This window comes from Triticum urartu, chromosome 4 (assembly GCF_003073215.2).
Source record: "Triticum urartu cultivar G1812 chromosome 4, Tu2.1, whole genome shotgun sequence".
NCBI classification, from domain to species: Eukaryota; Viridiplantae; Streptophyta; class Magnoliopsida; order Poales; family Poaceae; genus Triticum; species Triticum urartu.
The window spans coordinates 544,598,248-544,670,336 of NC_053025.1; the positions used below are offsets into that span (position 1 = coordinate 544,598,248).

Genomic DNA, 72,089 nt, shown 5'->3' on the forward strand with positions numbered 1-72,089 from the left:
CATATAGTCTGGCTATGCTCCATCTTCACCACACAAAATATTCACATCATGCACAACCCCGATGACAAGCCAAGCAATTGTTTCATACTTTTGACGTTCTCAAACCTTTTCAACTTTCACGCAATACATGAGCGTGAGCCATGGACAATATAGCACTATAGGTGGAATATAATATGATGGTGGAGAAGACAAAAAGGAGAAGATAGTCTCACATCAACTAGGCGTATCAACGGGAATGGAGATGCCCATAAATAGATATCAATATGAGTGAGTAGGGATTTCCATGCAACGGATGCACTAGAGCTATAAGTGTATGAAAGCTCAGACTGAAAACTAAGTGGGTGTGCATCCAACTTGCTTGCTCATGAAGACCTCGGGCATTTGAGGAAGCCCATCATCGGAATATACAAGACAAGTTCTATAATGAAAATTCCCACTAGTATATGAAAGTGATAACTCAAGAGACTCTCTATATGAAGAACATGGTGCTACTTTGAAGCACAAGTGTGGAAAAGAATAGTAGCACTGCCCCTTCTCTCTTTTTCTCTCATTTTTTTGTTTTTTTTTGTTTTTTTGGTGGGCTTCTTTGGCCTCTTTTTTATTTGGGCTTCTTTGGCCTCTTTTATTTTTTTGTAAAGTCCGGAGTCTCATCCCGACTTATGGGGGAATCATAGTCTCCATCATCCTTTCCTCACTGGGGCAATGCTCTAATAATGATGATCATCACACTTTTATTTACTTACAACTCAATATTACAACTCAATGTCTAGAACAAAGTATGACTCTATATGGATGCCTCCGGCGGTGTACCGGGATGTGCAATGATCTAGCGTAGCAATGACATCAAAAAATGGACAAGCCATGAAAACATCATGCTAGCTATCTTACGATCATGCAAAGCAATATGACAATGAATGCTCAAGTCATGTATATGATGATGATGGAAGTTGCATGGCAATATATCTCGGAATGTCTATGGAAATGCCACGATAGGTAGGTATGGTGGCTGATTTGAGGAAGGTATATGGTGGGTTTATGGTACCGGCGAAAGCTGCTCGGTACTAGAGAGACTAGCAATGGTGGAAGGGTGAGAGTGCATATAATCCATGGACTCAACATTAGTCATAAAGAACTCACATACTTATTGCAAAAATCTATTAGTCATCGAAACAAAGTACTACGCGCATGCTCTTAGGGGGTAGATTGGTAGGAAAAGACCATCGCTCGTCCCCGACCGCCACTCATAAGGAAGACAATCAATAAATAAATCATGCTCCGACTTCGTTACATAACGGTTCACCATACGTGCATGCTACGGGAATCACAAACCTCAACACAAGTATTTCTACAATCCACAACTAACCACTAGCATGACTCTAATATCACCATCTTTATATCGCAAAACTATTGCAAGGAATCAAACATATCATATTCAGTGATCTACAAGTTTTATGTAGGATTTTATGACTAACCATGTGAATGACCAATTCCTGTCATCTCTCTAAATAGATATAAGTGAAGCAAGAGAGTTTAATTCTTTCTACAAAAGATATGCCCGTGCTATAACAAATATAAGTGAAGCAAAAGAGCATTCTACAAATGACGGTTTTCTATGTAAAGAGAAACATGCAATCCAAACTTCAAATGATATAAGTGAAGCACATGAAGCATTCTATAAAGCCATACTCAAAAGATATAAGTGAAGTGCAGAGAGCATTCTACAAATCAACCAAGGACTATCTCATACCAGCATGGTGCATAAAAGAAAAATGAAAACTAAATGAAAAGACGCTCCAAGATTGCACATATCGCATGAACGAAACGAATCCGAAAACATACCGATACTTGTAGAAGAAAGAGGGGATGCCTTCCGGGGCATCCCCACACTTAGACACTTGAGTCTCCTTGAATATTTTACTTGGGGTGCCTCGGGCATCCCCAAGCTTGAACTCTTGCCTCTCTTCCTTCTTCTCACATCGAGACCTTCTCGATCATCGAACACTTCATCCACACAAAACTTCAACAGAAAACTCGGTAAGATCCGTTAGTATAATGAAGAAAATCAATACTCTAAGTACTTTTGCAAACCAATTCATATTTTGTTTTTTCATTGTGTCTACTATAATATAACTTTTTCATGGCTTAATCTGCAGATATAAATTGATAGTTTCATCAAAACAAGCAAACTATGCATCAAAAACAGAATCTGTCTAAAACAGAACAGTCTGTAATAATCTGAACATTCACCATACTTCTGATACTTGAAAAATTCTACCAAAATTATGAAAAATAAAAAATTTGTATAGGAAGACGGTGCAAAAAGAATTAGAACCATTTGACATTCCAGCAACAAAATGTAAAATCGTGCACTACAGCCAAAGTTTCTGTCCTGCACCATACAAACCATCAAGCAAATGTAAACATCCTAAAGGCAAACCTTGGCACATTATTTTTATAATACAATGGAATTGTACAAGGGGATAATTATTTTTATTGAAAACTTTCTGTGATAAAGATTCACAAAGTTTCCATGAGCATGAACAAAGTTCAAGGCTAGCTCCCACTTCAACAATGCTTGTCTTTCTCACTTTCGCTTTCCTTTTTGAAAAAGTTTTGGGTTTCCCTATTTATTTTTGTTGTTTTTAAACTATATAAAAGCACTCAACAGAAATAAATGACTCTCTAAAACTTCCAGGTTGTCTCCCTGGCAGCGCTTTCTTTAAAGCCATTAAGCTAGGCATATAGTGCTCAAGTAGTGAATCCACCCGGATCCCAAGGTATATCAAAGCCAATTTTAATTAACAATGATTTGTAATTTAGTAGTGAGCACAAGTAACATATATCATGCAACAATGAAGTCTAACTCTCTTCCTATGCATCGGCATGTCATAAAAGAACAATTCATGCACACATAGTAAAGGCCAATGCATAGTATAAACAGTTTCTTGCAATTTTATCATATTGGAAACATAGAGAGGTGGAGATATAGTTCCTCTCTCATAATAATTGCAAGTAGGAGCAGCAAGCACATGCATATTATATTCATCAAAATCATCATGTGCAACGGTAAAAGGCAACCCATCAATATATTCCTTAATAAGAGCAAACTTCTCCGATATAGTGTAGTTTGGAGAATTCAAAAAGATAATAGGACTATCATGTGTGGGTGCAATAGCAACAATTTCATGTTTAACATAAGGAACTATAGCAAGTTCATCTCCATAAGCATAATTCATATTGGCATCTTGGCCACAAGCATAGCAAGCATCATCAAAAAGGGATATTTAAAGAGAATCAACAGGATCATAACAATCATCATAGAAATCATCCTTCGGTAAGCACGAGGGGAATTAAACAATGTATGAGTTGAATTAAACAATGTACAAGCCACCGGAAGCGAGGGGGAGAGGCCCCCTCCTTCTTATTCTTCCTTGACCTTATCCCTAGATGGGAGAAGGGTTTCCCCTCTGGTCTATGGTCTCCATGGCGTGGGAGGGGCGAGAGCCCCTCTGAGATTGGATCTGTCTCTCTCTGTTTCTGCATTCTCAGATTCTTCCCTTTCACCGTTTCTTATATCCCCGGAGATTTGTAACTTCGATTGGGCTGAAATTTTAACACGATCTCTATCCGGATATTAGCTTTCTTGCGGCGAAAGAAGGACATCAACCGCTTTACGGGTGGCCCACGAGGGTCAGGGGCGCGCCCCCTGCCTCGTGGCCACCTCGGGCACCGTCTTGCGTGGATTTTTCTTCCCAAAAATCATATATATTGCAAAAAAATCTCTGTCAATTTTTATCCCGTTTGGACTTCGTTTGATATGGATATTCTGCGAAACAAAAAACATGCAACAACCAGGAATTGGCACTGGGCACTGGATCAATATGTTAGTCCCAAAAATAGTATAAAAAGTTGCCAAAAGTATATGAAAGTTGTAGAATATTGGCATGGAACAATCAAAAATTATATATACGACGGAGACGTATCACATACCAGAGGTCGACATCAATGGCTTCAAGATGCATGCGCATCTTATTCTTCCAGTAGGGATATTCAGTTCCATTGAAGACGGGGCACACATCAGAGACTTTGATTATCCCTGCAGTCGACATAGCTAAAACTTCAGGTGGTTAAACCGAATCACACAGAACAAGGGAGTACCTTGCTCTGATACCAATTGAAAGTGCTAGTTATCGACTAGAGAGGGGGTGAATAGACGATTTTTATGAAAGTCTTCAAAACAGGAGAGTTTCGAAGACAAACGATAGAGATGAACCTATAACCATGCAGCGGAAGGTAGACTACACTAGACAAGCCATAGTCAAGTATTCAATGAAGTGAGAGCACGAAGACTAATAGCAGCTAGGCAGTACGGATCAGGATGGAAGATAGTATGAAACCAATCAGAACAAACAATCACACAGTGAAGACAAATGGATAATGCAAACAGGCAATGACTTCACAAGGACCAACTGTAAACAAAGAGATGGGAAGGATAGAACCATTTGCTTGTAGAAGACAATGATTTGTTGGGCTAGTTCCAGTTGCTGTGACAACTATACGTCTGGTTAGGGAGGCTGAGATTTAACTCAGAAGACCGTGTCTTCACCTTATTCCCCTTGAGCTAAGGACACCCAGTCCTCGCTCAATCACTCTGGTAAGTCTTCAAGGTAGACTTCCAAACCTTCACAGACTTCATTCACCGGCGATCCACAATGACTCTTGGATGCTCAGAACGCGACGCCTAACCGGCTGGAGGATTCACAGTCCTCAAGTGTAACAAGTCATCAGATCACACAGACAGGAAGACTTCAGTGATGCCTAACACTCTTTGGCTCTGGGTGTTTAGGGCTTTGTCCTCGCAAGGATTTCTCTCTCAAAGGCTTCAAGGTGGGTTGCTCTCAAACGACAAAAGCCGTGTACTAACTCTGAGCAGCCACCAATTTATGGTGTAGGGGGTGGGCTATTTATAGCCACTAGGCAACCCGACCTGATTTGTCTGAAATGACCCTGGGTCACTAAGGAACTGACACGTGTTCCAACGGTCAGATTTCAAACACATGCGGCAACTTTACTTGGGCTACAAGTAAAGCTGACTTATCCAGCTCTAGATAAGTTTTGCTCTCATTGTCTTCGCTCGAAGACATAGGATTTTGGTTGAGCATCACTTTAGTCATTCTGACTATGTTCACTTGGACCCTACTTAATAGTACGGTGGTTCCTATGACTCAACAAAGAAGAAAATGAAACTATGAAACAACTCTGTCTTTGCGCTCCAAAGTCTTCATGCGATGTCTTCTCATGTCATAGTCTTCACTGTGAATATCTTCACATACAACCATAGCCTTCAATGTCTTCACACATTTTTAGGGGTCATCTCCGGTAGGTAAACCGAATCAATGAGGGACTACTACCTGTGTTATCCTGCAATTCTCACAAACACATTAGTCCCTCAACCAGGTTTGTCGTAAATACTCCAAAACCAACTAGGGGTGGCACTAGATGCACTTACAAATAGATCTAGAAAGAATTGGTCCAAGAAACTTGATGATGCATTATGGGCCTATAGAACTGCATATAAAAATCCTATGGGTATGTCTCCGTATAAAATGGTTTATGGAAAAGCATGTCACTTACCTCTCGAACTAGAACATAAGGCTTATTGGGCTATTAAAGAGCTCAATTATGATTTCAAACTTGCCGGTGAGAAAAGGTTATTTGACATTAGCTCACTTGATGAATGGAGAACCCAAGCCTATGAGAATGCCAAATTGTTTAAAGAAAAAGCTAAAAGATGGCATGACAAAAGGATACAAAAGCGTGAGTTTAATGTAGGTGATTATGTATTGCTATACAACTCTCGTCTAAGATTTTTTGCAGGAAAACTTCTCTCTAAATGGGAAGGTCCTTACGTTATCGAGGAGGTCTATCGTTCCGGTGCCATAAAAATCACAACTTCGAAGGCACAAATCCGAAGGTGGTGAACGGTCAAAGAATCAAACATTATATCTCAGGTAATCCTATAAATGTTGAAATCAATGTTATTGAAACCGTAACCCTGGAGGAATACATAGGGGACACTTTCCGAAACATTTCAGACTCCGAAAAGGAATAGGTATGTGGTACGGTAAGTAAACCGACTCCAAAACAGTTCAAATGGCAATTTTTCTCTGTTTTGGAATATTTAGAAAAATAGAAAAATAAGAAGCAGTCCGGGAAGGACACGAGGGTGGAGGGCGCGCCCTACCCCTCTAGGCACGCCCCCTACCTCGTGGGCACCTCGTGTGCTCTCCGGACTCCGTTTTCTTGTATGATATGTATTTTGGTCGGTAAAAATTCATTATATAATCTCCCGGAGGTTTTGACTCCTGTATCACGCAATTTTCATGTGTTCTTGTTTCGAGCTGTTTTCTGTCAGGGTTGTCAAGGCCAGGCATCATGTCGTCCCCCTCCTCCAACAATGATGACAACGATGCTTGGTTAATGAAGATAGAGCTGAAGAGGGAAGAACCCGTGGAGATCAACAAGGATGAAGGGATCAAGAAGGCCACGGAGGACCAAGTTCCGGCAACAGAAGACATCCTTCTACTTGATCACAATCTTCTTACCCCGACTGAGATCGAAGCTTTCAAGATGATTGAGTTAGCTCGTATACAAAACAAGTATCTCACACGTGAAAATATTTTGTTGAAGGAGCATATAGTTGCACTCAAGGGCATTATCCGCAAGTTGGAGGATCTCTTACGCTCGATATGCGACTACCCATCATCACCACCATCTTCTTCACCAACAAAGGAGATATAATCACATGGGTATTGGCACTCCCCTTGGCAACTGCCAAGCTTGGGGGAGGTGCCCCAGTATCGTATCACCATCACATCTCTATCTTTATCATTTTTCTTAGTTCGATCCTTTTAGTAATATATTGATCTAGTAGAATAAAGTTTTTGGTATGATCTAGTTTTGAGTTTTGCTTTATGATCCCTCTATGTAATCGAGTCCGTGAGCTATAGAATAAAGATTAGTGTTGAGTCAAGGGCTTGATTATCTTGCTGTGATCTTGAGTGAATAAAAGAAAAAGAAAGAACAAAAATAAGTAAAGAGATCATATGGATCTTATGGAGAGTAATGAGCTCACATATAAAGAGTATGATGAATAAAAGTTGTTGAGAGTTGACAAACATAGTTTTGGTCATCGTTGCAATTAATAGGAAGAAATAAAGAAAGATAGGTCTTCACATATAAATACACTATCTTGGACATATTTTATGATTGTGAGCACTCATTAAAATATGACATGCTAAAGAGTTGACGTTGGACAAGGAAGACAACGTAATGGGTTATGTTTTCTTACATCTGAGATAAATTATATTGTCATGGATCATCCAACATGATTGAGCTTGCCTTTCCCCTCATGCTAGCCAAATTCTTTGCACCAAGTAGAGATACTACTTGTGCTTCCAAATATCCCTAAACCCAGTTTTGCCATGAGAGTCCACCATATCTACCTATGGATTGAGTAAGATTCTTCAAGTAAGTTGTCATCAGTGCAAGCAATAAAAATTGTTCTCTAAATATGTATGACTTATTAGTGTGGGAGAAAATAAGCTTTATACGATCTTGTGATATGGAAGAAATAAAAGCGACGGACTGCATAATAAAGGTCCATATCACAAGTGGCAATATAAAGTGACGTTCTTTCGCATTAAGATTTTGTGCATCCAACTATAAAAGTGCATGACAACCTCTGCTCCCCTCTGCGAAGGGCCTATATTTTACTTTTATCTTCTACCTTATATAAGAGTCATGGTGATCTTCACCTTTCCTTTTTACATTTTATATTTTGGCAAACACAATCTGTTGGAAAGATCCTGATATATATAGCTAATTGGATGTGAGTCTTCATGAACAATTATTGTTGACATTGCCCTTGAGGTAAAACGTTGGGAGGCAAAACTATAAGCCCCTATCTTTCTTTGTGTCCGATTAAAACTTCATACCCATAAATATTGCGTGAGTGTTAGCAAATGTGAAAGACTAAAAGATGGTTGAGTATGTGGACTTGCTGAAAAGCTCTTATATTGACTCTTTCCTATGTTATGATAAATTGCAATTGCCTCAATGACTGAGATTAGAGTTTGTTGGTTCTCAATGGAGTTTATGATTCATACTTGAAATTGTGATTGAATTGTTACTTTAGCATAAGAGATCATATGACAATATATATATATATATATTGTTGTTGTTGTTCTAAGAATGATCATGATGCCCTCATGTCCGTATTTTATTTTTATCGACACCTCTATATCTAAACATGTGGACATATTTTTCGATTTTGGCTTTTGCTTGAGGACAAGCGAGGTCTAAGCTTGGGGGAGTTGATACGTCCATTTTGCATCATGCTTTTGTATCGATATTTATTGCATTATGGGTTGTTACTACACGTTATGTCACAATACTTATGCCTATTCTCTCTTATTTTACAAGGTTTACATAAAGAGGGAGAATGCCGGTAGCTGGAATTCTGGGCTGGAAAAGGAGCAAATATTAGAGACCTATTCTGCACAACTCCAAAAGTCCTGAAACTTCACGGAAGTTATTTCCGGAATATATAAAAAATACTGAGCGCAAGAAGTACCAGAGGGGGGCCACTCACCAGCCACGAGGGTGGGGACGCGCCCCCTGCCTCGTGGGCCCCCTGGTGGCCCTTCGATGCCCATCTTCTGCTATATGAAGTCTTTTGTCCAAGAAAAAATCATAAGCAAGCTTTTGGGACGAGACTCCGCCGCCACGAGGCGGAACCTTGGCGGAACCAATCTAGGGCTCTGGCGGAGCTGTTCTGCCAGGGACACTTCCCTCCAGGAGGGGGAAATCATCGCCATCGTCATCACCAACGCTCCTCTCATCGGGAGGGGGCCAATCTCCATCAACATCTTCACCAGCACCATCTCCTCTCAAACCCTAGTTCATCTCTTGTATCCAATTCTTGTCTCTAAGTCTGGGATTGGTACCTGTAGGTTGCTAGTAGTGTTGATTACTCCTTGTAGTTGATGCTAGCCGGTTTATTTGGTGGAAGATCATATGTTCAGATCCTATATGCATATTAATACCCCTCTGATTATGAACATGAATATGCTTTGTGAGTAGTTACGTTTGTTCCTGAGGACATGGGAGAAGTCTTGCTATTAGTAGTCATGTGAATTTGGTATTCGTTCGATATTTTGATGAGATGTATGTTGTCTATCCTCTAGTGGTGTTATGTGAACATTGACTACATGACACTTCACCATTATTTGGGCCTAGAGGAAGGCATTGGGAAGTAATAAGTAGATGATGGGTTGCTAGAGTGATAGAAGCTTAAACCCTAGTTTATGCGTTGCTTCGTAAGGGGCTGATTTGGATCCATATGTTTCATGCTATGGTTAGGTTTACCTTAATACTTCTTTTGTAGTTGCGGATGCTTGCAATAGGAGTTAATCATAAGTGGGATGCTTCTCCAAGTAAGGACAGCACCCAAGCACCGGTCCACCCACATATCAAATTATCAAAGTACCGAACGTGAATCATATGAACGTGATGAAAACTAGCTTGACGATAATTCCCATGTGTCCTCGGGAGCACTTTCTTCTACATAAGAGTTTTTCCAGGCTTGTCCTTTGCTACAAAAGGGATTGGGCCACCTTGTTGCACTTTATTTACTTTTGTTACTTGTTTCTCGTTACAAATTATCTTATCACAAAACTATCTATTACCTATAATTTCAGCGCTTGCATAGAATACCTTGCTGAAAACCGCTTATAATTTCCTTCTAATCCTCGTTGGGTTCGACACTCTTACTTATCGAAAGGACTACGATAGATCCCCTATACTTGTGGGTCATCACCTGGCAGCCCATGAAAAGCCTTGCATATTCTTCTTGTGTTTTTTGCAAAGTTTTTTCTCCTTTGATAAGATTCATAAATATCTTCTGATTAACCGGCATTTATTAAAACCCGGTGTGGCTATCAACATTAAGTTGTCAGTACATGATCAGTTATAATCCGGCACCTATTGATCCGGTCTGGTACTCTGGTTTTGACTACAAGTCACCAGTATTATATGGATAAACTGGTGTTTATCATAACCCGATACGGTTTTATCGTAAACCGACAAACATGGAAGGAGTCATCAATACTCCAGATTGGTGTTATCACCCTTACTATAACAACAGATTGGTCAACCAACGAGGTGATTCAATGTAACAGGTATCATCTATTTTATATATGGTTGTTTTTAAATACAACCTTGGCTCTACACCTAGGCTATATATTTGGGCATCATGACCCGTCCAGCGGTAAACCGCCAGGACACTTTCAATATCTTGTATGCAAGAACAAGTTAAAATACAGCCACTGCGGATTATGCACATAATAGATCCCAAAAGCATGGCGAGTTATCAGTATCAAGCAAAACAAGTATGCTCGATGGCATAACAGACAAGTGTTTGAACTAGCCTATTACAAGGCGCTTTAATGCCCACACAGAATAATTGTTTCAGCAAGAGTGGCAGGCTACAACAGGCTAAACCGGCCTCCGGTTTAGGATTCATCACCAGGACGACTTGAAGATTGGGGATCATCTTGCGTCGGTGCATCTTCATCCTCCCTACCCAGTGGCTGGAAATCAATGGTTGCCCAATCGATTCCAGTTAAGGCTTGGAACACGGCTTCTTCACTTATAAGGTTGGAAGGATCAATGTCAGGGGCATAAGTGTGCTTACGAATTGGCGGAACAAGATCTTCTACATCATGTGTTGGCGCAGGATATCTTTTCTGATCAGCATCATAAACCGGCTGATAATGAGAGAGATCCGTTTCTTCCGCCAATTTGCTTGCTAAAGGTCGCATTTCCCTTGTGAGCCTTCGGAGATCGTCATTGTTAAATTCTGAACCGTCTTCCTTCACGCCAGGATAGCCTTTGCCAATATCTGGCGGTTCAAGATCCGGAATCCATGCCTTGGCCCGGATTAGTGCAGTCAGCAAGCCTGACCTTGCAGCTGATCTTTTAAGTTCATCCAACCGGGCAGGCAACATTGACAGTTTCTCAATAGTTTCTTTTATTAACATTGAAGGAGGCTTGTTATGAGCAGCGGTGCAAATAGCCCGTTGGGCTCCGGAATATAACTGCTCTATCAAAGTATAGGCAACCTTCAGCTTCATCCGCATGTCAGAGCCCAGATGGGTAATGCGGGTCCCTGTGACATTGCAAGCATCAGTAAACCGGTAACTGATGAGATAAAATGAATTGAAAAACATCATATGAGGATACTTACCAAATACAGCAGAGGTCATAGCATTTATCTGCCGCTTTAAACCGGTTAGCTCTTCGACCACCGGTCTAAGGGCTGCTTCTGCGTCCTCGGCTCTTTTTGCTAAAGCGGCTTTCTCTGAGTCCCAATCCGCCCGTTCCTTCTTAAAGGTCTCCTTCAGCTTCTCCATGGCTGCTAAGACATTGGTCAGTTCCTCCTTGGCTTTAGAAGCCTCTGCTTGCTGAGATTTAATGTTCTCTTAAAGATCAGTGGTTTGGGTGTCCTTTTTGCTCAGCTCAGCCTATAAAGGAAAGACATATCATCAGTGGGCCGTATATATTTGAAGTACCAAGCACATAACAAGTTATGCACTTTGCACTTGGGGGCTAGTTCCTATTTGCTTCATTATCAGAAGAAAAAAATTAAGTCCCAAGTGTAATACAAGCATTATTCTTGGCACTTGGGGGCTAATGTACGTCTGCTCAAAGTAACAGTGGTTAAAGTCCCGGTTCACCTTGGAAAGATAAATCGGCCCTTGGGGGCTATTAGAGTTGGTACTTACAATTGGACTTAAGAGATAAAAGGTTATGTAATTACCTCATAACGCTCCTTCATCAGATTCACTAAACCGGCTTCATAGTCACGGTTTGTGTACAGACGGTTTAAAAAACCAGAATGGAGTTCCTGGGCGTTGAGGTGGGCATAGCTTGATAAATCGGTGCTCCATTTGCCTTTTCCTATAGCAGAACGTTCCTCCTTGGCGCTATGCTTTGATAATGCAACATGATTGCCAGGGGAGGTGTGGCCAACGCCAGTAATGATAACATCATCTTCCTTATCACCGGCAGCCTTCACTGGAGTTGACGGGATATCATCAGTACAGACCGGGCTTGTCGGTTTATCAGCATGGTCTGCTGCTTCAACTTCTACTTGTTCATCAAATCATGATCTTGAGGGGGCGGTTCATCAAACATGGCGTCAGCATTTGGACCTTCCGGTTCTGGAGTTTTCTCCGGTTCAACAACCACATGGTCGTCAGACGGTTTATTCGCCCGAGCCTTCTTGCTGGGTCTATCCTTGGCTCTGAAAGGAAAAATATGCAAGGGTTAATATAGCATGCAAGTATAAAGCGTCAAAAGATTCAGTTAAAATACTTACCCAGCAACTATCTTAAGAGGAGGGAGTTGTGTGGCCGTCGACTCTCCAGATGATGAATGAGGCGCTCCCTGATAATTTGAATCGAACGGATTAAGAGGTTGTCGGAAATAATCTGCCTTGGGATAAGAAGTATCAGAAGTGGGTGAGACCTCAGGTCGATGTTTCCGAACCAGAGTGTTCGGTAAACCGGCCGAAGTGACTACTTGGCCGCTGTGCCGGGTTGTGCAGTGAGCTTCATACTGCTGCTTCTTCAAAAGAAATTTTGGGTCCAAGTGAGCAAGGGGGTGACAAAAATTTATTTTCCGGATTGTTTGACGGATTTTCTGTGTTGACGGAGTGTCTGAACCGGAGGGAAGAGTAATTACCTCTACGTCATCAGCCTGGCTGCCTTCAGCGTCATCCTAATAATAATCATTGTCAATGAGGTGTATGAAAAGCGAACCAAGAGAGTCAAGTTCTACCTCTGAGTATGGATTATCGAGGTCTTCGGCGAGGTTCAGCCCGGTGGATTCAGCCGCCTTCTTCTTGGCAGGCCTCTTGACCGCCTTTGTCTTAGGTTGAGGGGTTTTCATGGTTTTTTCTTGAGGTTTCTTCTTCCAAAATGGGTCATCGCCCTGTTAAAAGAATTGACAAAAGTTATAGGAGATTACACAGATTAAGTACAAGCAGGAGTGGGGCAATGCTTACAGCTGGCGGTTTATTCAAAGTGTAGTAGGGGCTTAACCCGGTCTTGCTACAGACAGCCTCCGATTCATTCAGTATCTTCTTCACAGATTCAGTAACTTCAGCTTCTGTCAGCTCAATATCAATATGACGTTGAGGGTCTTTTGAGTCACCAGTCTACTCGCACATTAAACCGGGGCGACAGCTTAAAGGCAATATACTCCATGAAATCCAGCAGCGAACAAAATCAACTCATGTTAGACCATTGGCCATAAAGGCTTTGAGCTTGGAGAGTTGTGGAGCATATGTAGCCCGTTCTTTGGTAGTCAACCATTGCGGAAATGGATGTGTGTAGGTAAGCCGGTGAGGATGGTAACCCGGCAGAGGACTCTCATCATCAGGGGAGTTCGATATTGGGCCCGTCTACAAACTCAGTACGGCGGTTCAAAAAGAAAAAGTCCCGGAATAGCTCAACAGTTGGCTCCTCTTGCAGGTATGCTTCACAAAATACTTGAAAGTCGCAAACATTGGACATAGAGTTTGGTCCAATGTCTTGAGCATGGATCTGGAAATTGGCAAGCACATCACAGAAAAACTTGGACCCGGGCGGTTTAAAGCCACGACTCATGTGATCAACAAACACTACTACTTCGCCGTCTGTGGGGGTAGGAGGGTTTTCTGGACCGGAACTCGCCACTGGATTTCACTTCGCTTCGGTAAAGCGCCAGTTCTGACGCATCCATCCAGTTGCTCTTTAGTAACCCGGGAAGGGACCCAGTTACAGGCATAAAACTGTTTGGCCATTGCAAGAAGAGAGCTGGAAAAGATTAATGCCAGTTTACGATTCATGATTGACAAAGCATAAAGCGCAACAGGTTAAGAAAAAGGCATTCAAGCATGCAAAATTGTTAAACCGGAGGCTGATGTTGTTATAAATGGTAAAGCGATGGGCGGTTTACAAGGGGACTAATGGCATATGACGGATTATTTTCTAAAAGGATAAACCGCCTACGCAGATGAGGAAGGTACAGATCTGAGGCAAAAAATGACTAAGTGAGGAAAAACAGGTTACACAAGTTCACATTAGCATTTTGGATCTACCATAGGTCAGGAAAAGAAAAAGATTTAGACCTAAAAAGTTGGTTCTGGAGCAGTTCGCAAAAGTCCATATCGGTTTTATACATAGAAGGCATGGTTTGATAGCCAAGATAAAAGACTGCTATAGTTACCGCACGGAACGCATCAAAGTTGAGGTCTGCTATGTATGAACTAACGAAGAACAAGAGAAGAACACCATGAACCCGTGTGAACCCTAAGTGGATCTATAGAGGAAAGAGGAAAAGACTTACCGAAGTAGTTAAAGCAGCGGAGGTGCGCCGCATTTTTCTGGTGCGATCAGGTTGATGCAGCGGCCGACGGCGAGGCAGAGGCGAAGCTCGACGACGGCGGCGGCGCTCGGTGCAGAGGCGTCGTGAGGTGGAAGAAGAGATAAAGAAGCAACAGGAGGAAAAAGAAAGGGATCCTCAGCCCTATTTATAAGGCAAAGAGATAAGCAACAGGCACAGGAATCGAGGAGCCAAAAAAATGGATATATAACAAGGTTGTCGCCTCGAATGTTGGATGCTCATTAATAAAGGGTATCTTCGGCTTTAATGAACAGGTGACGTCATGGCGGTTTACTACAAATCTGGAGGATGACGTTACGGCGGTTTACAAGATCTATGCGAAGGTGCAAAAGGAGGAATTTTTCTAAGTGTTGAAGATTGACATGAACAAGTTCAAATCAATCTGGGCCCTAATGTTGGGGATATTACTATTAAGTATAAACCGGCCATGAGGGGCCAGGTTATGTTCACAAGGAGTTAATCATGTTTGAAGTCCATGAAGATAAAAGGGATGGCGCTTTACGGAGGAGATCTAACATGAAGGCCCAGGGCCCAAAGGCGATTAGGGCCCGTAGATGTAAACCGCCATATGATATGTATCTTATGTTGTAAAGCAAGGAAAGGTAGAGACCGAGCCGGGCACGTTTATGAACCGGCCTCGGGATTCTATAAACCGTCGGGCATCAACCTGTGTATATAAAGGGATGACCCGACGGCGGTTTAGGGACAACGGACAACCACTCGAAAGCCAAGCAAAGCGGATTCGCTCCCTGGTCATCGAAACCCTAGCAATTCCATCACAACTGGATTAGGCTTTCACCTTCATCATAAGGGGCCGAACCAGTATAAACTCTTGCGTCCCTTGTCCGCTTTAACCCCTTTAAGCTAACCCGTAGCGATGGCACCACGACTAAGTCCTTTCACGAGGACATCTACCGTGACAAAACCACGACATAGTGTGTCCAACAAATGTGTCAGTGATGATCAAAGGGGGTTGACCGAACGGAAACATGCTGTGAGGGCATTTTCGTAGGGCCACTTGACGGCGGAGGGGCAAAAGTGAGGAGTTCCAAAAGATAGGGATAATCTAGTGGTACCCAACAAAGGGAAAAAAATATTGGGATTTCGATTCATAAATCTTGGTTAGTTAACTAGAAAATCAAACCTGTTCACATTGTAATATTTCAACCGTCTATGTATGTCGAGTCGTTTGACATGTACCAGATTCCACAAGCACAAAGTTTCTCCTTTCACTTTCAAATTATACTCTATATGCATGGTGAGAATTTATGGCAATAATATACGGTATGTGTTATCATTTGGTATCTTCTCAAAATATAAATGGATTAGTGTCAGTTTATGAATCTTACCTCCCAAGATACCAAATGATAAACGGAGCACACAGGCCTCCAGTATTTCAAAGAAATTCAGCATCTTCCCTCAACAATTTCAGGAATTATATTTTCAGAGAGATGGCTAGGACAGAATACATAGCTCCCAGCTTACATGCAGCTGCTGCTACAATCAGTGACAGAATAGAGCTAACCTCATTAATATTGGTACTACTGGACAGGAATAGGTTCAAGAAAACAAAAAATGGTCCTAGATTACAATCCATAAATAGCACTTGACAGAGAGAAGAACTGCCTCTGCATTGTTTGACAGCATAAAGAGGTGCGACACTCAAAAGCCAAACAAAGACGGTACCGACTACATGGTTAAAGCAGGGAGCTTTGAGTAGGATGCCACATAATGGTAGTATTCGTCTTCCAAACTGCGGAAGCGGTGGTTATCTGGTTGAATCACGTTAAGTTCACCGGTTCTTATATTGTACAAACGAAGCTTACCTGCCCGTTCATCAAATAGGACAAGACCATCGTTCTCCAGGTCAAGAGCGATGACCTCATAGTCACATTTCCAGGAATGTGCGTCATACTGACAAAGGTTGTCCCTTCCGAATGCATGGCTCATACTGAGGCGGTACTTGAGGCTCCACTCATAAGGCTCATCAACATCAAGACTCCAAACAAGAATTGTACGAGCATCCTCCTCTGGCAATGTGTAATGCAAGGCCCCCGAAGATTGGCCGAAGCAACATTGGCCAAACCTAGCAATAAAACCAACATCTTCATGCGGCAACTCAATAGTCCGAAGAGAGGGTAGAATGCCAGAACTAGTTTCCTCCAAGCTCTTCAGTACCATAATCTCATGCAAATCTGTCCGCACATACAGTGCTCCATCAATAAACAGGTGTGGTTGAGAAACCATTGTCTCAGAGAGCCATGATGCATCGTCCAGAAACCAAGAGGAAAGATCAGACGAGAACACCTGAAGTTTGACAGGGCCAAATCCCAAACGGAGGGTACTCAGCCGCTGAAAGTTGAAGACGTAGAAGTTTGCCGACCATGATGTGCTGAAGGCCAGAATACTCATATTGTAAAAAGGGTCATAATGGCTAAGAGGAGTGTCAGGGAGTATCTTCCACTCTCGTGTTGCCAGATTGCACACGATAAAGCGGCAAATACCTTGAGGAGTATAGTTGTTCTTGTACTTACAAAGGACTAGGCCATTGCAAGAGTCCAACAGCTCTAATTGCTCATACTTTGGTAGGAAACTAAGAGCTTCATCAAAATCCTTATCATTGTGGGGCAGGCTAGCGAGCTTAATAGCAGAGTGATAACGTCGTTGGTAGAGAAGACCTGTTGGAATTTTTAGGAGCTTCTTGCAGTATTGCGGATCAGAGGATAAGGCAAGCCAGGCCTTGCAAACACATTTGAAGCGGCAAAAAGACTTGAAAGGCAGCCGGGAGAGGATCTCCACCACCAGATCATCAGTTAGCTTAGCAGCAAGAAAACCATTCCCAGGGTCCATCTCTTTATGGTAGTTTACTGAAAGGAAAAACTGATAATGTCAGGATAGGCAAGGAAGCAGCTTTTTAATCATGGAGACCAAGATAATGTAACATAATTCAATCATCTGAAACTATGTTTTACTGGGGACAAAGCAGTTGCTACATAAGCGAACCATTTTAATCTATTTCAAGTTCATCTTTTGGAACAAGGTAATCATAAAAGATTAGTAGTATATACAGAAATAGAAAGAATTAAATGATGGATATCGCCAATTTGTTTTTAAGTTTGATTCAGTACTACAAGAAAAACTGAACAAACAGTGTATACATATGCTGGATTAGACCAAGAATTTGGTTAAAACAAAAGCTCTCTGTAAAGGATCCTTGCTAGCAACCTATCTTCATACCTAACAGAGTTCGAGCCATTTGGTGTTCTTGCAGATTTTCATGCATTTTAATAATCAATCTGTTCTGACTTGCTTGTTTCAAGAGATCTGCTGGCGCATGTATACACTCACTCCAAATACGAAAATCACAAAGAAGCAAGGAAATCAAGAATTAATTAACTCAATGTGTATCTGATTAATCATGGATCAATTAACAATGTGCAGGGTTAGATGTATAGAGAAACATCACGGGTCATGAAGAATTGGATGGAAGCATGCAAGGCTAATCGAATATCTTACTCTAAAGTGCAGCTATTAGTTAGGGTTTGGATGGATAAAAATGACCTGTGCAGTGTTAGTTGACACGGGGAAGACGGCATCAGAGCAGCACACCGGTCAAGAGAATGTGCTCGGACCGCCGAGGCCGGAGGAGAAGCAGAAGCCTACCTACCACCGGCCTCCCTCTGAGGCTCTGACCTCTGCAAAAGTTATCTAAGTAGGAACGATGCTCTGCTCAGATCCAATTCATGGCTGACAAATAGTACTAACAAGGGATTGTGTTCTCACGGTTCACCTTGCTGTACCAGATCCAGAGCAGAAGGCCAACCAGCCGCCGCCGCGAGATTTCAGTGAGCGGAGAAGCACGCTCCTCTCCCGCCGGTGTAACGTGAGGGCGGGGAGTGAGGGATTGAGGTTCTTTTTCTCCCCAATGCAAGCTATTACTACTTAGCCTCATCAAAAATACTTCCTCAATTCCTAAATATTTTTCCTTTTAGAGATTTCAAATGGACTACCACATACGGATGTATATAGACATATTTTAGAGTGTAGATTCACTCATTTTGCTTCGTATAGTCACTTGTTGAAATCTCTAGAAAGACAAATATTTAGAAACGGAGGGAGTAGAAAATAAAGATTCTACTACACATGCATCTCTACTTTTCACTCTTACTTTTTTAGCTTTTTATATCGGACCACATTTTTTCTCTTCAATCACCCGTCTCCTACAGAGGATTCCCGCTTCCTCATCCGAACCTACTTTTCTGGCATCCGATCCTACATGGCATACGAGGCATCACCTTGAGGCTATGCATTGGCCATGCCCTCAGAAGCGAGGACTCGTGTGTGTGTGTGTGAGAGAGAGAGAGAGAGAGTTCACATGCTGCCATAATCAAAGCATCAAAATGCCTCTCAAATCCCACAAGTTGGCCTCAAATTGGGGGAGCTCTTGAAAGTTCGGACATCGCCATGTCGGTCTTTGACAGCTCGGACCCAATCAAAAACTATTTCCAGTCGTTTAACTGTAGAACCCTCCGCACATTTACATTGGGTGCAGCCGCCTAACCGCATTCATGTCACCGCGGCGACTGAGAAGCCTACTCCAGTTGCCTGCATTCACATCTTCGTTGCTCCGCTCGTCACAGCTATTTCGCATCCGCGTTCATCGTCCGACGTCGCAATAGTTAGCTCTGTGATTTCATGTTTCAGTCGATGGTGCAGGTCCATGCCACGCAGTGACAGAGCTTCATGGAGTGCAACCTGGGCCACCGCCCATGAAAAAAATCCCTCACTACCACTTGGTATTTGGGCCATAAGTACAGGAAAACAAGGCCAAACTTCATAATTTCGCCCTCCCCCTCAACCCATTGCCCCTCCAGAAATGTGGCCCAAGCTCCGCCACTAAAGGCACGGACGCCCGATGCCAGGATTGAATTGAGGCAGCACAATCTTCGAGCTCCCTGGGGACAAACTCGATGGAGGGGAAGGAGGGCGACCCAATGGCCATGATGGAGGTCGCGGAGGAGGAGGCAATTGTTATCCACGACGTGCTAGTGTTCGTTTTCTGGTTGTTTCAGACGGAGCAATAGTACAACATGACAGCCACACCGATTGGTGGAGGCTCATCTGGAGGCGGAGCATGCGTGCAATGTTATCGTCGGGCCATCTATGAGGTGGACCCTGGTATCGTCGACGTGAACTGAGCGGTGCTCGTGTCCATGTATAGAGCGCACATGGTCTACTACAAACGTTGGTAGCTCTGTGCCAATGCACCCAACTTTTTGAGGAGCTGGTGGCCTAGGACGGCGAGGCATCGAAGCAACATGACGATGCCAATGTTGGAATTTTGCTAGTAGGCCTTTGGCCCAAAGCCCAACTAAAATTCTGAAATTCTCTTGGCCCATTCATGCACACATGTGAGTGGAGTGAGTGAGGCTAAAGTTTAGTCCCACCCTGGAAGTTGAGAGAGAGTTGCACCTCTTTATAAGGTGAGCTCTTCTACCACTTGTATGAGCATGAGAAGAGGAGACCTACACGCGCGCTCCTCCTCCTCGCTCGCCTCGCCACGCCACGCCTCGTCACGACGCGACGCGCCGCGGGTTGTGGGATTGAGTCGAGTCGAGGATAGAGCTATGCACGTTGTCTATATTTTTGCTGCATGGGAAAATCAATGAGTCATTAATTAATAATTAACAGACGCATTAATTACTGAACCGTTTCCGATTCTTTTGGATCGTGACGACTCGGACGTGGGGTTTACTCCCACGACCCACCCGGCATGCACTATATAGTCAGGCAGACGTCTACCCTAGCCGCCGCCGCTTCGTATGGTTTCTCACCACCGTTCCAGATCATTGCGCCGCCAAGCAAGTCTTCTCCATCCCTCCTTCCGGTGTGCACCGCGAGAAGGGACAGCAGGCCTCCGGAACCCCGCCTCTCGTGATCCTGTACGGGAGAGGGGCGATCAGGTTTTTGGGGAGCGCACTCGCGCGACTGCTGGCAGCGACGACTTCGCGAACAACGACTTCTTCCCCGACCTCGGCAACCTCATCCTCGACGACATGGGAGACAACGTCAACGCCGGCGGTGCTGCACCCGTTGCACCGTATGTGATTCTATCCTTCCTGTTCGAGATCGTGGTAGAATTCATGTTTCTAGTATGTGCCCTAGATGTGATATGTTCATCTGCTATGCTAGTTTGCATGATTAGTTTAATCTCTGCTGCTGTGGTCATGATTTATCTTCTGTTTATTCGGATTAAATCTCGTAGTAATTTGCTCATATTTCCAACAATCCGAAAACCTGATTATAGGCAATTTACTCCGAGTGGTTTTGCTGCGCATCTGAAGCCGCCTGCCTTTAAGGGGGCACAATATAAGAGGTGGCGCACGAGAGCAGTCTACTGGTTTCAGACCATGGGCTGCTATGATGCCACCAAGGGCAAGCCTGAGGGTGATCTTAATCCAGCACAGCTGGAAGCTTTTGAGAAGATCGATACCCTCTTTAAAGGCGCTCTTCTGAGTGTTCTTGATGACTCCATTGTGGATTCGTATATGTCATTTGACAACGGCAAGGACATGTGGGTTGCGCTCGAGGCCAAGTTTGGTGCCTCGGACGCCGGTAGCGAGTTGTACATCATGGAGCAATTCTATGACTACAAGATGACTGATGAGCGCCCTGTTGTACAACAGGCTCATGAGATACAGTCGCTCGCAAAAGAACTTGAGTACTTCAAGTGTGTGTTGCCGGACAAATTTGTTGCTGGAGGCATCATTGCCAAGCTTCCACCTTCATGGAACAATTTTGCTACTTCCCTGAAACACAAGAGACAGGAGTTTTCTGTTGCGGATCTCATTGGTACTCTTGATGTTGAAGAGAAGGCGAGAGCAAAGGACACACGTGCTCGAGTTGCTGAGGGAGGTTCTAGTGCCCACATGGTACAGAAGAAGAACTCCCAGCCCAACAAGTTCAAAAACAATAAGAACAAAACTCAGGGCAGAGGCAAGTTTGATACAAAGAACAAGCCATCACATTCTACCAACTTCAAGAAGAATTCTCATAAGAAGGGGAAGGGACTTTGCCATGTCTGCGGTGATCCTAATCACTGGGCTGCGAAGTGTCCTAACCGCTTTGAGGAGCGCGAACATGAGAAGAGCGGCAAGTCCGCTAATGTTGTCATCGGTGATACTGATATGAAGGAATCAGGGTACGGTATTTTTCCTACCATCCTTTCAGTATTTCAATCCCCTGATTGGTTAATTGACACCGGTGCCAATGTACATGTTTGTGCTGACACCTCCATGTTTTCTTCTTACCAGGCAACAGGGACTTCACCCGTGCTGATGGGGAACGGGTCACATGCCATCGTTCGAGGTGTTGGTACGGTCGATCTGAAGTTTACTTCGGGGAAGACTGTGCGTCTGAAGAACGTTCATCACGTGTCGTCCATCAATAAAAATCTCGTTAGCGGTTCCCATTTATGTCGAGATGGTTTTAAGTTGGTTTTCGAATCCAATAAAGTTGTAATTTCTAAGTGTGGACAATTTGTTGGAAAAGGCTATGAGTGCGGAGGCTTGTTCCGCCTATCTTTGTCATATATTTGCACTAAAGTTATTAATAATGTTTGCCACAATAATGAGTCTGATATTTGGCATTCACGACTCTGTCATATTAACTTTGGTTGCATGATGCAGTTACCCAATATGAATTTAATTCCAAAAATCTCTACTGTCAAAGGCTCCAAGTGCCAAGTATGTGTGCAAGCTAAGCAACCTCGCAAGTCCCATAAGACTGCAGAGGCAAGAGACTTGGCGCCACTAGAGCTTATACATTCTGATCTTTATGAGATGAATGGCGTGTTGACAAAAGGTGGAAAGAGATACTTCATGACGTTGATTGGTGACTCCACTAGATATTGTTATGTGTATCTTCTGAAATCAAAAGATGAGGCTTTGACTTTCTTTAAAAACTATAAAGCTGAGGCAGAGAACCAACTTGATCAAAAAATTAAACGGCTTAGGTCCGATCGTGGTGGAGAGTATTTTTCCAATGAATTTGATCTGTTTTGTGCGGAACATGGTATAATCCATGAGAGGATGCCTCCCTACTCACCCCAGTCAAATGGGGTAGCCGAAAGAAAGAACCAAACTCTAACTGATATGGTTAACAACATGTTAGACACTTTGGGTCTATCCAAGGAATGGTGGGGGAGGCGCTAATGACTGCGTGTCATGTCCTAAACCGAGTTCCCACAAAGCATAAGACCATGACTCCATTTGAGGAATGGGAAAGGAAAAGGTTGAAACTCTCTTACCTACGTACTTGGGGTTGTTTGGCGAAAGTCAATATACCAATTCCCAAGAAGCGCAAGCTTGGACCAAAAACGGTGGATTGTGTTCTTCTGGGCTATGCTTTTCATAGCATCGGCTATAGATTTTTGATAATAAAATCTGAGGTATCCGACATGCATGTTGGTACGATTATGGAATCAAATGATGCAACTTTCTTTGAGGACATATTTCCTATGAAGGATATGTCGAGTTCATCAAATCAGGAGATACCTACTCCATCTAGTGAGGAATTCACTGTAATTCCTGAAACCACCATTGCGATGGAACACGTTGAGAATCCTGTTGAGGGTAACAATGGAACTCCTGTGAGGAGTAAGAGACAGAGGACTGCAAAGTCTTTTGGTGATGATTTCGTTGTGTACCTCGTGGATGACACACCCAGGACTATTTCAGAAGCCTATGCATCTCCTGATGCTGACTATTGGAAGGAAGTTGTACGTAGCGAGATGGATTCCATCTTAGCTAACGGTACCTGGGAGATCATTCACCGTCCTCATGGGTGCAAACCTATAGGATGTAAGTGGGTGTTCAAGAAGAAGCTTAGACCTGATGGTACGATTGAAAAGTACAAGGCACGGCTTGTGGCCAAGGGTTATACCCAGAAAGAAGGTGAAGACTTCTTTGATACTTACTCACCCGTGGCTAGACTAACCACAATTCGGGTGCTACTATCACTGGCTGCCTCACATGGTCTTCTCGTACATCAAATGGACGTTAAGACGGCTTTCCTCAATGGAGAGTTGAAGGAGGAAATTTACATGGATCAGCTAGATGGTTTTGTAGTACCTGGTCAGGAAGGAAAGGTGTGCAAGTTATTAAAGTCTTTATATGGCCTTAAACAAGCTCCTAAGGAGTGGCATGAGAAGTTCGAAAGAACATTAACTGCTGCCGGCTTTGTAGTAAACGATGGTGACAAGTGCGTGTACTATCGCTATGGTGGGGGCGAAGGAGTTATTCTTTGTCTGTATGTCAACGACATATTGATCTTTGGAACCAAACTTGATTTAATCAAGGAGGTTAAGGATTTCTTATCTCGCTGTTTTGAGATGAAGGATCTAGGTGTAGCTGATGTTATCTTAAACATCAAGCTGTTGAGAGATGAGAATGGTGGGATCACACTGCTTCAGTCTCATTATGTGGAAAAGGTCTTGAGTCGTTTTGGGTATAGCGACTGCACGCCTTCTCCAACTCCATATGATGCTAGTGTGTTGCTTCGAAAGAATCGACGGATTGCTAGAGATCAACTGAGGTATTCTCAGATTATTGGCTCGCTTATGTATTTGGTGAGTGCCACGAGGCCTGATATCTCTTTTGCTGTGAGCAAGCTGAGTCGGTTTGTGTCAAAATCGGGAGATGATCATTGGCATGCGCATGAGAGAGTTATGCGCTATTTGAAAGGCGCCGCGAGCTATGGGATTCACTACCACATGGTCGTCAGACGGTTTATTCGCCCGAGCCTTCTTGCTGGGTCTAGCCTTGGCTCTGAAAGGAAAAATATGCAAGGGTTAATATAGCATGCAAGTATAAAGCGTCAAAAGATTCAGTTAAAATACTTACCCAGCAACTGTCTTAAGAGGAGGGAGTTGTGTGGCCGTCGACTCGCCAGATGATGAATGAGGCGTTCCCTGATAATTTGAATCGAACGGATTAAGAGGTTGTCGGAAATAACCTGCCTTGGGATAAGAAGTATCAGAAGTGGGTGAGACCTCAGGTCGACGTTTCCGAACCGGAGTGTTCGGTAAACCGGCCGAAGTGACTACTTGGCCGCTGTGCCGGGTTGTGCAGTGAGCTTCGTACTACTGCTTCTTCAAAAGAAATTTTGGGTCCAAGTGAGCAAGGGGGTGACAAAAATTTATTTTCCGGATTGTTTGACGGATTTTCTGTGTTGACGGAGTGTCTGAACCAGAGGGAAGTGTAATTACCTCTGCGTCATCAGCCTGGCTTCCTTCAGCGTCATCCTGATAATAATCATTGTCAATGAGGTGTATGAAAAGCGAACCAAGAGAGTCAAGTTCTACCTCTGAGTACGGATTATCGAGGTCTTCGGCGAGGTTCATCCCGGTGGATTCAACCGCCTTCTTCTTGGCAGGCCTCTTGACCGCCTTCGTCTTAGGTCGAGGGGTTTTCACGGTTTTTTCTTGAGGTTTCTTCTTCCAAAATGGGTCATCGTCCTATTAAAAGAATTGACAAAAGTTATAGGAGATTCCACAGATTAAGTACAAGTAGGAGTGGGGCAATGCTTACAGCTGGCGGTTTATTCAAAGTGTAGTAGGGGCTTAACCCGGTCTTGCAACAGACAGCCTCCGATTCATTCAGTATCTTCTTCACAGATTCAGTAACTTTAGCTTCTGTCAGCTCAGTATCAATATGACGTTGAGGGTCTTTTGAGTCACCAGTATACTCGCACATTAAACCGGGGCGACGGCTTAAAGGCAATATACTCCATGAAATCCAGCAGCAAACAAAATCAACCCATGTTAGACCATTGGCCATAAAGGCTTTGAGCTTGGAGAGTTGTGGAGCATATGTAGCCCATTCTTTGGTAGTCAACCGTTGTGGAAATGGATGTGTGTTGGTAAGCCGGTGAGGATGGTAACCCGGCAGAGGACTCTCATCATCACGGGAGTTCAATATTGGGCCCGTCTACAAACTCAATACGGCAGTTCAAAAAGAAAAAGTCCTGGAATAGCTCAACAGTTGGCTCCTCTTGCAGGTATGCTTCACAAAATACTTGAAAGTCGCAAACATTGGACACAGAGTTTGGTCCAATGTCTTGAGGATGGATCTGGAAATTGGCAAGCACATCACAGAAAAACTTGGACCCGGGCGGTTTAAAGCCACGACTCATGTGATCAACAAACACTACTACTTCGCCATCTCTGGGGGTAGGAGGGTTTTCTGGACCGGGAACTCGCCACTGGATTTCACTTCGCTTCGGTAAAGCATCAGTTCTGACGCATCCATCCAGTTGCTCTTCAGTAACCCGGGAAGGGACCCAGTTACAGGCATAAAATTGTTTGGCCATTGCAAGCGAAGAGCTGGAAAAGATTAATGCCGGTTTACGATTCATGATTGACAAAGCATAAAGCACAACAGGTTAAGAAAAAGGCATTCAAGCATGCAAAATTGTTAAACCGGAGGCTGATGCTGTTATAAATGGTAAAGCGACGGGCGGTTCACAAGGGGACTAATGGCATATGACGGATTATTTTCTAAAAGGATAAACCGCCTACGCAGATGAGGAAGGTACAGATCTGAGGCAAAAAACGACTAAGTGAGGAAAAACAGGTTCCACAAGTTCACATTAGCATTTTCGATCTACCATAGGTCAGGAAAAGAAAAAGATTTAGACCTAAAAAGTTGGTTCTGGAGCAGTTCGCAAAAGTCCAAATCGGTTTTATACATAGAAGGCATGGTTTGATAGCCAAGATAAAAGACTGCTATAGCTACCGCACGGAACACATCAAAGTTGAGGTCTGCTATGTATGAACTGACGAAGAACAAGAGAAGAACACCATGAACCTGTGTGAACCCTAAGTGGATCTATAGAGGAAAGAGGAAAAGACTTACCGAAGTTGTTAAAGCAACGGAGGTGCGCCGCATTTTTCTGGTGCGATCAGGTTGATGCAGCGGCCGACGGCGAGGCAGAGGCGAAGCTCGATGACGGCGGGGGCGCTCGGGTGCAGAGGCATCGCGAGGTGGAAGAAGAGATAAAGAAGCAACAGGAGGAAAAAGTAAGGGATCCTCAGCCCTATTTATAAGGCAAAGAGATAAGCAACAGGCACAGGAATCGAGGAGCCAAAAAATGGATATATAACAAGGTTGTCGCCTCGATTGTTGGATGCTCATTAATAAAGGGTATCTTCGGCTTTAATGAACAGGTGATGTCATGGCGGTTTACTACAAATCTGGAGGATGACGTCACGGCGGTTTACAAGATCTATGCGAAGGTGCAAAAGGAGGAATTTTTCTAAGTGTTGAAGATTGACATGAACAAGTTCAAGTCAATCTGGGGCCTAATGTTGGGGATATTACTATTAAGTATAAACCGTCCATGAGGGGCCGGGTTATGTTCACAAGGAGTTAATCATGTTTGAAGTCCATGAAGATAAAAGGGATGGCGCTTTACGGAGGAGATCTAACATGAAGGCCCAGGGCCCAAAGGCGATTAGGGCTCGTAGATGTAAACCGCCATATGATATGTATCTTATGTTGTAAAGCAAGGAAAGGTAGAAACCGAGCCGGGCACGTTTATGAACCGGCCTCGGGATTCTGTAAACTGTCGGGCGTCAACCTGTGTATATAAAGGGACGACCCGGCGGCGGTTTAGGGACAGCGGACAACCACTCGAAAGCCAGGCAAAGCGGATTCGCTCCCTGGTCATCGAAACCCTAGCAATTCCATCACAACTGGATTAGGCTTTCACCTTCACCGTAAGGGGCCGAACCAGTACAAACTCTTGCGTCCCTTGTCCGCTTTAACCCCTTTAAACTAAACCGTAGTGATGGCACCACGACTAAGTCCTTTCACGAGGACATCTGCCGTGACAAAACCACGACATAGTGTGTCCAACAAATTTGTCAGTGATGATCAAAGGGGGTTGACCGAACGGAAACATGCTGTGAGGGCATTTTCGTAGGGCCACTTGACGGCGGAGGGGCAAAAGTAAGGAGTTCCAAAAGATAGGGATAATCTAGTGGTACCCAACAAAGGGAAAAAAATATTGGGATTTCGATTCATAAATCTTGGTTAGTTAACTAGAAAATCAAACCTGTTCACATTGTAATATTTCAACCATTTATGTATGTCGAGTCGTTTGACATGTACCAGTTTCCACAAGCACAAAGTTTCTCCTTTCACTTTCAAATTATACTCTATATGCATGGTGAGAATTTATGGCAATAATATACGGTATGTGTTATCATTTGGTATCTTCTCAAAATATAAATGGATTAGTGTCAGTTTATGAATCTTACCTCCCAAGATACCAAATGATAAACGGAGCACACAGGCCTCCAGTATTTCAAAGAAATTCAGCATCTTCCCTCAACAATTTCAGGAATTATATTTTCAGAGAGATGGCTAGGACAGAATACATAGCTCCCAGCTTACATGCAGCTGCTGCTACAATCAGTGACAGAATAGAGCTAACCTCATTAATATTGGTACTACTGGACAGGAATAGGTTCAAGAAAACAAAAAAATGGTCCTAGATTACAATCCATAAATAGCACTTGACAGAGAGAAGAACTGCCTCTGCATTGTTTGACAGCATAAACAGGTGCGACACTCAAAAGCCAAACAAAGACGGTACCAACTACATGGTTAAAGCAGGGAGCTTTGAGTAGGATGCCACATAATGGTAGTATTCGTCTTCCAAACTGCGGAAGCGGTGGTTATCTAGTTGAATCATGTTAAGTTCACCGGTTCTTATATTGTACAAACGAAGCTTACCTGCCCGTTCATCAAATAGGACAAGACCATCGTTCTCCAGGTCAAGAGCGATGACCTCATAGTCACATTTCCAGGAATGTGCGTCATACTGACAAAGGTTGTCCCTTCCGAATGCATGGCTCATACTGAGGCGGTACTTGAGGCTCCACTCATAAGGCTCATGAACATCAAGACTCCAAACAAGAATTGTACGAGCATCCTCCTCTGGCAATGTGTAATGCAAGGCCCCCGAAGATTGGCCGAAGCAACATTGGCCAAACCTAGCAATAAAACCAAACATCTTCATGCGGCAACTCAATAGTCCGAAGAGAGGGTAGAATGCCAGAACTAGTTTCCTCCAAGCTCTTCAGTACCATAATCTCATGCAAATCTGTCCTCACATACAGTGCTCCGTCAATAAACAGGTGTGGTTGAGAAACCATTGTCTCAGAGAGCCATGATGCATCGTCCAGAAACCAAGAGGAAAGATCAGACGAGAACACCTGAAGTTTGACAGGGCCAAATCCCAAACGGAGGGTACTCAGCCGCTGAAAGTTGAAGACGTAGAAGTTTGCCGACCATGATGTGCTGAAGGCCAGAATACTCATATTGTAAAAAGGGTCATAATGGCTAAGAGGAGTGTCAGGGAGTATCTTCCACTCTCGTGTTGCCGGATTGCACACGATAAAGCGGCAAATACCTTGAGGAGTATAGCTGTTCTTGTACTTACAAAGGACTAGGCCATTGCAAGAGTCCAACAGCTCTAATTGCTCATATACTGTGGTAGGAAACTAAGAGCTTCATCAAAATCCTTATCATTGCGGGGCAGGCTAGCGAGCTTAATAGCAGAGTGATAACGTCGTTGGTAGAGAAGACCTATTGGAATTTTCAGAAGCTTCTTGCAGTATTGCCTATCAGAGGATAAGGCAAGCCAGGCCTTGCAAACACATTTGAAGCGGCAAAAAGATTTGAAAGGCAGCCGGGAGAGGATCTCCACCACCAGATCATCAGTTAGCTTAGCAGCAAGAAAACCATTCCCAGGGTCCATCTCTTTATGGTAGTTTACTGAAAGGAAAAACTGATAATGTCAGGATAGGCAAGGAAGCAGTTTTTTAATCATGGAGACCAAGATACTGTAACATAATTCAATCATCTGAAACTATGTTTTACTGGGGACAAAGCAGTTGCTACATAAGCGAACCATTTTAATCTATTTCAAGTTCAGCTTTTGGAACAAGGTAATCATAAAAGATTAGTAGTATATACAGAAATAGAAAGAATTAAATGATGGATATCGCCAACTTGTTTTCAAGTTTGATTTAGTACTACAAGCAAAACTGAACAAACAGTGTATACATATGCTGGATTAGACCAAGAATTTGGGTAAAACAAAAGCTCTCTGTAAAGGATCCTTACAAGTAACCTATCTTCATACCTAGCAGAGTTCGAGCCATTTGGTGTTCTTGCAGATTTTCATGCATTTTAATAATCAATCTGTTCTGACTTGCTTGTTTCAAGAGCTCTGTAGGCGCATGTATACACTCACTCCAAATACGAAAATCACAAAGAAGCAAGGAAATCAAGAATTAATTAACTCAATGTGTATCTGATTAATCATGGATCAATTAACAATGTGCAAGGTTAGATGTATAGAGAAACATCACGGGTCATGAAGAATTGGATGGAAGCACGCAAGGCTAATCGAACATCTTACTCTAAAGTGCAGCTATTAGTTAGGGTTTGGATGGATAAAAATGACCTGTGCAGTGTTAGTTGACACAGGGAAGACGGCATCAGAGCAGCACACCGGTCAAGAGAATCTGCTCGGACCGCCGAGGCCGGAGGAGAAGCAGAAGCCTACCTACCACCGGCCTCCCTCTGAGGCTTTGACCTCTGCAAAAGTTATCTAAGTAGGAACGGTGCTCTGCTTAGATCCAATTCATGGCTGACAAATAGTACTAACAAGGGATTGTGTTCTCACGGTTCACCTTGCTGTACCAGATCCAGAGCAGAAGGCCAACCAGCCGCCGGCGCGAGATTTCAGCGAGCGGAGAAGCACGCTCCTCTCCCGCCGGTGTAACGTGAGGGCGGGGAGTGAGGGATTGAGGTTCTTTTTCTCCCCAATGCAAGCTATTACTACTTAGCCTCATCAAAAATACTTCCTCCGTTCCTAAATATTTGTCTTTTTAGAGATTTCAAATGGACTACCACATACGGATGTATATAGACATATTTTAGAGTGTAGATTCACTCATTTTGCTTCGTATAGTCACTTGTTGAAATCTCTAGAAAGACAAATATTTAGAAACGGAGGGAGTAGAAAATAAAGATTCTACTACACATGCATCTCTACTTTTCACTCTTACTTTTTTAGCTTTTTATATCGGACCACATTTTTTCTCTTCAATCACCCGTCTCCTGCAGAGGATCCCGCTTCCTAATCCGAACCTACTTTTCTGGCATCCGATCCTACATGGCATACGAGGCATCACCCTGAGGCTATGCATTGGCCATGCCCTCAGAAGCGAGGACTCGTGTGTGTGTGTGTGTGTGTGAGAGAGAGAGAGAGAGAGAGTTCACATGCTGCCATAATCAAAGCATCAAAATGCCTCTCAAATCCCACAAGTTGGCCTCAAATTGGGGGAGCTCTTGAAAGTTCGGACATCGCCATGTCGGTCTTTGACAGCTCGGACCCAATCAAAAACTATTTCCAGTCGTTTAACTGTAGAACCCTCCGCATATTTACATTGGGTGCAGCCGCCTAACCGCATTCATGTCACCGCGGGGACTGAGAAGCCTACTCCAGTTGCCTGCATTCACATCTTCGTTGCTCCGCTCGTCACAGCTATTTCGCATCCGCGTTCATCGTCCGACGTCGCAATAGTTAGCTCTGCGATTTCATGTTTCAGTCGATGGTGCAGGTCCATGCCACGCAGTGACACAACTTCATGGAGTGCAACCTGGGCCACCGCCCATGAAAAAAATCCCTCACTACCACTTGGTATTTGGGCCATAAGTACAGGAAAACAAGGCCAAACTTCATAATTTCGCCCTCCCCCTCAACCCATTGCCCCTCCAGAAATGTGGCCCAAGCTCCGCCACTAATGGCACGGATGCCCGACGCCAGGATCGAATTGAGGCAGCACAATCTTCGAGCTCCCTGGGGACAAACTCGATGGAGGGGAAGGAGGGCGACCCAGTGGCCATGATGGAGGTCGCGGAGGAGGAGGCGATTGTTGTCCACGACGTGCTAGTGTTCGTTTTCTGGTTGTTTCAGACGGAGCAATAGTACAACATGACAGCCACACTGATTGGTGGAGGCTCATCTGGAGGCGGAGCATGCGTGCAATGTTATCATCGGGCCATCTATGAGGTGGACCCTGGTATCGTCGACGTGAACTGAGCGGTGCTCGTGTCCATGTATAGAGCGCACATGGTCTACTACAAACGTTGGTAGCTCTGTGCCAATGCACCCAACTTTTTGAGGAGCTGGTGGCCTAGGACGGCGAGGCACCGAAGTAACATGTCGACGATGCCAGCAAGGCAACATCAGTAGCTCCCTCTCGTTCGCGCCGACCCCCAACGACGATGAGGCCGAATCGTCAACCCCGGGGTCATTGACCTCAACTCGGATGGTGACGAGAAGTTGATTAGGCTTTTTTTTCTCCTTTTTAGGATTTCTTGTTGTGTAAATAGTAATCCAGAAACAAATGAAACCTCTGACATCCACGGTATTTTGAGGGACACGGTTGGATGACCACCGTGGCCCAGTCGTCCAGCGACACATCTAGATGTTTCCATGAACATTTGATAATGTCTGTTTGATGACCCGTGTTTAGTATGCCCTTAGCCATCAAACCAAAGACCAAAGTAAATAAATGACCCCTGTTCAGTATGCCCTTAGCTTATGGTTGTGACATCGTGGTAGGTTCGGCGATGACCTTCGTCCTGGCGGTCTTGGTCTTGTAGCACGGAAATGGAAACATTTGGTTGATTCCTCGGGACTCCGCGCCCGCGCTTGCCTCTTTAGCACCAAAGAGAAATCATGTTGTACTGCGCCCACTGGTGCCCGCCTGGCCTTGGTCGTCATGACTTGCGTCATCTGAACCTCACGAGGATGGGGCTTGCATAGGAATCTCCGCTCCTCAGGAGCCAGCCTAGGGAGGCCACTTCTTCTGGAGGTCTTGGCGTCGTCCGCCTCACGAGGCTTGGCCCCTCGCGAGGGTCTTGGGTTGTTAATGCCGAGGATGGGTCGTACCAGGCCATCGATGAAGCCACGCCGTGGGCCGCAGGCAGGCAAGTCTGGGTACCCCGGTTTCCAGAATGCCGACAACGACTGACATTAGACGGTGGGCATCAAATCGACCTCCCGACCGACGACAAAGCTCGTCGGTCGCCTACAAAGATCGTTGGTCTTGTCATCATAACAATGCCACAAAGCTCCTTGGCAAGTGTTCTACGTCATCTTCGTCGTCCACCGGTTTCGTTTTGGAACAAACTAAGCAACTTCTGTGTTTTTTCGGCATGGGATCGAGGCAATAGTGGCTGAGGTATGGGGCAAAGGTAGTTGGATGTCGATGGGCCGGCGACGGAGGCTGTGGGTGGACGCCGAAGGCAACACCAATGAAGATTTGGTGCGAGCGGGGGAAGGGCCGGCGCTAGGGGAGGGGGAGGCCAAAATTTATCATGATAAGTGGCGCCGCTTGAGTATATTCGAGGGACAGAGAAGCCGAGGCTTCAAAAATTTACTCCTCTAAGGCCGATAAGGGATTGGCTAGGTCCGATTCAACCCCTCAAAAGTGGATTTTTAGTCCTCTAACCACTTTTAATCATCGGTTAGAGATGCTCTTACATGAACACCAACGGTTGACACAAACGCTGCAAGGTGTAACAACATCACATCTCCCACTCAATAGCCCCCTCTACCACGAACACCACATACGGCCTGCACCAACTAAGAATATACGGACAAGTTTAACACAACCATAATCAACAACACAGCCATATTAAATGTCAGACCAGCCCAGGTGAAACACACACTGAGTCAGCGTTATAAACTGCAACAAAATAAAAATATAAGTTAACTCATGATTAAAGAATGGCGCAGCAAGTCGCACCTCACACTCTAGTTAGTTTGCAAGTTCATGATTTTGCCTGACGGACAGTATACCATCAACCTTCCATTGTCAGTTTGTCACAGGAAAGTTCTTATCAACAACAACATATACAGATGAGGGTACATAACTCGCTGGGAAAAACAGCACCAGTAATCCAATATATTGAAAAATTAAATTGAATAGTAGTGCATGTCTGGGAAAATAACTGTTGAAGAAGACCATACAAAATTAATTTTCCGCAAGTAATATGTCTATTGGGTTTCAGTAAGTACAATTGTCTACCAAATAGCACGACAACATTATATAACAATATCTAAGAAATCTAGACGCACAATTTGCAGGAGTCCCGGCTATTTATTTATTTATTTGAGGTGCTTGACTGCACATCAAAAGGTTTCACATCTGCTCCTGGTTGCAGCACCTTGACAAAAAAAAACTCTCTTTCAAAGAAAAAATATGGCAAGAGAGCAACAGGGCTGGTTTATTAGCAACAGGAGGCACCCGTGGATAATCAGGAGCTAGAGATGCCAGCTACAAACCAGTTTATGGCTTTTTATGGGTGGTAAAACTTCTCAAAGATGCAACTCTGCAGAATTATCAAAAGCCTATTAGCACCTGTGAAATTTGAACTTCAGATTATAAATTCAGCCACAGACCAAACAGGATCGCCGAGCCTCTAACTCTGTTGTTTAGGTATTATTACAGTTCAAGCAGATCCCGGTACAACTATTCCAGCCTCTTCTACAGCACTTGAGAACAAATCTCTATTTGTATCTGGAACCAATTATCACAGGTTCAATAAAATAACCAAAGGGAAGCCTTCTCAAGTCTCAAGTAAGGCCCCATAGGCGATAGCACAATCACCAGTCGGCACTCCCAGTTGCATTTCTGTTGGTAGCTGCACCTGACCTGCATGACCACTAGTGCAGCATGACCCTAGTTTGAAGTTCAGGGCATACCATTAAGCACAAGTCAACTGGTCACTGTGAGAACTGATATCTTGAGATACATCATGCGCGCACACACCGTCCAGTGCATATCCAATGGCAAAGCCACTGAGTTACAGACGTAGCGTGGTGAATTGCTCCATGATCATTCTTCATTTGTTTCAATGCGGATTACCAGAAACAGTCTGCCATGGTTCGCACCTTCCCATATGTGCATGGTCACTCCTGTCCACATGCAGTTTATGCTGATCTGGTGGGGCTTTTCTAACCCCAATCACGAGCCCATGCAAATTTCTCACCATATTGTCTTGAATACAAACACAACTGGAAAGGAAGTACAAGAAACAGTAAGGTATGAGTATACAACATTGAATAATAAGTGGCGACCCTAAGAAAATTATGATTGGATCAAGTCATCACTTATCACAATATCAAACGCAAGTTTTCTACTCAAAATTCAGCTGAAACTCCGTTGAACGTAAAATCAACCTTAAAAGACAGTAAACATTAAACTGGTATTGTGATGTGTGGTGGAATGTGGAATAGAAGACCAACTTAGGGCGCAATGGATAAGTTACAGAATAATTATGATTATGGACAGTATACCTAATATATACATTTAGGCTGCAACTGACATTTCTAGCCTTTATTTCTAGTTGCTTGAGCAAGGAATAGAACAAAACAAAGAACATATAAAATGAGCGAACTTACATATTATGAGAACAGCAAGTGCAAACAGAATCAATTGAGCAGGCCGCCCATATCGAATTTGATATTGTGATCTCTGAAGTTTCTTACGCAGTGCTCCAAGCCAACCATAGAGTTTCTTATTGTATGTAACCCCATCGCAAGTATTTAAGTAACCGATGCTTCTTTCAGAGTATCCATCTAAGCCCTACAACAAAGAATGGCAATATAAGGATATAAAACTAAGCTTCAAACTGAATCGTATTGAACAATGGATGTTAGCACCATTCAAGTAAGATCTCAATACCTGACCCAACTGAGGATTTGTGAGAGGGATTGCCGCTTCAAGATCCTGTTTGTCTGCATGTGCCCACCTCACAGCTCCTTTTTTGTACTTAATTGCAGGCTTAGGTTTCAAGGCACTTGGCAATCCGCACGCTTTAACAATATTCAGCAAAGGTGCTCTGTGTGGGCCAAGAGATGATTGTTCAGCAGCACCCTCCCGTTCATTTGGAAATGACATAGGCGACGATCCAATATCAGCACTGGCACTGACTGACCTCCTGTGCCCACGATGTGCATCTTCTTTTGCTCTCGCTGAACTCAAGTCTGCAGAGCCAGATGAATCATTGGAGCTGTCAGCTGAGATATTTTTCCTCACCCTTGTGGGGTTGCTGCCCACCTGAATATCGCCAGCAGACGGGATTGTAACAACTTTATCCTGATGTTGAGGAGGGGTTGCAGATAGGAAAGCCGCGAGGTCGTCCCGCTCGCTCTCATCCAAATGAATCCAGCTCAGTGTGCTCCTCCCCTCCGCGACATTGGATGCATTCAGGTTGTTCTCAACTTCTAATATGCGATAGCCAATCGCCGCAACAAAGTTACTATGCAGTGCTCTCGTATCCTTTCCTGCCGAGACAACCTCGTCGTTTGATCTAATTGCTCGCTCCAATTCATCAAGCTAAAAGCACAAATAAACAAGCAGTTAGGTTCTGAGTTGAAGGCACCTGTACCAACTTCTTCAGTATTTCGGGGCAATTTTTCATGACTCGATACATCCTAATCACACCCACATCTACATAAATGCAGTCTTAAGCAGTATTTCAGCACAATGACTTGTAAGCAGAAGAAAGGAAAGAAAACGCCGATCCAGGCGAGCGGATCAATCCACAGCTGCGACACGAACGGTAAGGTAAGGGGAGAGTAGCAGCGAGGAGCCAAATTCACCTGCCACTTGGCGGTGCCGAGCGCGGTGTGCAGCTCGCGGCGCAGCTCGACGGCGCCGACCTCCCCGCCGAGGGCCGAATCGCCGCCGCTCCTCTCCTGCACCCATATCTTGTACACCGATTCCATCCTGCGAGGTCGCGAACAGGAAAAAAACAAAAATGAGATCCATAAGAACCGGAACCGAAGAAGAAGAAAAAAGAAAGGCGAAACGGCAGCGCGCGCACCGATCGGCAGACTCCTGGACCTCCTCGGCGGCGAGGAAGAAGGGGTCCTTCTCCCAGCGGTCGAACGACGTCGCCATGGCGGGGTCGAGGGCGGGACGGGAAACCTCCTCCCTGGCTGGCGAGAGAAGAGAAGAGAAGAAAACCTTTGCGGTTGCGGAGGGTGGGAAAGAGAAGGGCGAGCGGCCTCCCTGTGCTCTCCTCTGCCTTGGGTTTGTTTGTTGCTTTGCTTTGGGTTGCCGCTATTTCGCGGTGGGGGCAGCCTGGCCCGGCGGGCTGGCGGCTATTTATTGATTATATTAACTCGGGGGAAACGGCGCTCGTACGGAACGGAACAGGATGTTCCTCTCCTCTGTTGAAAGTTGAAACCCAGCGAAGCACGCCAGGTAGGGGAGGTGTTCACATCTGAACATCCAACATTATTTTTATTTATCACCAAAAAAATTATTTATCGCCCCTCAGAAAAGAAAAAGAAAAACTTTGCTGGCAGCTGAGCTACACGCTGTGCTGTGCCCCTCTCTGTCAAGCAGGTGCTGATCTGGATGGCTGGCTGGCTCCGGGCTCGCCGACGGCGACCTCAAGGAGGCGTGCGGGTGCGGCTGCTCGCCCAATGGCGCTGCTTAGTGCGTTCCGCGTCCTCTGCTGCTTATCTCTTGCTCCAGCTTTCTGGTACTACTGGTCATTATGCGTTCAGATATTCTTATCGCGAACTGCAGCTCCAGTCATCCGCTCCTGATGCGCGTGACGGTTTACACACCCGTGGATGCCAAAATCTGGTTATAACGACTAAAGGTTAGGTAGATGTTCTGGTACCGGACAGCACGGCAGACGCCACTGATGAATGATACCCTGACAGGCTGACACTACCAGCACGGCACACAGCAAGATCAAATATCCACATCGCATTATACATATATATACATCAACTGTAATAAATGATCAAAAAGAAGCAGGCGGAAATCTGAACCACTTTTTACCTTTTCCTCGTTATTAAAAGCATAGAGCATCTGAAACAGTTCTTGGGACAGCACCATCCCAACAACAGGAAGACCCCACAAAACTGGGACCTGATTTCTCTTCCTCTACATTGTCTGGCCACCTCGCCGTATTGCCCTCATAGTAGCATCTCTGTTAACCACCATGGATTGAAAAAAAGAACTGTTCATGACTTGCAGGGCCACCCAGATCAAATTGTCTACCCTGGCAAGTTCAAGGAAGATGATGGTCTAAGATCACATCCGCCACTAACAAGAATCTCCCACGTTTACATGATATTATCAGATTATTATGTCTCAAACAAACAAAAAATGAAACTGTAACTACTGACAAAAGGTAGGTCTAATAGCAGCACAGAGTTCTTGCCATAGATCTCAAACAGTTCAACAGGAACACTGCAACAGCCTCTCTCGGAACTTTGATTCACATCTTCAGTTCCGTCGTCCATGTCCCCTGGACACTTGGCCGTTTCGTAACGTGTCTAGTTCTCAGCTTCACCACTTTCCTGCCCAGAGAACACCTTAGCCTACTAGCTTGCAACATGATGTCCTCGGGTGCTAGATTTCTGACACAAACCACTCTCTCGTTATGGTTTTCTGCACAAGAATAATGTTGCATAAATATTAAATAATAATCACAAAGCAAGCACATGTAGCCATGAGTTCATCAAAACTAACATGGATGGTCTTTTGATATGAATCATGTCTCACTGACATGTGAGTGGGCCCTGTCAGTGAGTTAGGGAGTGGTAATTCCTGACATGCAGCTTTGAAACTTGACATGAGTAAGGCGTATGACCGGGTGGAGTGGGCTTTCATGGAGAAAATTATGATCCAGCTGGGTTTTGCACCGGAGTTTGTGGCCCTGATCTGCAAGTGCATGAGTACGGTTCGGTACCGTTTCAAAATCAATGAGGGCTGTACTGATACGGTGGTTCCCGGCCGCGGTTTACGGCAGGGCAACCCCGCCTCCCCGTACCTATTCCTATTATGTGCAGAAGGGCTATCTTCACTGATCAACCGCGCGGAGGAGATGGGACGCATTCGGGGTATACGGATCGCACCTACTGCCCCGTCGATAACTCACCTCCTTTTTGCGGACGATTCGCTGCTGCTTCTGGAGGCCACGGAAGAGAGTATGACCACTGTCGACGAGATTTTGGAGGTTTATGAAAGGGGGTCGGGCCAAACAATCAATAGGGACAAGTCTGCGATACATTTCAGCAAGAACACACCAGGACAAAAGAAACAAGCATTGCTCCATGTTCTGGGTCTTAGAGGTGAAGGATCCATAGGAAAATACCTGGGCCTTCCTAGCTATGTGGGCAGATCACGCCAGATTTGTTTTGAATACATCCGAGACAGAATTTGGGAGCTGCTCCAAGGTTACAAGATCAAGTTGCTGTCGAAGAAGGGAAAGGAGATCCTGATTAAAACGGTGGCCCAAGCGATTCCCACCTATGCAATGGCTTGTTTTGACTTGATGAAGGGGCTATGCGATGGCATCTGCTCTATGATATGCCGCTTCTGGTGGGCAAATCAGGATGATGATCAAAGGCACCACTGGGTGGGTTGGGAGAGAATGACCTTGCCAAAAGAGCAAGGTGGTCTTGGATTTAGGGATCTTCACGCGTTCAATATCGCCATGCTAGCTCGTCAAGTCTGGCGCCTTCTGCAAGCGCCTGACTCCCTCTGCGCCCGTGTCTTGCGCGCCAAGTACTACCCTAGTGGAGATCTCCTATCGGCTGTGCCAACACCGGGAATTAGCTATGTTTGGCGTAGTATCTTGCAAGGGGTCCAAGTGGTCAAGGAGGGAATGGTGTGGAGAGTGGGGGACGGGCAGCAGATACACATTTGGCATGATCCGTGGCTGCCGGCGGGGCCTGTACGTTTCCCGCGTTCCTTTCGGGGGGCTACCCTGCTGACAAAAGTCTCCGAACTCATTGACCCGGAGTCTCACACATGGGATGAGCAGCTTGTGCAACAAACTTTCAGCGCGATGGATGCAGAAATAATCCTAAAGATCCCTATCTTTGAGCACCATGAGGACTTTGTGGCCTGGCAATTTGACAACAAGGGGCTGTTCTCAGTAAGATCGGCATACAGGGTGTATACTGACATGCTCCAGAGACAACGACCGCGCCCGCGTGGGGAAAGCTCAGCTGGGGGAGAGGAGGACAGAAGAATGTGGCAACAGCTCTGGAAGATACGATGCCCCGGCAAGATCCATCACTTTATGTGGAGACTGGCCCATAACAGTCATCCTCTTCTGCGGAATGTGGAGCGAATTGGCGTGCAACTGGAGACGGACTGTGTGGTATGCCACCGGCTACAGGAGGACGGAGGCCACCTGTTCCTTCGCTGCAAGGAAGTGAAGAAGATGTGGAAGGCGTGCGGGTTAGAACAGACACGTCAGATGCTATTACCATGCCAATCACCATGCCAACTCCTGAAACTTATTGTTTCCTTGCCGGAGGACGAGAAACTACATACTATCTGCCTGTTGTGGATGTGGTGGACGGAGCGAAACAAGGCAAACCACAACGACCAGAGGGCTACGATCCAGGAATTCGCCTTCACGTTGTCAAAGCACATTGCGGAATGGCGCCTATATTGTGGAGAGCAGGGTCAGAGCAATCCTAAACCAAAACCCAGCTGGACCTGCCCGACCACCGACGTAGTCAAGATCAATTTGGATGGATCTTTTGATCCGGGGACTGGACTCGCGGGTTGGGGATGCATCGCTCGGGATCACACTGGAGAGGTGATCCTAGCCGCGGCAGGAAGCCTTTCACATATGGGCGAGGCCCTACATGCGGAGGCATGTGCCCTGCTTCATGCAATTAAGCTAGATGAAAGTCAGGGCATCTCCAGCCGTTGGCCCCCCAGGAGGGGCAAAAAATCGCCCCCTGGGGGCGCACCGGCGCTAAACCGCGCACTGGGGGCGTGATGCCCCCCAGTCGCAGCCCCCCACGGGTTTTTAAAATGTTTAAATTCGGCGCAAACACAACGCAAACACGTTCGAGTTCGTTCAAATTTAAACATATTTTACAAAAAAAGGAAAAACTACCGCGGGCTACCCCCGCCGTCTCCCTCGCCGCCCGCCTCGCCACCCGCCCACGCGGTTCTACATGCCGAGGAGGCTGTAGAACCGCGTGTAGTCACCGCCGTCGTCGTCGTCGCCCCCGCCGACGCCTCCGCCGTCCCTGCTGCATCCCTCCCCCGGTTGGCGCGGCGGGTTGGACGGTCCGGGGCGTCGTCGTCGTCGTCGCTGTCGAGGACCACGACGCCGTGCTTGTCCTCGCGCCCACGCTTGCGGGCGGCGATCTCCTCCAGGGCCCGGCGCTGCCGGACCATCTCGTCGCGGAGGTAGTCGTCCCGCGCCCACCGTAGGGCGTCCTCGTCGGAGAAGCCACGCCGGGCTATCTCCTCGTACTCTGCGGGGAGGCCGGGCTCCGGCTTGGGCTCGACGAGGACGAAGCGGCCGATGGGGGAGGCGTTGTCGCCGATGCGGACGCCGAAGCTGCGGGTGCGCGCGCTGACAGGCGTGCCCTAGGGCTCCGGCTTGACGGGGCGGAGGTGGAGGCAGGGGGAGCCGCCGGACGAGGAGGACCCCCCGGTCTCCATGCGCCTCGGGGTCCAGGAGCTTCCCCGGCGGCGTGGGAAGGACGGGGGAGCGGGGTACTCGAGGCGCGGCGTGTTGCCGCCCTCGATGTACTCGAGGACGGCCTCCAACGTGCGCCCGGGCACGCCCCACCACCGACGCCGGCCGACGGCGTTGAGCCTGCCGGAGGGCTCGACGCCGTTGGTGGCCTCGAGCTGCTCGGCGTGACGGCGGCGGAAATAAGGCTCCCAGAGCGGGCTGTCGGAGACGTACCGTGGCCCCTCCCTCGCCGCACGCGGCAGGGACGAGCGGATGCGTGCGATCTCCGCACGCCGCGCCGCGCCGGTGGGTACCGGGGGCACCGGCACGCCGCCGGCGCTGATCCTCCACACCCCGGGCACCCGCATGTCCGGCGGGACCGGGTACTCGGCCTCGAAAAGGAGGCGAGCCTCGTTCTCGTGAAGATGGCGGCGGCCGAAGCCGTTCGCCGCCGCGTCGTCGCCTGGAAAGCGCTCGGCCATGGGTGTGATGAACTAGAGACGGCGAGAGAGAGGAGAGGGAGGAACGACGACGGCAAGAGAGTGCGAGTCGCCGAGTGCGCTGGGGCGCGTCTTATATAGGCCGAGGCGCCGCCCGTGCGCGAGCCGCCGTGATACGCGTGGCGGGCGAGGGACGCGCGTCATCCGGTCTTCACTGCGCCGCCCGTGAGGCATCAATGGCGCAGGCTGACCGGCGCGGCAGCTTTGGCATTGATTCGCCGCGGGAAACGAGGCGATGAGGACGACGAAGGGGCGAGAAGAGAGCCGTGCCCCTGACGCGGCGGGCCCGCGGCTGTTTCGCGCCAAAACAGTTCGCCCCGGCGCCCCCGGGCGCCCCCCAGCGCGCCGGGTTCGGCCTGGGTCCGCCGGCGCTGTTTTCGGCCCAAGCCGGCGAAAATCGGGCTCCTGGGGGCGCGACTGGGCCGATTTTTCGGCGCCGGCGCAAAAAAAACGCCTGGGGAGGCCTTCCTGGGGGCGCGGCTGGAGATGCCCTCAGGGTATGGGACGTGTCGTTTTTGAGACGGACTGCATCGGGATCCAGCAAGCTGCAACGACGAATGCTCTCGACCGATCTAACCTGGGCACCCTGTTCCGTGAGATCAAATACCTTCTCCAGATTGGTTTTATTGATTGGAATGTTTCCTACTGTCCTCGTGTGTGTAATGCTCCTACCCATGAGCTTGCGGCTATTGGTAGGCGGAATGTCAATGTCGACTACCAAGTGTGGTCGGTAGACCTCCCTAGAGTTGTATCCGATGCGGTGACCGCCGATTTGGCTGGTCCACGGTGATTTATGGAATGCACGGTGTTCCATTTCAAAAAAAAAATTGGGTGGGCATTTTATGAAAAATATCCTAATAAGTAATCTCCTCCTACAACAGAGGAACAGAATCTATATGGTTGTTTGGCCTGCGTAATGCCGTAACTCCTACAACCATGGAATGTTTTTGGCCTGCATAATGCCCTAACTCCTCGTACAACATCAGATTTGGTTTGGCTAGTACAGTCGAATGCAATTATCGTTGGGCTAAACATTACAAAAGTGAAAGAAGTTGCTACAATATGCGAAATGCATTCCACATAATTTGTTGAATGAACCTGTCCCCTCACCACCACAAAATATGTGGCACGTCTCTATTCCATCCGAGATGGATGTACTTGACGCAGAACAAGCGCATCCCTCAAACAAAACAAGCTAACATTCTCTAAAGAAGATGTATTCATATGAAGGACACAAAGTTAACCATGTCATGCTTGAACCATGTGAGTTTTCACCTTTGGGCTGTTGAGCAAGTCAAATTCATCACAAGTACGTACATGGAAGAAACAGCTACAAATATCCCAGTGCTGCAATTTAAAACTAAATATGGCTAGTGTAAACTGCAGTACTTGACTGCAAGAGACTGCAAGAAAAATAACTGACTCTATGCATTTTGTCAGTACCAACAGAAAGATCTAAACCACTATCAGAAAGTAACACCATTATAAGTAATACAGTTGCCAGCCATATAACTCTTGATATAACACTATGATGGTCAAAAGAAATGGAAGATCTTACTGTAAATGCCCTTCAAGTTAGGATGCTGACCACGGACAAGCTGTGTCACTACCTCTAACTGGGGATTCTTTTCCTTCAAAGCTGGAAGATGTGACTCCATAAAAGCCCTGCAATTCCAAGGAGTATTAGATATGAAGGAGCAGGCAAGTTGAAAGATTCAAGTGTTCAGGTACTGAATCCTGACGACAAAGATATTGATACAAGCAATATTTAAGCTGCAAAGTCATACAACTAATGCTTAAAGTATAGCCTACCAATCCACAGGGAAAGAGGATAATATGTGAAATTGGGAATAAACTTATGTTCAAGAATCCAAAATCCCCAGCTTCATTTACAGCACAACCAGCAAATAACTATTGGCCTAAACTGTAACTGAACTGTTTCTTCTAAACAAAATTTCTCCATTTCCAGTAATTCAGTGAGCTATTTTTCAATGGCATCATGTGGAACACATAATACAAACGCGATGCTCAACATGCACAATTGTGTCCACGAGGAAAGATAGCCCATCCCTACCTAGAACCATTTGATACCACAACTGGGCTGGCATGTTGGATGTTGTTATCAGTTTCCATCGGAAAAAAAGAGGTCAAAGCCCTCCAAGTCATGCACTGGATTTTCATGTTCATAAGGGAGTTCAAATTAAATCATGGAAACAGCCTCTTGCAGAAATGTAGGGAAAGGCTGCATACAAAAGACCCAAAGTGGTCGGACCCTTGCCCGGACCCTGCGCAAGCGGGAGCTGCGTGCACCGGGCTGCCCTTTTTTTAATCAAACTGCTATCGATCAGAGAGAAGTTAAGCAGGCTAGTAAGTGTTGTGCCTCGTCCAATTTACATCAACATGTGCAGTTCCACTTCAGTATCATGAGAGTGCCTCTAGTACTTACTTCCATCCTTGAGCCATACTCCCTCAGTTTATATTTCACTTATGAAATGGCATTGTCTTCTATAGATAGAACTTTCGCAATGACAGTCAAAGTCCAATAATATGCTAGCAGACACATTCAAACATATAACACGGAAGTTTTCTGCTTACAATTTTGTCGAAATCAGTTCCATGTTGCCAATCAACACACACAACTCTATATTGGTCAAGTTTGACTGTACGCAAACCATAACGGCCTACATCAGTAAACAGAGGGGTTCTTTCACAGCCTATGTACTGTTTATGACATGGCCCAAAGTATCCAAGAACACTCAGACTTGATAGTTAGTTCTTCGCCGGAAACACACTACTGGCACCTTTCAGAAAAACCAGATAACAGGGCATATACTAAGCATAACACATTTGAGGAAGATCTTTACAACTAATTTTTCCATGCAGAAACTGACTTTGTACAAAGTGTCAGACAGCAAGTACCTTACGCACGGTCTGCACAATCAACAGACCAATCCAACTCGATTAACAGAGCGAGTAATTCGGATCTCCCCTCCCGAATCTAAACTTGTTACCGCATCAAAGCAGAACAGATCAAATCGCTAGGGTCTGCCTAGTGGTGAAATCGGCTCTTATCGGCATGATGAAAGGTACCTGATTCCTCTGCTGCTCCCTCCCCAGTCGCAGTAGTTCACCACAAGCTTCTGCAGCTGCCAAACGCCCCTCAGCGCCATCACGCCGCCCTCAGGATCAAAAAGTGTGTGGGTGGGGAGGAGGAAAGGGGGAGAGTGCCAGAGTGGGGACGCCTGGGGAAGAAACCTAGCTGAAGGGGAGACCGAGATGGGCCGGCCCAGGAGAGCGGGAGGCCACAGCCTCCTTTTTATGTTTGTTTTTACATTTTCTGTTTTCTTTTTTGCTTTATTTTTGTACTTTTGTTTATATTTTAAAATATTCTAAATATACAAATTAAAAACAAACACACTACAAAAACATTTTATAAATGTTTAAAAAGTACTTGAAAATAACTGAAAAAGTATTTAAAAATATTAATCAAACATTCGGAAAAATGTTGAATGTGTATAGAAAATTTGTTGATCATGTATTAAAAAATCATGAATTTTTTATCATGTATATAAAAATTTTAATCAATAATTTGAAAAAAATATTGACTAAGTATTAATAAACATTAATATTGAGTTTGAAAAATCTTAATCAAGCATTTAAAAAAGGTTACATGTGCATAGAAAATGTTGATCATGTATTAAAAAATGTTAAACATGTTTTTGAAAAATATTCTTGACGTATAAAAAAAATGTATAACAGAAACTAAAAGAAAGAAAAGAAAAAAATCAATGAAAACTGAAAAAAAACATAGAAAAAAGAAAATAAAAAATAAAACTAAAGAAACAAATGCAAAAAGAATGAAAAAACAGTGAAAATCAATAAAGAGACAAAGAATAACATAAAATGTTGAAAATCAAGAAAGGAGAAAGATGAAGAAAAAAAGAAGGAAAGAAAATTGATAAAAACAATAAAAACACAAAAAATGGATAAGAGATAAGAAAACCAAACCAAAAACAAAAGAAGACAGGAAAAGGAGAGAAAAGACCTGGAGAAAACCAAATAAAATGAAGCAAAAAATAGAAAAAAAAAACCAATAAAACTGTTAGAGTTGTGTCGAATATTGTGTACAAGTTAGGTTACAGTTGGACTCTGAATTGTATTGTGTTTAGATATGATATGGAGTCGTGTCCTAGTAGGACACTTGTATCCTAGGTCTCTCATATATAGCGGGGCTAGACACACGATGTAACCTATGCCAACATAATAGCACTGGAACGCAGGGGAAGCCGGCGGCATGTGCCGGTGTTCAGGGCGACCGGGTGCGGTATTGTAGCGGTGTCATGTGGAGGAGCGCCCATAGTCAAGCCCCGGGGATGTAGCCATATCAGTGAACCTCGTTAACAAATCTCGGTGTCGTACTCGTGTGATTGCTTGGTCCTCGAATGATCGACAGTATGCCTCAGATTTATTTTAACAAGTGGTATCATAAGTAAGGTTGAGATGAGGTTATTTGAGTTGATCTAAAGGAAGGTTTGATGTGTTAATCGGTATCGTCTGCACTGGAAGTCGCCGTAGAGCAATTGGTGCGCGCGGTTGGGACCGATTGGAAAATATATCAGACGAGGCAATCTCGACGAGTTGTACAGATCGTATTCTGAGCTGTCAGTGGACGTAGGAGGCAACCCTAGACGACGTGTGCGGCTCGATCGCAAGGTGATGCGTCGCGTGGCAAGCAACGCTCGGCGGGCCAAGCGGAGCCGAGGCGCGCGCGGTGTGTGCTGGCCCAGCGGGGCTAGCAGGTGCGCATGTTGTGCTGGAGGTCGCGCGGAAGGCTGCCTAGGTGCGCTACGCGGCAGGGCTGCGGTGCAAGTCGGATCGACTCAGGAGATTTGTTATGAAAAAAAGATGGGGACCGAGTCCCTGGAGACAACGGCCTCTCCTGTGCGACATGGAGGCGGGCAGATCAGAGGCAAAGGCAAAAATCCATCATTGTGTATCCATCAGGAGCATATTTGACACAAAGGACGTCACTAGCATCAAGTGTTGAGTCAGGCTTTGTACAATGGAAGATGCTTAGGGGAAATGCTTAGAGAAATAAACTAGACTTTTCTTAAGCATCGGTGCTTATTTGTACAGGGTAGACGCTTAACTAAGCGTCTCTTCTGTGGAAATAGGCACCGGTGCTTCAGAAAAAACTCGGTTTATTTTTGCAAGCACCTTTCTAAGCATCTCCCATTGTAAAAGGCCTCAGGAGCAATGACGCGAAGATCAAAAGCTTTTTGGTTGGAGTTGCTAGTAGTACACAGATGTTCTGTCATGTACTTGTGCATCACAGGGAGATTGCTCATGTATTTTTTTTCACAAGGTCAGTCGTACAAAGAACTATGACGTCAATGGGTGTCAGGTTTGAGGTGGAGAAGTTCGTGGAACTGAAAACCTTGGGTTATGGCAGACAAAAGTGAAAGATTTGTTGGCACAACATGGATGCTTGAAGGTGTTGCGGGAAATCATGTCAGCTAAGATGGGGTTATCATGTGATGGATGGAGATTCGCGGAAGACGATTTGGGAGCCACGAGTGTGCCGTACAGTCGAGCGAGTTCGGCTGGGTCAGACTAGGCAGTTTGACGGATCGACGCAAGTCGGTTGGTACAGAAGAAGGTGTTGGATCGACGACGACGACAAAGGAGCGTGATGCTGATGGTGACCGACTTCTGGGTGTGGAAACACGTGGCGCCGGCCCCGATGGCTTGTGTGGCTTCAGCAAGACTATGGCGCGGGGTTGATTCAAGGTGTTGTCTACACGAAGCTTGAAGTCGATGAGGCGCGGGGGTGGACTGATCATCTACCATGGAGTCATGTTGAAGGTGAGGCTGGGTTGAGGGGCTACTGAAGGAAATATGCCCTAGAGGCAATAATAAAGTTATTATTTATTTTATTATAATCATGATAAATGTTTATTATTCATGCTAGAATTGTATTAACCGGAAACATAATACATGTGTGAATACATAGACAAACAAAGTGTCACTAGTATGCCTCTACTTGACTAGCTCGTTAATCAAAGATGGTTATGTTTCCTAACCATGAACAATGAGTTGTTATTTGATTAACGAGGTCACATCATTAGTTGAATGATCTGATTGACATGACCCATTCCATTAGCTTAGCACCCGATCGTTTAGTATGTTGCTATTGCTTTCTTCATGACTTATACATGTTCCTATGACTATGAGATTATGCAACTCCCGTTTACCGGAGGAACACTTTGGGTGCTATCAAACGTCACAACGTAACTGGGTGATTATAAAGGAGCATTACAGGTGTCTCCAAAGATAGATGTTGGGTTGGCGTATTTCGAGATTAGGATTTGTCACTCCGATTGTCGGAGAGGTATCTCTGGGCCCTCTCGGTAATGCACATCACATAAGCCTTGCAAGCATTGCAACTAATGAGTTAGTTGCGAGATGATGTATTACGGAACGAGTAAAGAGACTTGCCGGTAACGAGATTGAACTAGGTATTGGATACCGACGATCGAATCTCGGGCAAGTAACATACCGATGACAAAGGGAACAACGTATGTTGTTATGCGGTCTGACCGATAAAGATCTTCGTAGAATATGTAGGAGCCAATATGGGCATCCAGGTCCCGCTATTGGTTATTGACCGGAGACATGTCTCGGTCATGTCTACATTGTTCTCGAACCCGTAGGGTCCGCACGCTTAAGGTTACGATGAGAGCTATATTATGAGTTTATGCATTTTGATGTACCGAAGGTTGTTCGGAGTCCCGGATGTGATCACGGACATGACGAGGAGTCTCGAAATGGTCGAGACGTAAAGATTGATATATTGGAAGCCTATATTTGGATATCGGAAGTGTTCCGGATGAAATCGGGATTTTACCGGAGTACCGGGGGGTACCGGAACCCCCCGGGAGCTATATGGGCCATAGTGGGCCTTGGTGGAAAATAGAAGAGGCTGCCCTTGATGGGCTGTGCGCCTCCCCCTTCCCCTAGTCCTATTAAGACTAGGAGAGGTGGCCGGCCCCCTCCTCCTCTTTTCCCCCTCCGCGAATCCTATTCCGACTAGGATTGGGGGGGGAATCCTACTCCTAGAGGGAGTAGGACTCTCCTGCGCCCTCCTCCTTGGCCGGCACAGCCTCCCCTCCTCTCCTCCTTTATATACGGAGGCAGGGGGCACCTCTAGACACACAAGTTGATCCACGTGATCTATTCCTTAGCCGTGTAAGGTGCCCCCTGCCACCATATACCTCGATAATACTGTAGCGGAGTTTAGGCGAAGCCCTGCTGCTGTAGTTCATCAAGATCGTCACCACGCCGTCGTGCTGACGGAACTCTTCCCCGGCACTTTGCTGGATCGGAGTCCGGGGATCGTCATCGAGCTGAACATGTGCTCGAACTCGGAGGTGCTGTAGTTTCGGTGCTTGATCGGTTGGATCGTTAAGACGTACGACTACTTCCTCTACGTCGTGTTATCGCTTCCGCAGTCGGTCTGTGTTGGGTACGTAGACAACACTCTCCCCCTCGTTGCTATGCATCACATGATCTTGCGTGAGCGTAGGAAAATTTTTGAAATTACTACGAAACCCAACAGTGGCATCCGAGCCTAGGTTATTTATGTTGATGTTATATGCACGAGTAGAACACAAGTGAGTTGTGGACGATACAAGTCATACTGCCTACCAGCATGTCATACTTTGGTTCAGCGGTATTGTTGGACGAGACGACCCGGACCAACCTTACGCGTACGCTTACGCGAGACCGGTTCCCTCGACGTGCTTTGCACATAGATGGCTTGCGGGCGACTGTCTCTCCAACTTTAGTTGAACCAAGTATGGCTACGCCTGGTCCTTGAGAAGGTTAAAACGGAGTCTATTTGACAAACTATCGTTGTGGTTTTGATGCGTAGGTGAGATTGGTTCTTACTTAAGCCCGTAGCAGCCACATAAAACATGCAACAACAAAGTAGAGGACGTCTAACTTGTTTTTGCAGGGCATGTTGTGATGTGATATGGTCAAGGCATGATGCTGAATTTTATTGTATGAGATGATCATGTTTTGTAACTGAGTTATCGGCAACTGGCAGGAGCCATATGGTTGTCGCTTTATTGTATGCAATGCAATCGCGATGTAATGCTTTACTTTATTACTAAACGGTAGTGATAGTCGTGGAAGCATAAGATTGGCGAGACGACAACGATGCTACGATGGAGATCAAGGTGTCACGCCGGTGACGATGGTGATCATGACGGTGCTTCGGAGATGGAGATCAGAAGCACAAGATGATGATGGCCATATCATATCACTTATATTGATTGCATGTGATGTTTATCTGTTTATGCATCTTATCTTGCTTTGATTGACGGTAGCATTATAAGATGATCTCTCACTAAATTATCAAGAAGTGTTCTCCCTGAGTATGCACCGTTGCCAAAGTTCGTCGTGCCCAGACACCACGTGATGATCGGGTGTGATAAGCTCTACGTCCATCTACAACGGGTGCAAGCCAGTTTTTGCACACGCAGAATACTCAGGTTAAACTTGACGAGCCTAGCATATGCAGATATGACCTCGGAACACGGAGACCGAAAGGTCGAGCGTGAATCATATAGTAGATATGATCAACATAAACGATGTTCACCATTGAAAACTACTCCATCTCACGTGATGATCGGTTATGGTTTAGTTGATTTGGATCACGTAATCACTTAGAAGATTAGAGGGATGTCTATCTAAGTGGGAGTTCTTAAGTAATATGATTAATTGAACTTAAATTTATCATGAACTTAGTACCTGATAGTATCTTGCTTGTTTATGTTGATTGTAGATAGATGGCTCGTGCTATTGTTCCGTTGAATTTTAATGCGTTCCTTGAGAAAGCAAAGTTGAAAGATGATGGTAGCAATTACACGGACTGGGTCCATAACTTGAGGATTATCCTCATTGCTGCATAGAAGAATTACGTCCTGGAAGCACCGCTGGGTGCCAGGCCTGCTGCTGGAGCAACGCCAGATGTTATGAACGTCTGGCAGAGCAAAGCTGATGACTACTCGATAGTTCAGTGTGCCATGCTTTACGGCTTAGAATCGGGACTTCAACGACGTTTTGAACGTCATGGAGCATATGAGATGTTCCAAGAGTTGAAGTTAATATTTCAAGCAAATGCCCGAATTGAGAGATATGAAGTCTCCAGTAAGTTCTATAGCTGCAAGATGGACGAGAACAGTTCTGTCAGTGAGCATATACTCAAAATGTCTGGGTATAATAATCACTTGATTCAATTGGGAGTTAATCTTCCGGATGATTGCGTCATTGACAGAATTCTCCAATCACTGCCACCAAGCTACAAGAGCTTCATGATGAACTATAATATGCAAGGGATGAACAAGACTATTCCCGAGCTCTTCGCGATGCTGAAAGCTGCGGAGGTAGAAATCAAAAAGGAGCATCAAGTGTTGATGGTTAACAAAACCACTAGTTTCAAGAAAAAGGGCAAAGGGAAGAAGAAGGGGAACTTCAAGAAGAACGGCAAGCAAGTTGCTGCTCAGGAGAAGAAACCCAAGTCTGGACCTAAGCCTGAAACTGAGTGCTTCTACTGCAAGCAGACTGGTCACTGGAAGCGGAACTGCCCCAAGTATTTGGCAGATAAGAAGGATGGCAAGGTGAACAAAGGTATATGTGATATACATGTTATTGATGTGTACCTTACTAGAGCTCGCAGTAGCACCTGGGTATTTGATACTGGTTCTGTTGCTAATATTTGCAACTCGAAACAGGGACTACGGAATAAGCGAGCACTGGCAAAGGACGAGGTGACGATGCGCGTGGGGAACGGTTCCAAAGTCGATGTGATCGCGGTCGGCACGCTACCTCTACATCTACCTTCGGGATTAATATTAGACCTAAATAATTGTTATTTGGTGCCAGCGTTGAGCATGAACATTATATCTGGATCTTGTTTAATGCGAGACGGTTATTCATTTAAATCAGAGAATAATGGTTGTTCTATTTATATGAGTAATATCTTTTATGGTCATGCACCCTTGAAGAGTGTTCTATTCCTATTGAATCTCGATAGTAGTAATACACATATTCATAATGTTGAAGCCAAAAGATGCAGAGTTGATAATGAAAGTGCAACTTATTTGTGGCACTGTCGTTTAGGTCATATCGGTATAAAGCGCATGAAGAAACTCCATACTGATGGACTTTTGGAACCACTTGATTATGAATCACTTGGTACTTGCGAACCGTGCCTCTTGGGCAAGATGACTAAAACACCGTTCTCCGGTACTATGGAGAGAGCAACAGATTTGTTGGAAATCATACATACCGATGTATGTGGTCCGATGAATATTGAGGCTCGTGGCGGATATCGTTATTTTCTCACCTTCACAGATAATTTAAGCAGATATGGGTATATCTACTTAATGAAACATAAGTCTGAAACATTTGAAAAGTTCAAAGAATTTCAGAGTGAAGTTGAAAATCATCGTAACAAGAAAATAAAGTTTCTGCGATCTGATCGTGGAGGAGAATATTTGAGTTACGAGTTTGGTGTACATTTGAAAAACTGTGGAATAGTTTCGCAACTCACGCCACCCGGAACACCACAGCGTAATGGTGTGTCCGAACGTCGTAATCGTACTTTACTGGATATGGTGCGATCTATGATGTCTCTTACTGATTTACCGCTATCGTTTTGGGGTTATGCTCTAGTGACGGCCGCATTCACGTTAAATAGGGCACCATCAAAATCCGTTGAGACGACGCCTTATGAACTGTGGTTTGGCAAGAAACCAAAGTTGTCGTTTCTTAAAGTTTGGGGCTGCGATGCTTATGTGAAAAAGCTTCAACCTGATAAGCTCGAACCCAAATCGGAGAAATGTGTCTTCATAGGATACCCAAAGGAAACTGTTGGGTATACCTTCTATCACAGATCCGAAGGCAAAACATTCGTTGCCAAGAATGGATCCTTTCTAGAGAAGGAGTTTTTCTCGAAAGATGTGAGTGGGAGGAAAGTGGAACTTGACGAGGTAACTGTACCTGCTCCCTTGTTGGAAAGTAGTACATCACAGAAAATTGTTTCTGCGACACCTACACCAATAAGTGAGGAAGTTAATGATAATGATCATGAAACTTCAGAACAAGATACTACTGAACCTCGTAGATCAACCAGAGTAAGATCCGCACCAGAGTGGTACGGTAATCCAGTTCTGGAAGTCATGCTACTAGATCATGATGAACCTACGAACTATGAAGAAGCGATGGTGAGCCCAGATTCCGCAAAGTGGCTTGAAGCCATGAAATCTGAGATGGGATCCATGTATGAGAACAAAGTATGGACTTTGGTTGACTTGCCCGATGATCGGCAAGCAATTGAAAATAAATGGATCTTTAAGAAGAAGACTGACGCTGATGGTAATGTTACTGTCTACAAAGCTCGACTTGTCGCAAAAGGTTTTCGGCAAGTTCAAGGGATTGACTACGATGAGACCTTCTCACCCGTAGCGATGCTTAAGTCCGTCCGAATCATGTTAGCAATTGCTGCATTTTATAATTATGAAATTTGGCAGATGGATGTCAAAACTGCATTCCTGAATGGATTTCTGGAAGAAGAGTTGTATATGATGCAACCGGAAGGTTTTGTCAATCCAAAGGGAGCTAACAAAGTGTGCAAGCTCCAGCGATCCATTTATGGACTGGTGCAAGCCTCTCGGAGTTGGAATAAACGTTTTGATAGTGTGATCAAAGCATTTGGTTTTATACAGACATTCGGAGAAGCCTGTATTTACAAGAAAGTGAGTGGGAGCTCTGTAGCATTTCTGATATTATATGTGGATGACATATTGCTAATTGGAAATGATATAGAATTTCTGGATAGCATAAAGGGATACTTGAATAAAAGTTTTTCAATGAAAGACCTCGGTGAAGCTGCTTACATATTAGGCATTAAGATCTATAGAGATAGATTAAGACGCTTAATTGGACTTTCACAAAGCACATACCTTGACAAAATTTTGAAGAAGTTCAAAATGGATCAAGCAAAGAAAGGGTTCTTGCCTGTGTTACAAGGTGTGAAATTGAGTAAGACTCAATGCCCGACCACTGCAGAAGGTAGAGAGAATATGAAAGATGTTCCCTATGCATCAGCCATAGGATCTATCATGTATGCAATGCTGTGTACCAGACCTGATGTGTGCCTTGCTATAAGTTTAGCAGGGAGGTACCAAAGTAATCCAGGAATGGATCACTGGACAGCGGTCAAGAACATCCTGAAATACCTGAAAAGGACTAAGGATATGTTTCTCGTATATGGAGGTGACAAAGAGCTCACCGTAAAAGGTTACGTTGATGCAAGCTTTGACACTGATCCGGACGATTCTAAATCGCAAACCGGATACGTGTTTACATTAAACGGTGGAGCTGTCAGTTGGTGCAGTTCTAAACAAAGCGTCGTAGCGGGATCTACATGTGAAGCGGAGTACATAGCTGCTTCGGAAGCAGCGAACGAAGGAGTCTGGATGAAGGAGTTCATATCCGATCTAGGTGTCATACCTAATGCATCGGGTCCAATGAAAATCTTTTGTGACAATACTGGTGCAATTGCCTTGGCAAAGGAATCCAGATTTCACAAAAGGACCAAACACATCAAGAGACGCTTCAACTCCATCCGGGATCTAGTCCAGTTGGGAGACATAGAGATTTGCAAGATACATACGGATCTGAATGTTGCAGACCCGTTGACTAAGCCTCTTCCACGAGCAAAACGTGATCAGCACCAAAGCTCCATGGGTGTTAGAATCATTACAGTGTAATCTAGATTATTGACTCTAGTGCAAGTGGGAGACTGAAGGAAATATGCCCTAGAGGCAATAATAAAGTTATTATTTATTTCCTTATAATCATGATAAATGTTTATTATTCATGCTAGAATTGTATTAACCGGAAACATAATACATGTGTGAATACATAGACAAACAAAGTGTCACTAGTATGCCTCTACTTGACTAGCTCGTTAATCAAAGATGGTTATGTTTCCTAACCATGAACAATGAGTTGTTATTTGATTAATGAGGTCACATCATTAGTTGAATGATCTGATTGACATGACCCATTCCATTAGCTTAGCACCCGATCGTTTAGTATGTTGCTATTGCTTTCTTCATGACTTATACATGTTCCTATGACTATGAGATTATGCAACTCCCGTTTACCGGAGGAACACTTTGGGTGCTACCAAACGTCACAACGTAACTGGGTGATTATAAAGGAGCATTACAGTGTCTCCAAAGGTAGATGTTGGGTTGGCGTATTTCGAGATTAGGATTTGTCACTCCGATTGTCGGAGAGGTATCTCTGGGCCCTCTCGGTAATGCACATCACATAAGCCTTGCAAGCATTGCAACGAATGAGTTAGTTGCGAGATGATGTATTACGGAACGAGTAAAGAGACTTGCCGGTAACGAGATTGAACTAGGTATTGAGATACCGACGATCGAATCTCGGGCAAGTAACATACCGATGACAAAGGGAACAACGTATGTTGTTATGCGGTCTGACCGATAAAGATCTTCGTAGAATATGTAGGAGCCAATATGGCATCCAGGTCCGCTATTGGTTATTGACCGGAGACATGTCTCGGTCATGTCTACATTGTTCTCGAACCCGTAGGGTCCGCACGCTTAAGGTTACGATGACAGTATATTATGAGTTTATGCATTTTGATGTACCGAAGGTTGTTCGGAGTCCCGGATGTGATCACGGACATGACGAGGAGTCTCGAAATGGTCGAGACAATAAAGATTGATATATTGGAAGCCTATGTTTGGATATCGGGAAGTGTTCCGGGTGAAATCGGGATTTTACCGGAATACCGGGAGGGTTACCGGAACCCCCCGGGAGCTATATGGGCCATAGTGGGCCTTAGTGGAAAAGAAAAGGGGCTGCCCTAGATGGGCTGCGCCCCCCCTTCCCCTAGTCCTATTAGGACTAGGAGAGGTGGCCGGCCCCCTCCTCCTCTTTTCCCCTCCGAGGAATCCTAGTTGGACTAGGATTGGAGGGGGAATCCTACTCCCAGAGGGAGTAGGACTCTCCTGCGCCTCCTCCCTTGGCCGGCCAGCCTCCCCTCCTCTCCTCCTTTATATACGGAGGCAGGGGGCACCTCTAGACACACAAGTTGATCCACGTGATCTATTCCTTAGCCGTGTGCGGTGCCCCCTGCCACCATATACCTCGATAATACTGTAGCGGAGTTTAGGCGAAGCCCTGCTGCTGTAGTTCATCAAGATCGTCACCACGCCGTCGTGCTGACGGAACTCTTCCCCGACACTTTGCTGGATCGGAGTCCGGGGATCGTCATCGAGCTGAACGTGTGCTCGAACTCGGAGGTGCCGTAGTTTCGGTGCTTGATCGGTTGGATCGTTAAGACGTACGACTACTTCCTCTACGTCGTGTTATCGCTTCCGCAGTCGGTCTGCGTTGGGTACGTAGACAACACTCTCCCCCTCGTTGCTATGCATCACATGATCTTGCGTGAGCGTAGGAATTTTTTTGAAATTACTACGAAACCCAACAGCTACGGCGTTGAAAGGACATGCGGTGCCCCCATGTGTGTTTTTGGTAATTGATGACAATCTCTATGGACTAACGGTTGCCTTGAGTTATATTTGAAGGATTTGTCCATAGGATTGTCTTGAAGTCCATGTGTTGGTTTCAAGGAGTTTATGAGATGGACAAAGTGCTTTTCAAGGAATTATCCAAAGATTGGTCATGTGTGAGTTGAGCTTATTGCAAGCATGTCTTGAAGAAGAAGGTTGTGTGATCATTCATGTTTACCTTCAAGACATCATCCAAATGAAGAGAGTTGGAAAGATTCAAGGTTGATCAAGACTAAGTCAAGAGTGAATCAAGTTGATCAACTCACAAAGCGTAGAAGAAGTACCGAGAGGGATCAAGTGATCCCATGGTATGATAAGCATTGTCCATTACGCTTTGTGTACTAACCCATGGTCTACGTGAGAGTTCCTTGTAGGGTTAGGTATGTTTCCATGGTCTTGCGTCAAGTGGAAGATCTCATACAACCCATGGAGGATGACATCAAGTGGTGATCGTCATCAAGTTTGTAGTGTGCAAGTTCAAGTGAAGCAACATGAAGAGTGGCTCACCCATAATGGAGTATGGGGGAGCAATCAAGCTTGAAGCTTGCCGTCCATTGTGGTGTCAATGGAATTGTGAAGATGTGCCGAAGAGTGGTTCACCCATAGTGGAGTATGGGGGAGCAATCAACTAATCTTTATCGAGCCAACACAATCAAGAAAGGTGGTCCAACTTGAGGAAGTCAAGATCGTCATCATATAGCTCAAAGTGGACTATGTGCAAGGCAAAGGTTTGCCCTTGATAGGTTTTCTATTCTACCGGCCTCATAGTGGTAGTTGGGAGACCGGGTTATAGGATCGATTGCCGTACTATCAAGGGGGGCTCTCTAGTGAGTAGCTTGATCGTATCGTTCGTCGAGAGCTCAAACCATTGCATCCTTGCATCATCTCTCCTAGTTCTTGTTTGTTTCTTCTCCTTGTGAGATTTGGATCTCATGGTCTTCTTCTTAACAAGCTCGAGTTCATCGAAAACCGATTTCATTTGCTTCTTCTATGTTATTTTCGGTGTTGGAGGTTTTACCGGTCTTATCCGATGAAGGGTTCTCACCATTTTCTTATGGACCTTTTCTAATTTTCTTTTTATTGATATTTCTATCAATATTGTGTTAGCCCTTGTCGCTAGCTTTCCAACAAACTTGATTTCGTCGAATTCGGAGCTTGTATGCGAAAGTTGTGGCTGTTTTGATATTGCCTATTTTACATAGAGAGATTGTACCGCCCCATAGAGAGGTTGTACCGGTTGACCGGTACAACCGGTGTTTGGAGCGGTTGTACCGCTCCAGAATTGGTCCGGAGGTTATACCGGTCATGTACCGCTCTACCATCGGACTGGTCTCTGTTGTGGTGCGGTTGTTGGGCGGTTGTGGGTCGGTTGTACCGCTTATTGCATGTTACCGGTTGTACCGGTGCTCATAGCGGTTGTACCGCTCCTATGTTTTTTCTGCACATAACGGGCAGATTCGTGGGGACCTATTTAAGGGTGTCTTTTTCCCTAATGGTTCCCCATCTCTTGAGCTCATTTTTGCCCCCATTATTGACCTTCTTTGAGCTTGCTAACTATCAATCCCTCCATGGATTCTTGCTAGTTTTTGAGGGAAAAGAGAGAGGAGATATAGATCCACATTTCCACCAATCACTTTCTCCTCTTTGTGAGGGGAACCCCTTGGATCTAGATCTTGGAGTTCTTGGTGTTCTCCTTCTTGTTCTTCCTCTCATTTTCCTCCCTAGCATTAGTTGCTTTGGTGGGATTTGGGAGAGAAGGACTTGGGCACTCCGTGTGCCCTTGCCATTGCATTTGTGCATCGGTTTGAGTTCTCCACGGTGATACGTGGAAGTTAAAAGTTGGGAATCTTATTACTCTTGGGTGCTTGGTACCCTTGAGCTTGTTCCTCTTGGGTGCTTGGACGCCCTAGACGGTTGGTGGTGTTCGGAGCTCAATCATTGTGGTGTAAAGCTCCGGGCAAGCATCGGGGTCTCCAATTAGGTTGTGGAGATCGCCCCGAGCAATTTGACGGGTACCGGTGACCACCCCCAAGGGTTGCCAAAGTGTACGGGTTCGGTGACCGCCCCCAAGGGTTGCCATTTGTACGGGTTCGATGACCGCCCTCAAGGGTCCCTTAGTGGAATCACGGCATCTTGCATTGTGCGAGGGCGTGAGGAGATTACGGTGGCCCTAGTGGCTTCTTGGGGAGCATTGTGCCTCCATACCGCTCCAAACGGAGATTAGCATCCGGAAGGGTGTGAACTTCGGGATACATCATCGTCTCCAGGTGCCCCAGTTATCTCTTACCCGAGCCCTTTACTTATGCACTTTTACTTTGTGATAGCCATATTGTTCTTTGTCATATATCTTGCTATCACATAGTTTCTTATCTTGCTTAGCATAAGTTGTTGGTGCACATAGGTGAGCCTAGTTGTTTTAGGTTTTGTGCTTGGCAAATTCACTGCTAGGTTTATTCCGCATTTGTTCAAGGCTAAACCGTAATTATTTTAAAGCGCCTATTCACCCCCCTCTAGGCGACATCCTCGATCTTTCAATTGGTATCAGAGCCTCGCCTCTCTTTATTAGGATTTATCGCCTAGAGAGTTAAGATGTCGACTAGGGGATTAGGATTCTCTGACACTCTTAGTTTCAATGGCACAAATTTTGATGTTTGGGTAATTCGCATGCTTAATCTCTTTAGGGTCATGGACCCAAATTTAGAGTGAATTGTAGATATGGGTTTTTCTCCTCCAAAGGATCCCCAAAGATTATCTTTAGAGGATAGAAAAACTCTTATCTCAATGCTCAAGCTTCTAATGTGCTTTTCAATGCTTTGAGCAATGTAGTTATATTTCAACTCATGCCGTTCCGGGATGCCCATGAGTTGTGGACAAAGCTTCAAGATAAATATGGTGTGTCCAAGATTTGTGGGGATGATTGTTCTCCCTCCACCTCTGGCCATGTTTCCTTCTCAACTTCTTCTACTTCACCTACATGTGGGTTGCCACAAGGTAATGACATGGTGAGTAGTGGTGTACATTGCAATGATGATAGTGGGCTTATTGTTAATAATACTTCATCACTTTCTTATTGCAATGCTTCATTTTTGGACTTTAGCACTCCGAGCACTCCAAATGTTTCACATGCTTGTGTTGATAGTCCTTTCATATCATGTAGAAATTGCTTGACTAAATCTCATGATGATATGTTTACTATGTCTTGTTGCCATGATAAAAATGCATATATTTCCTCGAATTGTTATGCTAACAATGTAGAGGAAACCCAACACTCCATGGAACAAGATGTGGTCTTGAATGGTGCTTCAAGGGATCCTACATCATCATCTATTGCATTTTGCCTTATGCCCAGGCTTCAAAGGTATCTCCCACTTTGAATCCCAATATATCTTGTGATGATATTCATGATGGCAAGAGTGATGATGATGTTGATTATGATGAAGAGAATGATGATGTTGCCTCCTTAAAAATTAAGGGGGGAATGATTTTTGAAGCTCTTCTTAAGAATAAAATTGCTCGTTCCAACTTCATGGAAATCATGTCTATTGCTATTGAGGGCAAGAAATATATTAATGAGTTGTAATCTCGTCTTGAGGAGCATGAGGTCACCATTGATAAAATGGAAGGTCATGAGCGTGATTACGCTAATGAGAATGCGAACCTCTCTCAAGCTCTTGAACTTGAACAAACCACCAAGGAATCTCTTGAGGAGACTTTTGCTCTAGAATTATCTAGAGTGAAGGAATCTCATGATAGAGCTCTTGAGGTGGCCAATGTTTTTGAAACTAAAAATGCTAAGCTTGAAGTTGCTCATGCTAGACTCCTTGAGGATTTTGAGCACCTCGAAAATGGCTCAAGGGTCATCAAGGGTGAGCTCATCAAACTCACCGAGTCTCATGATCAACTTGAAGCTTCTTATTTAAAAGAGCCTGCCAAGTTATCCTCTCCTATTGTTGTTAATGATGATGCTTGTGCTACTAACTCTATTACTTGTGAAGCACCCATTTTGAAGGAGAACGTTGAGCTATGGGCTCAACTTGAGTTGTTATCTAGCAATTATGGGAAATTGGAAGAAAGCCATGAAAAGCTCTCAAGCTCTCATGATGATCTTCTAGTATCCCATAATGTGCTAAAGATAGCTCATGAGGCCATGCTTGCTAAGGTAACATCTAGTGAGCCTCATGTGGATACTAGCACTACTTCTAGTCAAAATGCTATATTGCCATGTGCTGGTCCTTGTAATTCATCTACTCACAATATTGGTACATCTTGTGATGAATTGCTTTCCTTGCCTTGTTGCTCTAACGATGAAGCTTATACTTCCTCTATTACTTGTGTTGAGACTAACCTTGTAGAGGAAATCAAAGAGCTCAAGGCCCAAGTCACTTCTTTGAAGAAAGACTTGGAAAAGAGTCATGAAGGGAAATCCACACTCAACAATATCTTGAGTGTGCAAAAATACCCCAATGACAAAGGTGGACTTGGATTAAACTCGAACAAGAAGAAGAAGTCCAAGGTGAACAAAAAGAAGGGCCAAGAACAAGTCAAGAATTCAGCCAAGATTGTTTGCTTCAAGTGCAAAGTAGAAGGGCATCATGTTAGATCTTGCCCATTGAAGAAGAAGCCAATTAGTGACAAGCAACAAGGGAAGCAGCCACAAGTACACTCTCATTCTCAACCTCAAGTTGAAGAAAGGCCTCTTCCCAAGAAAACTCAAGCAAATGCTTCTCAAGTTGAGAAATCAAGTGAGAAGAAAGTAAAGAGTATACGTTGCTACCTATGTCGTGAAAAAGGTCACGTTGCTTCTTCATGCACAAATGGTACCTTATCCACCCCTATTCTAATTGATGATATATATTCTTTTGGGAAGGATAAGGTTGGAAATGTGTTTGCCAAATTTGTTGGTGCTCAAAGTGGTGTCAAGAAAAGAACCATTTGGGTAGCCAAGCCTATTGTGACTAACCTCTTAGGACCCAACTTGGTTGGGGACCAACTAGCTCATACTTGATCAATAAGTGTTGTTGGAGGTCATTGGAGACTTGGCTACATTATGAAGAATTAAGGGGACTTCATCATTCTTATTGTCTCAAGCCAAGTCAATTGAATCATCAAGTTTATTGTAACATCCCAAATTTTCAATTTGGAATGTTATACACTAGATCATCATTGCATATCATATTTTTATTGCGTTTTGGTTGATCCTAGAAATTCTACGCAACTCAAGGACCTTCGGAGAGAGTTGGGGATTTCGTTATTTTCATATTCGAGTTTTCTCAAATTTTGAAAATAGGATCATTTGGTTTATTTATTTTATCTTCAATTATTTCTATTACAAAAATATGAGAGAAGGAATAAAATGACTTTCCCAAAATAAAAAAATATTGAGGATTTAATTATAAAATCAAATAAGATTTTATTTTGGATTCATTTGCTATTTTATTGGCTTTAGGAAAAATGCGTCTTTTTCAAAATTGCATTTAGGCCCCAAATAAATGTTCATCCTGTGCGGCTTGATTTTAGAAGCCGGGGAAATTTATTTCGGGATTTTTAGAGTCCGTTTAGTATTATTTTTGTTTTTTTAGCGTAATTATTTAAAAAACAAAAAAGCCCGAACCGACTTTGGGCCGTAACCGGCCAGGACTCCGCCTGGCCGGGGCTTTATATAGCCGCGCCCCGGGCCGCCCCAGCCCAAGCCCAGCCGCGCCGCGTCCCGCGCCCCAAACCCTAGCTGCCGCCGCCGGAGTTCGCCGCCGTCGAGGTCGAGCCGCCCACCGGTTTTTTAGAAAACGTTAGGTTTTGACCTTTTTTCGGTTTTTTTAGTTTCGTTTTTTGATAGATCGCTTTTTCCGGTTTATTTATTTAGCGAGCGTTCGCTCGTTCGTTCGTTTTAACGAACGCGTTCATCGTTTAGATCCAGATAGCGAACGTTCGTTCGCTAATTTGTTCGTCGTTTTCTTTTTCTCGGATTAAATCCGTGATTTTTCTGATCGCGATTCCTGATCCGATTTTCGTTCTAGTATAACTTTTCGCTCGTTTATCGGAATCAGGCGATTCAAGCGCCAGGAGTTTCGTCTCGAAACCCTCTTTCCGTTTAACCAACTCAAACAAGTTTTTCCCTCTGTAAAAATTGCCCTAGATCTAGAATAGTAAAAGAAGCCTATTTCTTTTGCCGTTTGTCTTTCGTTGCTTCGTTCGATTTGGTTCTTTTTGCCAACCGGAGTTCTTAAGTTGAACTTCCTGGTTAGATCTTTTATTTGAGCTTTACCTGTGCATCAGATGAGTACTTATTGTATGCTTGTTTGTTTGTGATAGAGTACCCGGAGTGCGCCGCTTGCTACTTCGAATCGCTAGGTTTCCCGGATCATCAGCAAGGCAAGTAACACTTTGATCATACCTCCTACTACCCAATTTTTATTGCATTAGATCAATCCTCACACATTGCATGATTAGGATCTAATTAAATTGTGGGTTTGGGAAGTAGTTGAGGTAGTACCTATTACATGTTTATTATCAAACCTTTGGGAGTTACTTCTACGTTTGCTTATTATGCCATGCCATGCTAATAGACGTGGATTGGGTGAGTGAAATCCATGACAGATGTGAGATTGTTAAATTAATGGTTTATCTAAGGTGGCAACTTAAATACACATCTGGGTGGATTGAGGCACATGGGTATTCCAGCGATTGCCTGTTTTCTTTTGGACCGCCACCCAGGCTCAAAGGGATCATGAGATTGTTCATGCTAGAAACCTCCGTGTGCAGCCACAAGCTACTATGGGCTCTAGCATAGTTGACTAAGTTGTGCGAACTCTTACAGTGGTAGACTAGCAGATGTAGGGGAAAGTAGGTGTAACGGTCTACCCGTTCGTAAGGTGTGAGCGCTTCCGAAAGACTATGTCTCGGTAATCCGTTTCTCAAACACCATGTAGTGCGAGAATAACAACGGAGGAGATCGAGTCTTGTGGGGAAAAGTGCGCAAACCTCTGCAGAGTGTATAAACTAATCATGGTTAGCCGTGTCCCCGGTTATGGACAACTTGAGTATCTAGTACTTGGATTATCATGTGAATCTTATCATGTTACTCTAAATTAATATTGTTGGGTTTTTAATGATGATTCTTAATTGGGATTGAGAGCGTGTCTACACTCTCAATGTTTGACAACCACCTTGATAGTTAAATAAAATTTATTCCTTTGCAGTAGGGAAAAATTGGCTTTACGCAAAACTATAACCATAGAGCTTTCCACCAGCCAAATATGCATGTAGTATAGACTTATTCTTTCATTGCTCTCTATGTGTTACATTGCCAGCATATTCCATGTGGCTGCAACTTCATGTTGCAGACTTTTCAGACGACGAGTAAGGAGCCTTTTAGGTCGTGGTTCTATACTCAGTGATGCCATTGGAGTTGATGGACTCACTTATCTTCCAAGCCTTCCGCTGTTATCGATATTAGATGGCCTTAAGCCATATTGATTGTAATAAGTTCTCTTTGAGATACTCGACGTAATAAGTGTGTGATTGCTACTCTATTATAAATCCTTCAAGTACTGTGTGGTGTCAGCATTATTGATCCAGGGATGACACCTGAGCATAGAGATTGGACCGTTTGAGGTCTGGTCGCTACAAGATGGTATCAGAGCACACACTGACTGTAGGACACGACCATTAAGCTAAAGCCCTAGATCACTACTCTCTTCTCATTCTGACTCCTCATCTTTTCTACTCTTTTAGGATGGCGGATGCAAGGAACAAGTTCACCCAGCCGGATGAAGATACACCCTTTGGACGTCATTTGAAGGAAGTCACTAGATATCTGAACATAGGAGTACCAAGCTTCACCAGGACCTACAACGCCACTTTACCTGAAGAAGAGCGCTGGATGATTCAAGTTCAAGTTCCAAGAAGGAAGTTCATGCCAGTCACTGAGCCCATAGAGTTTTCTTTTGATGCACCAACTTGGAATCTAGGAAAGAGCATGGCAGCTCACATTGCCATGGGACGCATTGGAGAAGTTTACCGCAATGATCTCAAGGATACTATCTACCAGATTTGTGGGCGCCGAGATGAGCACTGGGAGATGATCAGCACCAGGAAGGATAGGTCAATTGCAGCTTTTATCCAGGAGTTAAACCAGCACATTCGACGTCAGGAGAACCAGATGTGCGCCGACATGATAGATCTGAAGAAGGCGATGACAAGAATAAAGGAACTAGAGGAAGAACTCAAGGCTACACGTGAATATTATGAAGAGGAAATCAAAGTATTAGTGGAGAAGAATGACGATCTGATCAAGAAGATTGGAATATTCATGGGAGGCTACACCAGTAGAAGAAGACGAAGAACCCAAGGAGATTCGTCCGGAAGACTACATCATCATCGACGACACCGACTCGGATCCAGATGATAGCGATGATGACTATGTGGATGAAGCTGGAGCAGATATCATGGAGTCTGCAACCGAAGAATATTTCTAGTAGACCACCCCGTCAGTAGTAGTAGTCCACCATGTAAATATAGTAGTCCGAGCACTTTTGCGATAGTTAGATCGATTGTATGCCCTTGTTTGATTGAATGAAGTGAATTGTTTGCTTTTGCCTCATGTGCATATGGGTAGTGTTTTCTCTCTAGACCCCTCTCTATTATTAAATCTCATCTTTTCTAAACCCTCGGATGCCTCCGAGACGTGACCCCGGATTTACCTTCCCACCGGAGCTCACCCAGTTGATCCAGCAGTAGAACACATTGATGCAGTTGCTAGTCCAGAATCAGAATCAAGGGAACAACAACAAAAAACCACCACCACCACCACCACCTGTTGACCACTTAGCCCGTTTTCTTAGGCTGAATCCGCCGGTGTTTTCCAGTAGCATCGAGCCGATAGTAGCAGATGATTGGCTCCGCAAGACAGCAAGGGAGTTGACCATGGCAGGATGCACAGATGTGGAAAAGGTGAAGTTTGCCGCACATCAGCTTGAAGGACCCGCAACATCATGGTGGGAGAATTTCACCACCACTTTCCCTATCGACACTGTCACATGGGACCAGTTTCAGCAGGCTTTCCGTACTGCCCATGTTTCAGCAGGAGCTATGGCCATGAAGAAGCGTGAGTTTCGCAACTTGCGCCAAGGAGGATGGATAGTTGGCCAGTATGTGGAGGACTTTAGTAAGTTAGCACGTTATGCCCCAAATGACGTTGCTACGGATGCAACTAAGCAGGAGAAGTTTCTGGAAGGACTGAATGATGAGCTGAGCATGCAGTTGATGGTAGCAACCTTCAACAACTACCAGGAGTTGGTAGATCGTGCTATGAAGATTGAAAGGAAGTAACAGCAGATTGAGAACCGCAAGAGGAAGTATGGACAAGGGAAGTACAATTCAGGAGCTCAGCAGAAGCCACGTTTTACCCCTAGACCGAGAGGACATTTTCAGCATACCCATGGAGGAGGTAGCTCGCACAATGACAATGACATCAAGAATGGTAATGGGAATGGAGGAAGCAATGGCCAGAACCGTACCAACCCATCAACCCCAGTCAAGAGAGACCTGAGCCAAGTCACTTGTTTCAAGTGCCAGAAGACCGGACATTATGCCAATGAATGTCCTGAATCCCAGAATGGAAATGTCAATGGAAACTCGGGGAAGAAGCCGAACCCTTTCAATAGGGGACAGGTGAACCACGTTAACGTGGAGGAGGTTGAAGAGCAGCCGGATGCAGTAACCGGTAAGTTTTTGGTTAAGTCATTTACTGCACTCGTTCTTTTTGATACTGGTGCATCACATTCATACATATCAAGGGGATTTGTGGATAAGTATAATCTGCCCACCAAAGTTCTTAGAACACCTATGCTAGTAAGCTCACCAAGAGCGGAGTATATGGCTAGTAAGGGATGTTTTCAAGTGCCATTGAGTATAGGTAGGCATGTGTTTCCCTCAGATTTGATCATTTTGGAATCACAAGGTTTGGATGTAATCCTGGGTATGGATTGGCTGTCGATGTATGGAGGAAACATCGATTGCGCCAGTAAGTCAATTTTTCTTACCACCCCAGAAGGAAGAAGGATCAAGTATGTATCCCGGCATGTGCGGAAGAGGACTCAAGTAAATTGTTTAACATGAGTTGTGCAGGAGGAAGTACCAGTAGTGAAGGATTTCCCTGATGTATTTCCAGAAGAGTTGCCAGGCATGCCACCGGATAGAGATATTGAGTTTTTGATTGAGCTTTTGCCAGGCACAGGGCCAATATCTAAGAGACCATATAGGATGCCCGCAAAGGATTTGGAAGAGATTAAAAAGCAGATTAAGGAGTTATTGGATAAAGGTTATATTCGCCCAAGTTCTTCACCTTGGGGATCGCCAGTACTCCTAGTGGAGAAGAAGGATGGATCGTTAAGGATGGTTGTTGATTATCGAGGATTGAATGAAGTAACCATCAAGAACAAGTACCCACTACCGATGATCAATGATCTGTTTGATAGATTGCAAGGAGCTAAGGTATTTTCCAAGATCGACCCGCGATCAGGATAGCATCAATTGAAGATTCGAGAACAGGATATACCTAAGACGGCTTTTACCACCAGGTATGGGCTGTACGAGTATACGGTTATGTCATTTGGTCTGACTAACGCACCTGCATATTTTATGAACATGATGAACAAAGTATTTATGGAGTTTTTGGATAAGTTCGTCGTAGTGTTCATTGATGATATCCTGGTTTACTCGAAAAATGAAGAGGAGCATAAGGAGCATTTGTGTTTGGTACTTGGTAAGCTCAGAGAACATCAGTTATATGCTAAGTTTAGCAAATGTGAGTTTTGGTTGAAGGAAGTTGGATTTCTCGGACACGTTATATCCGGAGATGGTATAGCAATAGATCCCACTAAGGTTGACACTGTGAAAAATTGGGAAGCGCCAACAACAGTTGGAGAGATCCGGAGTTTTCTTGGACTCGCAGGATACTACCGGAGATTTATTGAAAATTTCTCGAAGATTGCAAAGCCTATGACGGAGTTGTTGAAGAAGGATACCAAGTTCATATGGACTGAGGAATGTGAGGCCAGTTTCCAGGAGTTGAAGAAACGTTTGGTTACATCACCTGTGTTGATTTTGCCAGATCAGACCAAGGATTATGAGGTGTATTGCGACGCTTCACGTCGAGGACTTGGAGCAGTGCTTATGTAGGAAGGAAGAGTTGTTTCATATGCCTCACGACAGCTCAAGCCTCATGAGTTGAATTAATGCTACGCATGATTTGGAGTTAGCAGCCGTAGTGCATGCATTGAAAACCTGGAGACACTTTCTCATTGGAAACCATTGCGAGGTGTACACAGATCACAAGAGTTTGAGGTATATTTTCACGCAGAAGGAGTTGAATCTCAGACAAAGGATATGGTTGGAACTCATCAAGGATTATGATATGAGATTGCATTATCACCCCGGAAAGGCTAACGTAGTAGCCGATGCGCTGAGCCGTAAAAGTCATGTCAACACCCTAATGACGGGAGATTTACCAAGGGAGTTAGCCGAAAATCTTCGTGAGCTATGTTTGGAGATAGTCCCGAGAGGCTATGTAGCAGCATTGGAGATTCAGTCTACTTTGATGGATAAGATCAGAGAAGCCCAGAAGACTGACAAGGAGATTGCTTCTATTAAGGAGAAAATAAGCAAAGGAAAAGCTAAAGGATTTCGTGAGGATGAGCACGATACCTTATGGTTTGAAGACCGTGTTTATGTGCCTCGGAGATCAGGAAGTTAATTCTGCAAGAGGCCCATGATTCACCCTATTCGATTCATTCAGGAAATACCAAGATGTATTTGGATTTGAAGGATACTTTATGGTGGACCGGAATGAAGAAGGATATTGCGGTGTATGTAGCAGTTTGTGATGTATGTCAGAGAGTAAAGGCAGAACATCAGAAGCCAGCAGGATTGCTACAGCCATTGCCGATACCGAATGGAAGTGGGATAAGTTAGGCATGGATTTTATTACAGGATTTCCCAGAACACGTTCAGGCTATGACTCGATATGGGTTGTAGTCGATCGTTTGACAAAGGTAGCTCATTTCATTCTAGTGAAGACTACCTATACTAGTGCCAAGTTGGCAAAGATATACATGACCAGGATCGTATGTCTGCATGGAGTTCCAAGGAGCATTGTATCAGATAGAGGAACCCAGTTTACCTCAAAGTTCTGGAATCGGTTGCATGAAACTTTGGGTACCAGGCTAGAGTTTAGTACAGCTTTCCATCCGCAGACAGATGGACAGACCGAAAGAGTCAATCGGATTTTGGAGGATATGCTGAGAGCTTGTGCGCTAGATTACGGATCTAGTTGGGACGAGAATTTGCCATATGCAAAGTTCTCTTATAAAAACAGTTATCAATCCAGTTTGAAGATGGCCCCTTTCGAAGCCTTGTACAGAAGGAGGTGCAGGACCCCATTATCGTGGTATGAAGTTGGAGACCGCCAGTTGTTTGGACTGGATCTGATTAAGGAGTCTGAACAGAAAGTGAAATTGATTCGCGATAGGCTCAAGGTAGCCCAGTCCAGGAAGAAGAGCTACGCAGATTCTAAACGCAAGGAGACAGTTTACGAAGTCGGAGACCGAGTTTATCTTCGAGTATCTCCACTTCAAGGAGTTAAGCATTTTGGAGTTAAGGGAAAGTTAGCGCCACATTTTGTAGGACCATACAAAGTTTTGGAGCATATGGGAGAAGTAGCTTATAAGTTGGAATTGCCCGAAGGATTGTCAGGAGTTCACGACATGTTCCACGTTTCCCAGTTGAAGAAGTGCCACGCAGAGATGGCTGATATACCGCTGAGAGACACAGTGCCACTAGAAGCGATTCAGTTGGACAGTGATTTGACCTATGAGGAGAAACCAGTCAAGATTCTTGAGTATGCCAGCCGAGTCACCCGCGGCAAGGTTATCAAGTTTTGCAAAGTTCAGTGGAGCCACCACACGGAGGATGAAGCCACCTGGGAACGAGAGGAAGAATTGCTGAAGGACCACCCTCACCTATTTTCTAGCCAACCCGAATCTCGAGGGCGAGATTCATCTTAAGGGGGGTAGGTTTGTAACATCCCAAATTTTCAATTTGGAATGTTATACACTAGATCATCATTGCATATCATATTTTTATTGCGTTTTGGTTGATCCTAGAAATTCTACGCAACTCAAGGACCCTCGGAAAGAGTTGGGGATTTCGTTATTTTCATATTTGAGTTTTCTCAAATTTTGAAAATAGGATCATTTGGTTTTATTTATTTTATCTTCAATTATTTCTATTACAAAATATGAGAGAGGGAATAAAATGACTTTCCCAAAATAAAGAAATATTGAGGATTTAATTATAAAATCAAATAAGATTTTATTTTGGATTTATTTGCTATTTTATTGGCTTTAGGAAAAATGCACGTTTTTCAAAATTGCATTTAGGCCCCAAATAAATGTTCATCTTGTGCGGCTTGATTTTAGAAGCCGGGGAAAATTTATTTCGGGATTTTTGGAGTCCGTTTAGTATTCCTTTTGTTTTTTCCTGAGCGTAATTATTTTAAAAAAAGTTCGAACCGACTTTGGGCCGTAACCGGCCAGGACTCTGATACGTCCATTTTGCATCATGCTTTTATATCGATATTTATTGCATTCACTTTATGTCACAATACTTATGGCTATTCTCTCTTATTTTACAAGGTTTACATAAGGAGGGAGAATGCCGGCAGCTGGAATTCTGGGCTGGAAAAGGAGCAAATATTAGAGACCTATTCTGCGCAACTCCAAAAGTCCTGAAACTCCACGGAACATCTTAAAATAAATAAAGAAAAATCCTCGCCAAAAATGAAGGCCAGGGGGCCCACACCTTGCTCACGAGGGTGGGGGGCGCCCCCCTAGGGCGCACCCCCTACCTCATGGCCCCCCTGGTGGCTCTCCAACGTCCATCTTCTCCTATATGAAGTCTTTCGATGAGAAAAAATAAGAAGGAACTTTTCGGGATGAGACTCCTCCGCCACGAGGCAGAACCTTGGCGGAACCAATCTAGAGCTCCGACAGAGCTGTTCTGCCGGGGATACTTCCCTCTGGGAGGGGGAAATCATCACCATCGTCATCACCAACGCTCCTCTCATCGGGAGAGGGCAATCTCCATCAACATCTTCACAAGCACCATCTCATCTCCAAACCCTAGTTCATCTCTTGTATCCAATTCTTGTCTCCAAGTCCGAGATTGGTGCTAGTAGGTTGCTAGTAGTGTTAATTACTCCTTATAGTTGATGCTAGTTGGTTTAATTGGTGGAAGATCATATGTTAAGATCCTTTATGCATATTATTACCCCTCTGATTATGAACATAAATATGCTTTGTGAGTAATTACGTTTGTTCCTGAGGACAAGGGAGAGGTCTTGCTATTAGCAGTCATGTGAATTTGGTATTCGTTTGATATTTTGATAAGATGTATGTTGTCTAGCCTCTAGTGATGTTATGTGAACGTCGACTACATAACACTTCACCATTATTTGGGCCTAGAGGAAGGCATTGGGAAGTAATAAGTAGATGATGGGTTGCTAGAGTGACAGAAGCTTAAATCCTAGTTTATGCGTTGCTTCGTAAGGGGCTGATTTGAATCCACATGTTTCATGCTATGGTTAGGTTTACCTTAATACTTTTGTTGTAGCTGCGGATGCTTGCAATAGAGGTTAATCATAAGTGGGATGCTTGTTCAAGTAAGAACAGCACCCAAGCACCGGTCCACTCACATATCAAATTATCAAAGTATCGAATGCGAATCATATGAACGTGATGAAAACTAGCTTGACGATATTCCCATGTGTCCTCGGGAGCGCTTTTCCTATTATAAGAGTTTGTTCCGGCGTGTCCTTTGCTACAAAAAGGATTGGGCTACCTTGCTGCACTTTATTTACTTTTGTTACTTGTTGCTCGTTACAATTTATCTTATCACAAAACTATCCGTTACCACTTATTTCAGTACTTGCAGAGAATACCTTGCTGAAAACCGCTTATCATTTCCTTCTGCTCCTCGTTAGATTCGACACTCTTACTTATCGAAAGGACTACGATAGATCCCCTATACTTGTGGGTCATCAAGACTCTTTTCTGGCACCATTGCCGGGGAGTGTAGCGGCTTTGGTAAGGAAAAATTTATATAGTGTGCTGAAATTTACTGTCACTTGTTACTATGGAAAGTAATTCTCTGAGGGGCTTGTTCGGGGTATCTTCACCCCGTACAGTAGAGCAAAGAGTTGCTCCTCAACCTACTGAACCTATTGAAAATGAAACTCCTTTTGAATTTCCTTCGGGTATGATGGAAAAACTACTAGCTAACCCTTTTACAAGAGATGGAACAAAGCATCCTGATGAGCACTTAATATATGTGGATGAATTTTATGGATTATTTAAGCTTGCAGGTATACCCGATGATGTTGCTAAGAAGGTCTTCCCTTTATCTTTGAAGGGAGACACATTGATATGGTATAGGCTATGTGATGATATGAAATCATGGAACTATACAAGATTGAAATTGGAATTTCATCAAAAGTATTACCCTATGTATCTTGTTCATCGTGATTGCAATTATATATAATTTCTGGCCTCGCGAAGGAGAAAGCATCGCTCAAGCTTGGGGGAGGCTTAAATCAATGTTATATTCATGCCCCAATCATGAGCTCTCAAGAGAAATGATTATTCAAAATTTATATGCTTGGCTTTTTGATAACAATCGCAGCATGCTCGATACTTCTTGTGCTGGCTCTTTTATGATGAAGACTA

The 72,089-nt window shown here is 44.6% G+C and overlaps 2 protein-coding genes across 2 annotated transcripts; both read right to left on the reverse strand.

Moving 5' to 3' along the window:
* Window positions 1–34,014: 34,014 nt before the first annotated feature.
* LOC125552553 lies at window positions 34,015–36,764 on the reverse strand. The gene is made up of 5 exons (XM_048716154.1): window positions 36,492–36,764; window positions 36,268–36,394; window positions 35,348–36,001; window positions 35,065–35,248; window positions 34,015–34,677 (listed from the first exon to the last, which is right to left on the reverse strand). Exons 1-5 carry the CDS (start codon window positions 36,566–36,568, stop codon window positions 34,649–34,651), a joined length of 1,071 nt encoding a protein of 356 aa, XP_048572111.1. The 5' UTR covers window positions 36,569–36,764; the 3' UTR covers window positions 34,015–34,648.
* A 951-nt stretch (window positions 36,765–37,715) lies between these two features.
* Window positions 37,716–44,877, reverse strand: LOC125552554 (54S ribosomal protein L51, mitochondrial-like). The gene is made up of 3 exons (XM_048716155.1): window positions 44,717–44,877; window positions 43,185–43,291; window positions 37,716–38,080 (listed from the first exon to the last, which is right to left on the reverse strand). The coding sequence occupies exons 1-3, from the start codon at window positions 44,794–44,796 to the stop codon at window positions 37,908–37,910; spliced, it is 360 nt and encodes a 119-aa protein (XP_048572112.1). The 5' UTR covers window positions 44,797–44,877; the 3' UTR covers window positions 37,716–37,907.
* Window positions 44,878–72,089: the final 27,212 nt, after the last annotated feature.

Bases quoted from the DNA above. Each gene is read 5' to 3' on its own strand.
- LOC125552553 (XM_048716154.1), bottom strand. From the start codon at position 36,568: ATGGCGACGTCGTTCGACCGCTGGGAGAAGGACCCCTTCTTCCTCGCC. The intron at 36,395-36,491 runs GTGCGCGCGCTG...GCGACCTCGCAG, and splicing joins GTCCAGGAGTCTGCCGATCG to GATGGAATCGGTGTACAAGA. The intron at 35,249-35,347 runs GTATTGAGATCT...TCTTTGTTGTAG, and splicing joins CAAATCCTCAGTTGGGTCAG to GGCTTAGATGGATACTCTGA.
- LOC125552554 (XM_048716155.1), bottom strand. From the start codon at position 44,796: ATGGCGCTGAGGGGCGTTTGGCAGCTGCAGAAGCTTGTGGTGAACTAC. The intron at 43,292-44,716 runs GTACCTTTCATC...TTGGAATTGCAG, and splicing joins GGGAGCAGCAGAGGAATCAG to GGCTTTTATGGAGTCACATC. The intron at 38,081-43,184 runs GTAAGATCTTCC...ATTCTTGTGCAG, and splicing joins TAACTTGAAGGGCATTTACA to AAAACCATAACGAGAGAGTG.